Source organism: Sorex fumeus, unplaced genomic scaffold (genome assembly GCF_029834395.1).
Source record: "Sorex fumeus unplaced genomic scaffold, SorFum_2.1 ptg000047l, whole genome shotgun sequence".
Classification (NCBI taxonomy): Eukaryota; Metazoa; Chordata; class Mammalia; order Eulipotyphla; family Soricidae; genus Sorex; species Sorex fumeus.
The window spans coordinates 15,409,743-15,481,831 of record NW_026606104.1 but is presented as its reverse complement, the minus strand read 5'-3'; the positions used below and the strand labels follow the sequence as shown (position 1 = coordinate 15,481,831).

The window sequence follows — 72,089 nt, the reverse complement described above, 5'->3', positions numbered from 1 at the left end:
ATAACAGTAATCATTCTTGAACAGTTCTTTGTCCTGACACGTAAAATCAAGTACACAGAAAATAAATAATACAGTTTTAATTAAATGACTCAAATTTTGCACAAGATATTTGACCTGGAAAGCCCAAGCAAGTCAACAAAATGTATTGATAGAGTTGTCATTGGTATGGTTCTATGCAATCAAGCAATACCTTCCTCCCTCCACTGTAAACATAGTATTGAAACTAAGGTACTGTAAACATAGCACTATTATATAAATGAAATAGAATATAATTTATATTGTAATATATATAATATCATGAAACAGCATAGCACTGTAAACACTATTATATCAAGGACATAGAAGATGTACACATATGCATATATATGTGTGTGTGTATATAGCACTATAACTGTCCTCCTATTTATCAATTTGCTTGAGCGGGCACAGGTAACGTCTCACAAAAATTAGTGTGAGTAAAATAGTAAATAAAATAAGTAAAATAGACAAAATAGTGAAGAAAATAATATTACTTAAAGAAATGTACTTAGAGAAATGTGAGGGGAGAGGAAAAGACTTACGTTCAAGACAAAGCCTGGGGGAGGATGAGATGCGGGTCTCAGTGATCAAAGTGGAGACTGAGCCCTTCATGTCTTTACAAAGTTGGCTTCAGAGTAAGGCTTCCTCCAAACTATATCACGGTGGTAAAGGTCTCTTGCTAAGATAGTATCAATGAAGAAAGTCACACACATGATGGTCTCCTCATATTCATTCCCCCCCCCCCAAATATTGAATATGTCACAGGTAGCTTGCCATGCTTTGCCGTGCAGGTGAGACACTCTCTGTACCTTGCCAGGCTCGCTGAGGGGCAGAGGGAATCGAACCCAGGTTGACCGCATGCAAGGCAAATGGCCTACCCACTGTGCTACTGCTCTAGCTATATAAATATATATAGCCCACCAGGTATGATCCCTGAGTCCAGAGTCAGGAGTAAACCCTGAGTCATCCAGGGTGTGTTCTTTCCCCTCTCCTAAAAAATAAATTTATCCTAATTAGAACCTGAATCAATACATAGGAGCTGAAGATTCAGGCAGCCATGATATGATTGCAAGGCTTTCTTCCTAAGGCTGAAGCAAGGACAGCATCAACCAGTACATACAGCTCATAACTCTGGTCACCATGGGACAGGAGCACAAACAACCAACTAAAACTGCCCTGGTCTAGGGGACAGAGTTGGTGGAGAATGGAAAAATAAGAGGAATGTTAAAAGTGGAGGGGAATAGAAACTCCCATACAGAGAAGACTTCAAAGTAAAATTTCAAAGATGAGGAAAATTAGGGGTAACTGGGGATGGTTCAGTGGCAAAAGTGTGAGGTCCAAAGTTCCATCTTTGTTGCCATCCATCTGCACCTATCATGCCCTGCCAGTTCCCTGGCAAGCACGCAATGGAACAGTTCCTGAGCCCCAAAGCTAGGAGTGTGAGCCTCAGTGAGCACAGTATAAGGACCACAGCAACTCCCAGACTCTAACCAGAATGTAGGAGAGCATCACGACTAGAAGAATGCGACCCTAGCAAGCATGTGTGGAAGCATCACAGCTAAATATATTTAATCTGCTGTGGGCACCACAACCAAGCATGTGTGTGACACTAATCATCACAACAGCAGCAACGAAAGGAAGGAATGGGAGGAGGAGTTAATTTTTTTTTAAAGAAAGAAAATATGGGCCGCAACAATAGTACAGCAGGTACGGCTCTTGCCTTGTATGCCATCAACGGGGTTCAATCCCAGGCATCCCATATAGTCTCCTAAGCCTGCCAGAAGGAAGCCCTAAGTGCAGAGCCAGGACTAATCCCTGAGCACAGCTGTTGCCCAAAAATCAAAAAATAAAAACCAAAGAAAAGGAAAATTTTGACACCAAGAAGAACATCATAGCATGTTAACAGAGCATTAATAATTGACAGTCACAATTAATTGTAGGAGTATATTTAATGACATGGAAATGCTGTTGAAGGAAGGAATAAATTTCCTGCGAAGATAAGCTATTTGGAGACTGGTCAGCAGCTTAGCCATCGACATCAGTTCAGCTTCCACCCTTTTCTGCTTTCCTCACTGCTGGAGAAAAGCAGCCAGAAATCTGCACACTCTTTTTTCCATCTTCCATTTCCAGTTGTCACTCAGAGCATCTGCCAGTGAAGACACTAGCAGACACTGAAAATGAGGGGGATTTCCCTTCTGGAGTTTTTGTGGTGGCCACAGCAATAGACAAACCCAAGTCCCTGGACACTTGTTCATGCAACAGAGTTTGGACAGCACACAGCACTGCAAATGCCCTGACATGGCAGATGGCAACTGTGTCCCTGAATTGCTGTAACATCAGCAATGGGAAGACTTTTGCTTTCTGTCAAATCGTTGTAGCAGGTGCCAGCAGCCTCATGAATGTGGTGATTGGAGGCATCCCCTTCCCGTAAGTTTCTTCTCTCTTAAGTGAACTGGTGGCTGCTAGTACTTTCCATTTGTCTTCAGGGAGAAACACCTTCCCTTTGTTGTTTATACATTTCTTCCAACATGTTTGCAATTGAATGTCTTGGACTTTTGAGGGAGAAGTGAGTCCCACCAGAAAAAGTAGATGGTTCCAGGGTGGCTCACAAATGATGTTGCAGGTCCCAATCCCTGGCTAGCTCACCACATGTTGAGGTGACATGGGGAAGTGAGGGTGGTAGCCTAGAGAAAACAGTGCCTCCACCTCTCTGTTTGACTCACCTCAGCCACTCAGAAAACACCTGGCATGTTTGGGACTGGTGAAGTCTGCTCTGAGCACTTATGTTGCACAGACACATTCTACCAGCTCCATGAGGCAGCTGTCAAGTCATGCCTGAAGCCTGAAAGATGTGGAAACTAGTCCCCACGCCTCCCTCCACCCCCAATTTTTTGGGGTGCTGAGGACTCAGGCTGGAGTGAGGATGGCTCTTGGCAGAAACGTCAGTTGTAACCTCAGCCTAGGTTTCCCAAGCACCTGGACAGAAAAGAAATTCAGGATATACAATAGTGAAGTAAAATAATCTTACTTAAAGAAATTTACTTAGATAAATGTAAGGGGAGAGGAAAAGATTTATGTTCAAGACAAAGCCTGGGGGAGGATGAGATGCGGGTCTCAATGACCAAAGTGGAGACTGAGCCCTTCATGTCTTTACAAAGTTGGCTTCAGAGTAAGGCTTCCTCCAAACTGTACCACTGTGGTAAAAGTCTCTTGCTAAGATAGTATCAATGAAGAAAGTCACACACATGATGGTCTCCTCATATTCATTTTCCCCCAAAATATATTAAAGACTGTATTTGATAACCTATTATTTTCCTATACTTTTTATAAACTTAGCTTTTTATCACTGTTATAATGATATTTTAGGCAACTTACATGCCTATAAATTTTTTCATATGCCTGTAATTTTTTTTATTGAATCACCATGAGATTCAAGAGTTACAAAGCTGTTCATGGTTTGATTTCAGTCACACAATGTTCCAGCACCCATCCCTCCACCATTGTACATTTCACACCATCAAACCAATATCCCAAGGGCAGTAGAAACAAGGGCCAGGAGGACTGTCTGTGGTTGGAAGCCTGCCTCAATGCTGAGGGAAAAGGCAATTGGGATAGAGAAGGGACCACTATGACGATGATAGTTGGAAATGATCACTCTGGATAAGAAATGCGTGTTGAAAGTAGGTAAAGGAAAAAACCTGAAAACCTCTCTGTACCTGTATTGCAAATCTTAATGCCCAAATGGAGAGAGAGAGAGAGAGAGAGAGAGAGAGAGAGAGAGAGAGAGAGAGAGAGAGAGACAGAGAGAGAGAGAGACAGAGAGACAGAGAGAGAGGAAAAGTGTCTGCCATAAAGGCAGGGTGTGTGGGGTGGGGGAAGGAGGGAGAAAAACCGGGAACTTCTGTGGTGGGAAATCTCATATTCTCATCATGACCAACTGAGAGATTCTCCTGTGGCTCTTCCTTTTTTGTAGGTTATTCTTGCTTCACTGGGTGGTAACTCAATTTCTGAATCTGCTTGTTAGCTTATTTTCTCCAAAGAGCTCAGTATTTGAATCTCATAGAGATGTTCTCATGCCTTTGGGCTACATCAAGGCTGATGACTAGGCAACTTTTGAATCTCTAAAAGTTATCTTCCGACTTTTCTTTGTGAGTGAACCCTAACTGATAAGTTGACCACACCAGAGAATAGGGATAACATTGAGCATTCTCATTTGTGCTGAAATAAATGAGAATGCCTAACTCATTTAGAAAATATGCTTCTTTCAAGATGAATAAACATAGTGATTAGGCAGGAAGGCAGATCTGGCAATTTCAAAGAACTCCTGAACATCAAAAAATGGTATCAATCATGAAGCACTGTAAGATTGTTAATGGTAGAAATCTTCATGTTGTGTACCCCCATTTAGTATGTTGATTAGATTAAGTAAAAGCAAGCACATTCAATTGTACTATAAAAATGGTGTCCCTGCATTTTTCTCCCCTGTAACTACAATGCACTAATGAAATAACTATAGGAGGAAACATGTATAATATCAGAAATGAGAACCATCAGTTTTATGGAGCCACAGAAAATTATGTGTCTCTAATGTTGGACAGGTTGCTGATCCGAGATGAATTTAGGGTACAAAATTTTGTTTCTGTTTTAGAAATTTGAAATCCATAAGCATTTAGAAACTTCTGAATTATTGCCAAAGTTACATCCATTTTACTGGCATCAAATTTCATTCTGAATGTTGCCCTTTCCTTAAGCTGAACCTAGTCCTCTTTTGGGGACTGCTTCTTCCTTGTTGGGATTCACTTATCTGAGAAAAAAAATTAAAAAGTAAGTCTTAAATAAAGATCATTTAGAGCTAGACATCACCTGAAGCCATGACCTAAGTGCCATCAGCACTTGTTATTCTCTTGTTTACTCAGCCTGGACTGCTCCTGTCAGCTTGACAAGATCTCACAGTTACGTTTGTTTGCTGGCCTATAATTAGTCTGAAATATGAATGAAAAAAATATCACACGTGTCTCTATTTCCTATAACAAATTGTGACATTAAAAGACTTAAATATTTATAAACATTTTTAACTCTTTTGGCAGTGCTATAGATAGATTGCACATGTATTCTCCAGAGTCTGCTGCTATACTCTATCACCATCTGATACTTGGTTTGGGAGGTGAAGTGGGAGGTGGGGGACACGCCTAGCAGTGCTTGGGTTACTCTGCTCTGTATTCTGGGATCACTCCTGGCAGGGCTTGGGGGACCATATATGGTGTTGTGGATTGAACTCCAGTTGGCTGCATGCAAAGTTAGTGCCCTGCCTGTTGTACTCTCTCTCTGACCCCTCTCTATCTTCACTTAATCACTTAACTTAACTTCCTGTTAGTCGTCGATTTGCTCGAGTGGGCACCAGTAACGTCTCCATTTGTCCCTGTCGCGTGCTAGTGTAGCCCAATGGCATCTGTTCGTTCTGGGAACATGAAGAGCCTCAAACCGATCGTTCATGATCTTGATGAAGAAGTCTGACCATCTGGTAGGTGGGCGGTCACACGGTCTTTTCACATCCCATGGAATCCAGTCGGTAACAGCTCTAGTCCAGCGGTCATCTTTAAATCTCATTACGTGACCAGCCCATCTGATTTTTGACACCTTGGCAAATGAGACAGCATCCTTGATTCTTGATCGTCGTCGGATGTCGGAACTCCGAATTCTTTCTCTCATTTGAGTGAAATGTGATATTCCAAGAATAGCTCTTTCTATTCCTCTTTGGGAGACCCGAATAACATTCTCATCCTGTTTACGTAGGGCCCAGGTCTCTGAGGCACCAACATTTACTCACCAGTGATTACAACTGGTCTCATTCACCTGACTCCAAGAGATATATTGTATTCAAAAGAAAACTACTGGGGGAGAGGAAAACTTATGAAAATTTGCACTTTGTTGATATGATAGTCTATATAGTCTTGTGTATTGATAATAAAAGTAGTCTTTGTTGATTGGTTTACATGCTAAAAGATACAATATGTGAGAGGCAGGATGGTGTTTGTTAATATTACTATATGCTCAGCATCTAGTAGAGCAAAGTATTTTGGGGAATAGGGGCTCTCAGTTTTTTTACTATACCTAGAATCATTCACTCTTGGCTGTTTTTTTTTCCCCCCCTAATTCTGAAAGTGACAACAGAGTAAGCTACCAAGCTCATTCTTGTAACTGATGGCACAAAGCTCAGGTTCCTCACCATAACTCTCCCTAATCCTAGCATTGTTCATATAACAAGTTTCACCGGCATAGGTAATTCAAAAAAGGAAACCCAAGACAGAAGTCATAGTTTTTTAGGCACTAATCTTAGAAATGACACAATTCGGCTAAATTCTATTGGTCTCCAAAGTTAAGCCAGGTAGAATTGGGAAGGGTCTACAAAAGAGTATGAAGGTGGTAGGGCTCACTATGGGTCATTGTGGAGTCTGGACAATTTGCAATATGAAAAATATCAATTAATTACCAAACTAATCTGAGTAAATTGATATAGACAGCTGATAGAAACAGAAACTCCAGCAAATGGTGATTTAAACGTGGAAGAGGTTAATTTACACCATGCTACAATTAATCCCAGTGTTGGCAACTTAGAGCTAACAAGGAGGTCATAAATATCTTCAGTTTAGACTTCTGGGGCTGGAGAGAGGGCTCAATGGGCCGAGCTCATGCTTTGCTTGCAGGAGGCCCAAGTTCTAGCCCCATCGCCACATGGTATCCCACAAATAGAGCTGAGGGCATCCTCCCCACCCCACGCAGTCTGACTCCAAAAAACAAAAACAAACAACAAACAAATACCCTTAAACTCCTAAATTTTAGCTCTCCCAACACATAGACCCTGGCAGAAAAAGACTGAGTAACTCTGGTGGTGTTCTCTTTATATTTCACTGGCCAGAGTCCATGATGTAACTACTAGTGAAAGGCTAACTGGGGGAACGAGTTTCAGACATTCCAGACTCTATAATGAAACAAGAAAAATCAAGGAGAGCTGTCATTATGCTCAAGGTTCTGTCATGTTTCCTAAGTTTAGATTTTGAACATTACATTTCCTAATGTAAAACATGAGTCAATAAATTGTGCAGCTACATTATGATGTACAGAAATGAGAGTGCCTCCATGTATAAGATTCTTAATAATTATTTATTGTTAGAATCACTGTCACTGTCCTCCCGTTATTCATCGATTTGCTCAAGCGGATCCAGTAACGTCTCCATTGTGACAATTGTTACTGTGTTTGGCATATTGAATACGTCACAGGTAGCTTGCCAGGCTTTGCAGCGCAGGCGAGATACTCTTGGTAGCTTGCCAGGCTCCCTGAGAGGGGCGGAGGAATCGAACTCGGGTTGGACATGTTGGCTGCTTGCAAGGCAAACGCCTTACTCGCTGTGCTATCGCTCCAGCCCATTGTTAGAATATATTAATATATTAGGTGTTAAGTATTTCTCATAAGCTTTAATAAGCATTTCCTAAAATGACTTTGCTGTATTGTAGTAGCCAATGAGATACATTTTTCCTTTGACTAGTAAATTAAAAATATTAACATAGTATTATGTGTTAAGTATTTCTTAATACTTAAGTATTTTAAGTATCAATAAGCATTTCCTAAAACAACTTTGTTGCTTTGTACTGGCCAGCAAAAGATACATTTTTCTTTTGAATATGAAGTTAAAATATGAAGCAATATAGTTATCCTATGTTTTTTATTGTTTTCTCTTTTGTCACTGTCACTGTCCTCCCGTTGTTCATCTATTTGCTCAAGCGGGCCCAGTAACGTCTCCATTGGAGACTTTGTTGTTACTGTGTTTGGCATATCAAATACATCACGGGTAGCTTGCCAGGCTCTGCCCTGCGGGCAAGATACTCTCCGTACCTTGCCGGGCTCTCCGAGGGGGCGAAGGAATCGAACTCAGGTCGGCCATATTGGCTGCGTGCAAGGCAAATGCCCTACCGCTGTGCTATCGTTTGAATTTGTATTCCAAACTTTGATCTGTGCATGAGATGTTAAATTAACCACAGTTTAGCTCAATTATTTCCCTGACACCTATTGCCTCCAACCTTTATTTTCTACTAATGCCATGTTCTTATACATGAATTCCTTTCTCTCATTCTTTTTGATTCAGAATTTTTCTCTTTAACATATGAATTAAAAATGATAGAGCAAGATGACTAAACAAATTCTCATTTAGGAAAAAAAATGATGCTACAAGAAATGATGCTAATATTGCTTAGGACATCATCCAAAAAACAAACTTGCATTCTGAAAATATCATGCATTCTGAAAATATCATGCCAACATAGCATTTTTGTACTTCAAAAAAATGTCTTAAAGTTTTAGGCCAAAATTGACTTTAAAATTGAAGCTGTTAAAAATACACACTTAATTTAGTAGCTTTTAATTCACAGGACCTTTTCATGGGTGGGGTTGCAAAGTGGTGAGTTGATTTTTGCCACAGAGGAGCATACTGCCTCTGCAAAAGTCAGACTTCTTACTAAGAATAGACTTGTGGGCTGTAGGATAATTAAAAAGTGCTTGGCATAATTGAAGTTCTGGTGAGGGAATGATTAAAGTCATGGCTTTGTATGTTGGGTGTATACGAACTACTTTAAAACTTGCCTACTGGAATGTATGGTCTGAAAAGGATGGCATTAACATAAAAATCATATAAAATGCCACCAATAAACCATTCTTTGACATTTAAATAGAATGACAACAACTAAAATCAAATAGTTTCACAAGAATACTGAAATTTGCTATACCTATTAGAAATTTAGAAAATTATTTTTAAAAAAGGTGGTTTGTGCTTTTACTCAAAACAGACAATGGAAAATAAATTACAAAAAATGTTAACTTAGCCATTTCAGCATTAACACATACTTTCACTATTATTCAGTCTCTCTCTTTCTACGTTATTTAAATTTAAAAGTAATAAAAATGAATTCTTAATAATGTATAAATTAACTAGAATTTTTCCCCTTGTATAAAACTATTTAAGGTTAAAGTAGTCTCTCTTCATAGGGTTAGCAATATAATTAACCAATTATGACACTTTGAGAAGTGGAATATGAGGAGAGAAAAAGCAGAAATAAAACTTTCCACATCATATTCTTTGGTAACACTTGGATTTATTTGTAAATAAGCATTTATTACCACCATAATTAAATTGTAATTAAACTGAAAGCCTTAAAATATTGAAAAAAACAAAAAACTAAGAAATAACTTATTCAAAAAAAGGACTTACTTTGGCTAAAGTTTTTAAACTAGCTACACATATGATATGAACAAGTTTCAAAACAGTAAAGCCCAACTTAGATCTAGAAATATAAGCTCAAAACCAAACAGGAAAACTGAAATGACATATCCTCGTGTGTATACAACCTATCCTAATAAACAAGTAACCTAATTTTTAAAAAATTTTTATTAGTGAAACACCATGAGCACAGTTGTAGACTTACAAATTTTTGTGCTTGGAAGTAACCTAATTTTAATATCAGTCTCAGAATTCCAATAAGCTGTTGAGTTTATGAGATCACATATCAAAGCATGAATTTAAATGATTATTTTATAAATGGCTATAATATTGATTCTATTTGTTTTATTTGGGCCACATTTGGCAATGTTCAAGTGTTACTCTTGGCTCTGCACTAGGAATTACCCCTGGTGGTACTTAGGGAACTACATAGAGTGTTGGGATCAAACCTGGGTCAGGAACATGCAAGGCAAGTATCCTGCCTGTTGTACTATTGATCTGGCCCCAACATTGATTTTTTTGTGAATTTATATTCATTAATAGGCTTGGAGGCCACTCTAGCTGTGCTGGGGGCTACCACATCCAGATTGTTACTTGGGGACTGGTCCTGATGGTGTTTGGGAGACCATGTTGTATCAGGGAGGGAACTCAAGCTTCCCACATTTAGAACATGTACTCCAGATCTTCAAGCCATCTTCCTAGTCTTTGATTTTTATTTTTAGGTAATATTTGTGTAACACTTCTGTAAAATCATTAAATGGTAAAATTTATAATTCCAGACTAAATAGTGAAGTACAGGAAATGGAAGATGACTAGAAACTTGGTAAATTTCCTATCTTCGAGAAAAAAGCATTAGAATATAATAATAAAGGGAAATGGTGAAGTAGGTACCATTTATCATTCAAATATGAAGATATAAAGCACATATACATGGTCATATTTATACCACTTCCTTCAAGGGAAAAAAAAGGTATATGGTAATACTATCATTTAAATCGAAATGACATAATTTGCTTTAAAGTTGAGTCATCAACTTTGTGGTCACCTACAAGGGATTAATAATGGAATGATTCAGGCAGCTTTTCTGACAGGAGTAGAATGAGATTGAGTAGAATAAGAATATTTTTTCTTATTTTTAATCACTTTGAAAGATAATAATGGTCTTGGGGCTTTGGTTGGGGGGACTTTGAGACAATGGTAGCGTGAAGAAGACACTGTGGAGAGTTTGGGGGTTGGAACATTGTATGAATTGAACCCTACCACTGACAGTATTGTAAATCATGGTGACTAAAATAAGAGCATTTTTAAAATATAGTTAATGATCAAAGAAAAAATAGCAAAAAAGAAGTGTTGATTTTCATAGCATAATAGAAGTAAAAAGCTTATGTGAGCCTAAAGAATGGGAGAGAGACAATTTATACCATTAAAATATTTTATATTGGTGATGTTTTACTTGAAAGTGTACTCAAATGATTTAAATATGCATATTAGAAATCATAGAGCAATAATTAAACATAATAAGTTGACAGAGGGTAAAAAAAACTAAATAATTGAAATATTTACTGCAAAATAAAGCTTCTAGCTTGGAGGTAAGAATTCAGAAATAGAATGCAAAGGATACTAACCATTAAGCGAACAGCTGATAAATTGGTCTATCTCTGGTGGTTTATCTCTCAACTTGACAGATGATCACAGTATATTCAGATATCTTACTGAACATTATTTCTTGGCATATCTTTGAAACTATTTTTTGGAAGGATTAATTTTGAATTGGTGGACTGTATAAGGCAATTGTTTTTCTCAAAGTGGGTATCACACAATCCCAGAGAGGGCACTAGTAAAACAAAATTGGTAGAGAAAAGGAGATTGGTGGCTCTCAGCTTTGACTACATGGGGCAGGCTAGCCATTTCCTCCTACCCTTAGCACTCATGACTGGGATTCACAGTGGATGCTAAACCATCAGCCCACAAGCTTTCACTGGCTTCCCTGGGATTTAGCTTCAATATAGCAATACATGAGATATCTCAGACTCCATAACCATATGAACCACGGTTCTACATATTGATCTGTATCTCTGAAGAATGCTAAAACAATATTAGAAATCTCAGCATACAAGTTAGCATTGGGACCAGAGTGATAGTATAGCGGGTAGGGCATTAGCCTTGTACGCGGTCAATCCAGGTTCAATCCCTGGCATCCCATATGGTCCCCACATACCACCAGGAGTAATTCCTGAGTTTAGAACTGGAGTAACCCCTGAGTATTTCTGGGGGTGACCCAAAAATTTAAAAAAAATACTTAACATTAAAAAAGTGAAAAGGCAACTATCACAGAAGTGTAGGATAATAAGTATCTATCTCTAATAAAGATTCATTCACAGAATTCATTCTATATAAACTGGCACATAATTTTTGACTTATCAAAATATAAAAGAATTTTAGTACAAAATAGTATGCAAATAGAAAGGCACGTAATAGAATAAGTACTAGCTTCAGGTACTTGAACCTCCGGCAACTCATTATTAAAGACAAATACAGCATTTCTAAAGTTATTAACAAATATTAATATATACAACTTTAAAACTCCTAATAAATTTTTTCCCCCTTTATTTTATTTTATTTTTTTTAAAGTTGTAGATTTACAATTTTTTGTGCTTTGGTTTCAATTATACAATGATCAGATACCCATCCCTCCACCAGTGCCCATTTTCCACCACCATGGATAATATCCCTCCCACCCCCATCCCCCCATCCCCCCGTCTCTGTGGCAGGGCAATCCCCTGTGTCCTCTCTCTCCTTTTGGGTGTTGTGGTCTGCAAAAGAGGCATTGAGTGGCAAACATGTTCAGTCCATAGTCTACTTTCGACATGCATCTCCCCTCCTGGGAGGATCCTCCAAACATCCTTTATTTGGTGCTCCCTTCTCTATCTGAATAGCCCTTTCCTCTAGGATACCCGGCTGGCCTCTAAGTTATGGAGTAATCCTCCTGGTGCTGATCTCAGCCATCCCTGGGTATTAATCTCATACTTTGTTACTTTATATCCCCCAGATGAATGCAATCTTTCTATGTCTATCCCTCTCTTTCTGACTCATTTCGCTTAGCATGATACTTTCCATATTGTACCACTTGTATGTAAATTTCATGACTTCATCTTTTCTAACAGCTACATAGTACTCCATTGTGTAGATGTACCAAAGTTTCTTTAACCAGTCATCTGTTCTTGGGCATTCAGGTTTCTTCCAGTTTCTGGCTATTGTAAAGAGGGCTGCAATGAACAAACAAGTGCAGATGTCACTTCGACTATACATTTTTGCCTCTCTGGGATATATTCCCAGGAGTGGTATTGCTGGGTCAAACGGGAGCTCAATTTCTAATTTTTTGAGAATCGTCCATACTGTTTTCCAGAAGGGCTGAACCAGTGGACATTCCCACCAACAGTGAAGGAGTGTCCCTTTCTCGCCACATCCACGCCAGCATCGGTTGCTTTTGTTTTTTTGAATTTGGGCCAGTCTCTGAGGTGTGAGATGGTATCTCATTGTGGTTTTGATCTGCATCTCCCTGATGATTAATGATGTAGAGCATTTTCTCATGTGCTTTTTTGCCATTTGGATTTCTTCTTTGAGAAAGTTTCTGTTCATTTCATTGCCCCATTTTTTGATGGGGTTGGATGTTTTCTTCTTGTGGTGTTTAACCAGTATTTTGTATATCCTGGATATCAACCCCTTGTCAGATGTGTATTCGGTGAATATCCTTTCCCATTCTGTAGACTGTCTTTGTATTTTGGTCACTGTTTCTTTGGAGGTGCAGAAGCTTCTTAGTTTAAGATAGTCCCATTTATCTATCTCTGTTTTCACTTGCTCGGCCAGTGGCGTGGCATCTTTGAAGATACCATTAGCTTCAATGTCATGGAGGGTTTTGCCAACTTTATCTTCAATGTACCTTATGGTTTCTGGTCTGATGTTGAGGTCTTTAATCCATTTTGATCTTACTTTTGTACATGGTGTTAGGCAGAGTTCTGAGCCTATTTTTTTGCATGTAGCCGTCCAGTGATGCCAACACAATTTATTAAAGAGGCTTTCCTTACTCCACTTCACATTACTTGCACCTTTATCAAAGATTAGATGAGCATATGATTGAGGAGAGATGTCAGTGTATTCAACCCTGTTCCATTGGTCTGCAGTTCTGCCTTTGTTCCAGTACCATGCTGTTTTAATTATTACTGCTTTGTAGTACAGTTTGAAGTTCGGGAGGTTGATTCCTCCCATTTTCTTTTTCCCAAGAATTGCTTTAGCTATTCGTGGGGGCTTATTGTTCCATATAAATTTCAAGAGTGTTTGCTCCATTTCTTTGAAGAATGTCATGGGTATCCTTATAGGGATTGCATTGAATTTATACAATGCTTTCGGTAGTATTGCCATTTTGACAATGTTAAGTCTCCCGACCCATGAGCAGGGGATATCTTTCCATTTCCTCATGTCCGCTTTTATTTCCTGAAGTAGCGTTTTGTAGTTTTCTTTGTACAGGTCCTTTACTTCCTTAGTTAAGCTGATTCCTAGGTACTTGATTTTCTGGGGCACAATTGTGAATGGGATTGTTTTTTTCATGTTGCTTTCTTCTCTCTCACTGTTTGCGTATAGGAAAGCCATGGACTTTTGGGTATTGATTTTATAACCTGCAACTTTACTATACGAGTCTATTGTTTCTAAGAGTTTTTTGGTGGAAGTTATTGGGTTCTCTAAGTAGAGTATCATATCATCTGCGAATAGTGAGAGCTTGATTTCTTCCTTTCCTACCTGAATGCCCTTAATATCTTTTTCCTGCCTAATCGCTATTGCAAGTACTTCCAGTACTATATTGAACAGCAGTGGAGAGAGTGGGCATCCCTGTCTCGTCCCTGATCTTAGAGGGAAGGCTCTCAGTTTTTCCCCATTGAGGATGATGCTTGCTGTAGGCTTGTGGTAGATGGCTTTAATTATGTTGAGGAAGGTCCCCTCTATACCCATTTTGGCTAGGGTTTTCATCATAAAGGGGTGTTGGATCTTATCAAATGCTTTCTCTGCATCTATTGATATGATCATATGCTTTTTATCTTTTCTTTTGTTGATATGGTGGATTATGTTGATTGATTTCCGAATGTTGAACCATCCTTGCATCCCTGGGATGAATCCTACTTGGTCATGGTGTATGATCTTTTTGATGAGTAGTTGGATTCTATTTGCTAGTAGTTTGTTGAGGATCTTTGCATCTGTGTTCATCAGGGATATCGGCCTGTAATTCTCTTTCTTTGTGGTATCTCTGTCTGCTTTTGGTATCAGTGTGATATTTGCTTCGTAGAAACTGTTTGGAAGTGAAAACTCCTAATAAATTTAAAGCATGCTCACATTCAATTGTAAAATTAAAAGTTAAAATTAAAATATGACTTGGCTAAATAGAAATTCGTTGAATGACAAGATTTAATTGTTCTTAATCGATTCCAGGCTTTAGCTAAGCAATGGAATAGCCTAACAAAAGTAGTTCCTGCCAACATAAAATTACTTTAGGATACATGCCTAAATTGCAAATTACTATAGCAAATGGTCTGAATAATTCTTTGTTTCAAGAAACTTGAAATTTTTCATGACATTTGATAAAATAATTCACATTTAGGACTTATCCAAAATTAATAATTAGACACAGATGAAGAATTGTGTTTGATGATATTCACTGCAGAAATAATTAAAACAGAGAAAACACAGAAACACCATACCTACCCAACAATGGAACAGTAATCAATATGTTCCAGTATATCCAGAGATAAAGGCACACTAATACCTGTTAGTAAAGAGCGTGAGCATTCTGTCTACCCCATTTTCCCCAATCCTAGGAACTGTTTTTAAAATCCTTGTAGGAAAAAAAATGAGATGTTTTATTTTCCATTTCTTCATTAATTAATCTTAACATCTTGTAAGCATGTTACTGGTCATTTATAATTACTCTCAGGAGCTGCCTTGACTATTTTATCTGATAGGCATTCATATTTTTTTACGCAAGACATCTTTATATGTTAAGAAAAATGTATAGAAATCTTAGTGTTTGCCCTAAGTGTTGAGTTTGATATTTTGACAAGTCTACTCATTTAAAATTATTTCTTGAAATGCTTCAACTTTTGAACTATGCAATTTAGTGAACACAAAGTTGAACACTAAGTTGAACACACTAAGTTGGATACTAAGAGAAAGTCTATATTTTTTCAAATAAGAAAGATTTTAAAAAATAATAAAAACCAAGTTCAACTTCTGGCATAGAAATGGGCATTTATGACATTAAGGTATTTTTGCTTCTCTATAGAAGTAAAATTAAATAAAATGTTTCAGTTAGTGTTATATCCAGGTAACACTGAAAAGCTTGTGACTGTTATTATGATGACACAGTGTTTTTCCTTCAGCATAACTTGCATTTTCTTATGGCCCTGGGTTTAGCTTTTCTGTCTGCTGACTGTATATTTTAAATTTTTGCTTACTTTTTCTGATAGAAACATACATTTAGTAAACTTTAAACTTGAGAAAAAGGGGTCCTGTGTAATCTAAATGTTTGTTTTTGAGCCATAGCTGGCTGTACCTATTCCTTTTCACTTTCCTCTGTGACACTGGAACAGGTCTGATTTTAAAGAAGTCTCCTGCATTCTAAATATCTTCTGTTATACCTCTGTTTTGAAGGAAACATCACCCATCACCTTTGCAGCTTCCTTTGAAGCTGTTGGAAGTAAAAGCTATTCGTCTTTTTGGAGACAATAATTTTTTATTTTCTTAAGGCAAAGCTCCCCTCCTCTAAAGCTCACAATAGCAACATCACTTTCCTCCCCCACCTAGCTCTCCATGAAACACATATGTACATGATGTCAAGTATGTGCCAGGCACCATTTTAGTTAAAGAGTTAGAGGATCTTCTTCCCACCACAATAAGTGGGAAGTGTATGCTTGCTGGTGGGGTGGGTGTTTTAATATTATCTGTAATGAACTATTGTGAACTACTTTATGAAAAAATGTATAAAAATTGCAAAAAAAGAGTTAGAGTATTAAAAACTAGTGAGTGGAACAAAAACAAGACAAATGATCACACAAATAAATGTCACTTATAAAATAAAAAGATAGGAAGTTTTTATTTTCTCATATTAGGAAAGACTGAATAGGATTTAGTCTGGTTGGAAATAGATAGGGTCAGGGGGAGCATTCAAGGTGAAAAAACGAACATGCTGTTTTCAAACAAACCAAGTGAACTGGCACAGGGGCTGGAGGGAGGGCATAGGTTACCAGAACATTAGGATATGGTGAGTATTTCAGTGCAATTCAATAACCACTAAGTGCAAAATCTCTTTTCCTCATCAAGGTCATCTTGCTCATCTGATCCCATTTATTTATTTTTATTTTATTTTTATTGGGGTACAATGATTGACAAAGTCATTCTTAACAGAGCTGTTACAGAAGTTTCTCTGATAAGCTTATTTTAGGCTCTACCCCAATTCTATACATCCTACCTCCTACACATACCACAAGTTCTTCAACATCCAGCCTCTCACTCAACATCTTGGTGTGTAGAGACCTCCATTTTACCTCATCTGGATTTCTTCACTTTCTCCTGGTCCCAAATTCCTTCACTTCTGAGTAATCATTCCTACTTTACTACTCCACAACACCAGTCAAGCCTCTTTCTGGACGTTAAACTTTTTATTAGGATTAGAAACACTAAGTCATGCAATCACTTTTGAATAGTAAGTTATTACTGTTTTCTTCTTTCCTGCTAAATGGATTTCCTTACTTTTCTCTAAAATTCACACAACATATGGGAGCTTCCACAAATACACAAAGGTTTGTTTTGATCACAAAGAGAATCATATATAATCATGTGACTTTTCTTCACCAAAAACTTAGCACGCCATAAACAAATCTCAAGCCAGCCATGAAAAGTTGGATTTATTCCAGAAATTGCTACCCATTATTACAGGTGTAAATGCCGCCTGTGTTCCCCCACCAAAGAAGACTTTGCCTGAAGGCTGCTACAGCTGCAAAATTGTTGACCCCAGAGAACCTCCAGGCTGCCTCTCCAAAAGAGCAAAGTGTTTCCATCTTTGAAGTTGGAAGAGAAGTGCTGCTCATGACTGAAAAATTCTGGGTGCAGAATGGTTTCTCAGAGCAACTGGTCTCAGGCTGGTGAGAAATGAAGCCCTCATCCCCTTCTATCTCTTGATCTGATACTCCCCAAGAAATGTATGAGACTACTGGCAAGTATTATGACTGCCCCCCAGAACCGGGCAAGGGCAATTAAAATTCTCTTATGGGACACAGAAAGAAAGATGATCAGCAGGGCAGAAATAACAGATGCCTCCCAAAGCAGACGCAATGTGGGCGGGGGGAGGAAGGAGATTTTTAATTAAAAAATATAATGGAATTCTAGTATCAAATACCAACATTTGGAGGAATTAAAGTATGATTTAATTAGAGATTCAATATTTGGCAGAAAAAATAAAATTACTGCCTTGAGACACCACATAAGTGGTCAGAAAAATATCAAGTGGAAGAAGAAATACAATGGCAAACCCTGAGGGAGTAAAAGTCAAGCCTTGGAGGTAGATCCAAAAGACCAAAATAGGAGGAAAAGGAACACGTGGAGAAGTGTGCATCACTTTACAAATGGAAGACACCTTTTAGAACTTGACAAACTCATGAGCCCCTGATGAGAAAGGTATAGGTCAAACCCTGTCACGTTAGTACTGAAGGGACATGAGCATTCTGGGATGGGGGATGCTGAGACACCAGGGTCCTAACTCTGGGCTTCGAGAATGTATTTGATTTCCTCACCAGAAGAATCCAGTGTGTGTGCTTAATGCTCCACATGGAAAGCACAGAGTGTTGTAGGATCTGGCAAACATTTTTTGCAGTGCTGTATCACTGGTGTTTTGGTATCACTGGGAGTTTATGTCACTCTTCCCCTTCTCATAGGGTAACTGAAACTTTTCTTTTTAAAGAGAGAAATTTGGGGGCAGGAATAGTACAGTGGAGAGGGTGCTTATCTTGCATGGGGCTGACCTGGGCCCATATTGTCCTCCCAGCCTGCGTGAAGTGATCCCTGAGCTCAGAACAAGGAGTAATCCCTGACCACTACCAAGCTTGGCCTAAATACCAAAAACAAAACAATTAAAAGAAAAACCATAATGAGAAAACTTTTGTATTGTTATTTTTGCCATATTCAATGTTGCTCAGGAGCAACTCCTGGTAATGTTCACAGGAAGATGCGATACCTGGGATGCCAAGCATGTACACTAGCCACCTGAGTACAAATTAAAACAGTGAATGGGAAAGCAAATACATAAATATGTGGCCTGTTAAAGGAAACGGTCACCTGTATATAGTGTAATGAGGAGCTGTGGGCATAGTGATGATAGCCATGCTGGATGCCTGGCACACAGGCTGTATGACCTTAGGCAAGTCATTGTATCCTCCTGTGTTTTGGTTTCTTGAAATATAAATTCAGTTAATAGTAGTCATCTCATCAGGCGTAAGGATTACATGAGATACATATATTTCACTCTCAGAACTTTGGCGGAGAGAAGTATTCTAAAAATAAGAGCAGTGGGCCATGTATATGGCTCAAATGATAGAGTACATACTTACCACACAGAGCCCTAGGACGGATTCCTAGCACCAAATTCCATCTGGCCCCAGCCCCACTGGGAATGGTCCCTAGTTTATTTTTAAAGATCAGTACTGCTGCTACATACACCATACCAAAAAAGAGTTTTTGGACTTGATTTCAGAAGATTTGTGCTCAACTGCCAACTTCAACACAGAAGAGTTTGTTTCTATAGTGGAAACCTTTTATGTTTCCATACTATTTCCCATATGTGAAACAGGAAGAATGCCTATCTCTTTCAACCTTTTACTTATCCAAAAACCTCAACTGAGTGCTTGCTTTACAAGTCATTGTGCAGGCGAAGAAACTGAAATAAGATGCAGCTCTGCCCTGAAGGCTCCCAGTCCAGGGAACAGCACTCAAGGATCTTGGTTTCCTCATAGGAGTATTCCTTAATGATCACTTCATTTGAATTGGAGATGGATAAAGGACACCAGGGTCAAGCATGTGTTTTGCTACCATAGGACTATATATATTTATTTTTTTTACAATGATTGACAATACTGTTAATGGTAGTTTCATACAAATATTTCTTTTTTTATCATTTTTTTTATTAGTGAAACACCATGAAGTACACTTATAGACTTATAAATTTTTGTGCTTGGGTTTCAGTTATACAATGATCAAGTACCCAGCCCTCCACCAGTGCCCATCCTCCCCCACCACGGGTCCTAGCATCCCTCCCCCCCCCTCATCCCCCCCCCCCCCCCCGTCCCACCCTGCCGCCGTGGCAGGGCATTCCCCCCTGTTCTCTCTCTCTTCTTTTGGGTACTGTGTTTTGCCAGAGAGGCATTGAGTGGCCATCATGTTTGGTCTATAGACTACTTTTAGCATGTCTCTCCCACCCTGGGAGGGTCTTCACAACACCCTTTATTTGGTGCTCTCTTCTCTATCTGAGTTTCCTTCTCACCTAGCACATGTGGCTGGCCTTCAAGTCATGGAGCGAAATTCCTGGTACTAATCTGAGCCCTTCCTGGGTGTTAGTCTCCCGTTTTGTTGCTTTATGTTCCCCAGATGAATGCAATCTTTCTGTGTCTATCCCGCTCTTTCGGACTCATTTCGCTTAACATGATACTTTCCATGTAGTACCACTTGTATGTAAATTTTATAACTTCATCTTTTCTAACAGCTACATAGTACTCCATTGTGTAAATGTACCAAAGTTTCTTTAACCAGTCATCTGTTCTCGGGCACTCAGGTTTTTTCCAGATTCTGGCTATTGTAAAGAGTGCTGCAATGAACAAACAATTGCAGATGTCACTTCGACTATACTTTTTTTGCCTCTCTGGGATATATTCCCAAGAGTGCTATAGCTGGGTCAAATGGGAGATCGAATTCTAATTTTTTGAGAATCGTCCTGCTAAGGTTGTTAGCAATTATTGACCAAAAAAAAAAAAAAGGGCAATTTTCTTTCTTTTTTTTTTTTGGTGGTAGGTGGGGGTTGGGGGCAGAACAAAGCATTGCTCAGGGGCTACTACTGGCTCTGCACTTAGTAATCCCTCCTGACAGTGTTCAGGGGACCATATGGGGTGCTGGGAATTAAACCTGGGTTGGCTGCATGCAAGTCAAATAAAAACCTGCTGTAAAATTGCACCAAAAGCAGCAATTTTCTGACATTGCTATATTTTGCTATTTAAGAAGCAGTTGAGTGGTTGGGAAGTATTCCCCTGCAGTCTTAACAGTGAGGGGAAGAAGAAAGGATGCCCCTAATTCTGATCAGACAAAAGAATAAAGGTCTTTTTATTTCTTTTTGGGTCACACCCAGCAATGCTCCGGGGTTACTCCTGGCTCTGCACTCAGAAGTTATTCCCAGCAGTGCTTGAGTGACCATATGGGGTGCTGGGAATTGAACCCAGGTCGGCTGTGTGCAAGGCAAACACCCTACCTCACTCTAAATACCCCAGGTAGTAACTGTCTGTTGCTCCAGCCCCAAGAAAAAAAGTCTTAACGAGACTTGGTACACGGTTGGACAGTTAGTGACTCCTTGAATGGTACTGAGACAAGTGTGTTCCTTGGATTAACAGCTCCCAAGGTGTTGTCTGAGGGAAACCACTATTACTTGATTTAAACACTTCTACCATTTTGGAGTATCCAGCCTGGCCATACAGGGTATGAGTCCAAGGAAAGCATGTGTGTGGTATGCCTTCCACAACATCTCAGTAGATAAGACTTTGCCTTAAAGCTCCTTGGCATTCATAGTACTTATTCTGATCATTCATGTGAGTTTTATATGGAAAAGAGTGTGTCATTTTTTTCTGTTTCATCTTTTCAGTAACTCAGTCGTTTAGGAATATCCAAAATAAGAACGTTAACCTTTCAGATTGTTTTTTTGGGTTTCCATGTCGTTCATTTCTGCTCTCAGTTTTGTTATTTCCTTCGCCCAAATTTGTTGGTCTTTTTCTAAGATCATGAGCTGTGAGGTCAGGTTATCTATGTAGGCCCTTTCTTCCTTCCTTAGGAATGCTTGCAAAGCTATAAATTCCCCTCTTAACATGGCTTTAGCTACGTCCCATATGTTCTGGTAGCTCGTGTCTTCATTCTCATTTGTTTCCATGTATCTTTTGATTTTGTCCTTGACTTCCTTCCTGACCCACTTGTTCAACGTTGAGTTGTTTAATTTCCAGGTGTTCGATTGTTTCTCGGTGTCTTTGTGTGATTCGCTTCTATCTTCAGCACATCGTGGTCTGAGAAGATTGTTGATACTACTTCTATCTCCCTGATTCATTGAGGTATGTTTTGTGGCCTAGCACGTGGTCTATTTTGGAAAATGTTCTGCTGGAGAAGAATGTGTATTCTTTCCTTTTGGGGTGTAAAGCCATGTATAGGTCTATTTGCCCTCTCCTATTTCTTCCTTTAAAGCCAATGTTCCCTTGCTGATTTTTGTTCTTGTTGATCTATCCAGAGGTGATAAGGCGATGTTGAAGTCTCTGGCTACTATTGTGTTGCTAGCAATGTCCTCCCTAAAATCTGTTAGCAGTTGTCTTAAGTATTTAGCTGTTCCCTCATTAGGTGCATATATATTTAAGAGTGTGATTTCTTCCTGTTGTACATATCCATTGATGAAGAGAAAATAGCCTTCGCTGTTCCTTCTAATCTTTTTCAACCTGAAATTGAGTTGTCAGATACTAGTATGGTCACCCCAGCTTTTTTGAGGGGACTGTTTGCTTGCAGGATTGTTTTCCATCCTTTAACTTTGAGTCTGTGTTCAGAATGTTGGTTTCAGTTTCTGGATCCATTTTGCCACTCTGTGTCTCTTGATTGGTGCATTTAGACCATTGACTTTGGGAGAGATTATTGTCATGGGGTTTTATGCCATCTTTTTGTAGGGGTTCGTTGTGCTTGTAAGTGTTTTCCTTCTTATCTTACGGGAGCCCCTTAAGCCCTTCTTTTTGGTTTGGTTTTGAGTCTATGAAGTTCCTGAGCTGTTATTTATCTATAAAATTGTGTATCATTCTATCAAGTTTGAGAGAGAGTTTAGCTGGATAAAGTATTCTTGGTGAGACGTTCATTTCATTGAGTTTTTCCACTATATCCCACCACTGTCTTCGGGCTTGGAGGGTTTCCTCTGATAGGTCTGCTGTAAATCTAAGGGGTGCTTCTTTGTATGTGATTTCCTCCTTTGGCCTTGCTGCTTGCAGTATTATGTCTCTATCCATGGCATCCATCATTCTGACTATGATATGCCTTCGAATGTTTTTATTTGGGTCTCTTTTAGCTGGCACCCTTCTGGCTCCTTGGATGTGGATATCTGCATTCTTTAACTCTGGGAACTCTTCAGCAATGATTTCTTTCACTGTGGCTTTTTCATTGGGGTTGCCTCCCTGTCCTTCTGGTACTCTGATGATTCTAATGTTGTTCCTCTTGGCATCATCCCCTAAGTCTCTGATTTGCCTTAGATCTATTTTGAGGTCTTTTCTCATTGTTTGTTGTTCCCTGTGTGATTTCTGTTGCTCATCTTCAAGCTCACTGATCCTGTCTTCGGCTGTATTCATCCTACTGCTGAGCGCACCTACTGAGTTTTTAATTTTGTCTACCGAATCCTTTATTTGTGACACTTCTTTTTGTAGCTTTTTTATTTCTGCTCTCATTTCTTCCTGTATTTTTTGACTATCCGTTCCACTATTTCTTTCATTTCTTCCCATAACTTTCTGGATGTCTCCCTTATTGATTCTTTGAGTAGTTCCTTGAAAATCCTCAGCATTTCGTCTAGGAATTCTTTATTGGAGAGAACATATTTGTGGGTAACCCCTGTTGAGGATTTTTTTTGAGGACTCTTTTCTTCGTCCTCTCCTTGTAGTTGAGATTTGTGCTGTTTCTTCATGCTGTTGCGGTTGTCTAGAGGTAAAACCTTGGATTTCACTAGCACTGTTTCCTCTTATCGTGGGAAAGGATTCTGAATAATCGATGGTGGTCACCCTTCTCCCCTTCTAGAATCTGTTCTTTCTCTCAGGCATTATTCTGTGCCTTACGATGGGCATCTAGTGAAGCGCTGGAGGAGGTGCTCTTCTGTATTGGGCTTGTACAGCTTCTTGCTTACTAGTCTTGTTGGAATTGGGGTAGGTCAGTGGATTATTGTAATGTGGTTGAGGCGCCAGGACTGTTTTCCACAGAATTAGGTGGTAAAGGCTGGGATGTGAGTTGAGAGTGTTGGGAGTGGGGAATATAACTATGGCCCATGAGCGGCTGCCTGCCACATGCCCACTTTTGATAAGGCCACACCCCCTACACAGAGGCCACGACCCCAGCCAGTCCTGATACTCATCTACTGACCTGAGCACAAGGGTCTGTGAGGAGGAAAGGTGGGGGCTGGGTGGACACCCGGGCCAGAACTCCATGGAGTGCCCATAGGCCACTGTCTGGGTGTCAGTGAGCGGGATCACAGGGCTGGATGGGACTGGGGGGCGCACAGAAGGATGCACCTGTCTAAACTAAGATCATTAGATAACCACTAACATAGAATGAAGAAAAAAAGAGCACATAGTCATAAGAAATTCTGAGTGCCTATAAATGGTATGTGCAAACATATTTGCACCTTCCAACATCATGTAGTATTTAATATCTAATTTTATGACTTAAAATTCTATATTAAGATCCAGCAGAAATTATAATAGTATTTTGCACTTGAAATAATATTAAGGCAAAAGACATACATGAAGATGTTCGGTATTTTTAGAAAGCATATAATTATACCATTGTTAAAAAAATTAGTGCCCATAATATTTTTATTAAAATAATATATATACATATGCATATATAAATATAGGACCATGATATAAATGTAAAACAATTCTATAACTACTTTAAATCATGTATTTGTGTATGGCTCATAATTAACCTAATTATATTACAAATTCATTCAGGCAACAGCTACAGATAGTCACAAAGATTGATTCTGGCTTTTTGTTTTTGTTATGGGGCCACAAGCAGCTTACTTATTCTTGACTCTGCACTCAGAAATTACTCCTGGCAGTGCTCAGGAGGCTATATGAGATGCCAGAGATTGAACCAGGTAGACTTTGAACAAGGTAAGTGCCCTACCTGCTGTACAATCTCTGCAGCCTCAAGATTCTGGCTTCTTTTGTATCTTTTGTATATATGTGGGTACAAAATATATCCTAAAATTAAATGTAATTTAATATAAATGGAAACCATAATTTAGTAAAAACTGCTTATCAGAATGAATATTAATATATCTATCTTCTTTTAAAGTTTGAGTAATAATTTATGTTTCACATAATTTTACATACAAATGCTTGTACTACCATACCAAAATGATAAAGTGTCACAGATAATATTTTTATTTATTTTACGTATATTTTTAGACCAATTGTAAAAACTTATTTTTTCAAAAATAAGTTCAACAATTTATCCGAACATTGTTACATAAGAAGTTTTAAGAAACTGTAAATAATTCTTAATGCTCTCATTTTGATTCTCCGACTTTTCAAGACTGTGTTTTATTTCTTTCAAGCATACTTCCTGATATTGTGCTTTCTAAAAAAAAGTAAATAAAAAAATAATCAATAATTACACTCAAAGGGTACGATTATAACATAAAGTTCATGCAGGTAATAACAGACAATGAGACATTCATTTTCTTAAAAAAAAGAATAACACTGGATGTGCTCATTAATAACTCAACTTAGAGCTCACCTTCCTTTAAAAATTCAAAACCGGGTGAGAGAGATAGTACAGGGGTTAGTTAAGGTCCTTGCATTATATTTAACAGACCTGGGTTCCATCCGCCACACAACATAAGTTCCCCCTGAGCTCTGCCAGAAGTGATCCTTGAGCACAGAGCAAGGTGTAAGCCATGAGCACTGCCAGGTTTCTCTCTCTCTCTCTCTCTCTCTCTCTCTCTCTCTCTCTCTTTCTCAAACACACACACACACAGACACACGCAAAATTGAGACTAACAAAAACACACATAATGCAAATTTATCTCTACTCTGAAACAGTTAGATCTATATTCTTTTAGCCCTCAGATATTACATATTTAACATGATTTTATCTGAAATCTGAAACTATGAAAATTTGATTACATTAAACATGGTATCTTTCAATGTTAATTTTATTAGTTGTAATAAATTAATGTTAGTTTATTACAATTGTTCATCATTTGAGGAAAAATTAACTTCTTTTAAAAAATATTCAATTTCATATAAATTCTTAAGTAGATGTTTACTAACAATAATTTAGAGTCAAACGTTCAGCTAGAATGTAGGAACCTTGAGAGAAATTCTTTCTTTCCTTACTATCAGGTTTTCAATGACCATAATGTTTTGAGTTCTTCTGAAAATCAGTGATGCCATTCAGAACAGTGGGGGTTAATAGAAATAATATGCTAGGTGAGGCTATACAAAGTCACTGAATAATTATTAGTGAGGCTTGTGGAACATCAGTTTTAATCAAAAACACAGATGGGAAATATTTAGTACACACAATCTTTTAAGTGTACAATGTGAAATGTGTGTGAATTTTAGAGAATTAATAAAACTAGAGCAATGATGGGTTTCAGGAAGGTTATCCAGAAGTGATCACCTAGGACACTGAGGTGTGGGCAAGCTCCCCACCTCCCACAGGTACAATGAGCTGCACTTCAGGAAGCCCGAGATAGAATCGGCTATGAGACAGGCTCTCCAGATGTTATAGTTCACTCAGGTCTAAGACAGATATGTCAAATTTAATACTCAGCTGCCCCCTGGAGAGGACAGAACACACAGACCTGTGTTCTAGCAATGCCAATAGATTCAGAATTCTAGATATTTTACAATAATAAATATTCTTGGTGGGGAGTAGGGGACTATGTGTGGTACAGGTGAATTGGACCCAGGTTGGCTTCATGGAAGGCAAGCTACCTTACCAGCCGGACTAAATCCAAAATCACCAGTTTAATAAAACTACTTATTTTGGAGGTCAAATATTGGGAGATAGCAAAACCCACTTCATCTTCGTCTATCTGTACTACTTTTCCACAGGGTACTATTACAAATAGATAATTATACATATAATCAGAAACTCTGAGGGTGAGTGAAAAAAACAGTTCAGAAACAAAGGGACAGTCTTCGCTAAATCAAGAGTGACAAATGTTTTTTCTGATTCAATTGCAATGGAACTGTGGTGGCAACACAATTTAATTAGTAGTGCATGCCAAAAGTCATTTCACTTTTGAATCTTTTGGGTTTGGGTTTTTAACTTTTTAGACATGAGAATGAAAAAAAATAGACTTATGTAGTTTTTGGCCCTTAGGAAAAAATTATCTTTTATTTTCTATGTCACTATTAACTAGTTTTCAAGCAATTTAATCATGATTATTGCCTTCTTTGACAGTATCATTTATCAGTTGAATATTACATAAATATTTAGGAAAAAATTAGAGGACTAATTAAAAACAGCCAATTTGGTATTCTCATTTCATGGCTGAATAGACCAAAGCAGCTGTCTCATCTGGAGATATAATAATATTGAATATTTAATTAAGCACCAAGATATAATTTTCTATAATGTAACATTCAATATTCCAGGCACACATAAAAATCTAACTAGTGATAAATTGAGCTGCATTTATCTTAAAAACATTATATCAGGAAGAAAATAAGTAGATTATATCTGTAACTCTTAAACAGCTGTCATAAAGAAGCATTATTTACTTATAATATTACCAGCAGAGCAATATTCCTGACTCCTTCAATTTTTAATTTGTTCACTTAACTACACTGCACTGAATGCTAATTTATTTTTAGTGAAGGTCCATTAAGTCACACAAATACTTACACTATTCATATTGTACACAAGTTGATTTTGCTCTTCATTTTTCTTCCTAAGTTCAGTCTCCAGATCTAATATTTTATTTTGCAAAGCCTTCTCTCTGGAAGACATTCTCTCTATTTCTTCAGAAACCTGTAATTTTCAATGAAAGGGTAAAATAAATATATATGCCTGGTTAATGTGTTATTCAAATCCTTGACAATTATACTATTTTTTTCTAAATAGATATGAATTTGATGCTAGACAATTGAATTAAAACATTTTAAAGATGGTCTATCTTGAAGCATGTGTAGTGTATGGCTGTATACTATAACACATGAATTTGAAGTACTTAAGACAGTCTCTATCTTGATCATTTAATTCTACTGAGGTGTACGCATGTAAGCAAAGTTCTTTGCGATATAAGTTTTTATAAAATTAGCTTAACATGAAAGAGGCGTATACATTCTCACCACTCTGCAATTATGTATGTGCTGTCCTAAACACTATATTTTTGTAACACGCTGAGACAAATTGCATGTTTTATAGTATTTATATTCATCATGGTGGTGGGAGCATAGGAGGTTCTCATTCTGACTATATTCTCAATGCTGATTGGATGACTAGAACTGGAAGCAGAAGGAAGAGTGAAGCAAACAAGCACACACACACAACACACACATACACACAGGCAAAAGAATTTGTTTTTTTCTTCACTTCCAAAGTGGTCTGCATTTGAGTTTTCATTATTTTTTGGCATGTTTTATTTTATTTTCATTTGGCTGCCATTCTAGAAGTATTCAGGGCTTACACTTGGTTTTGGACTCAGGAACCTGGTTGGGAATCAGGGGGCTAGATGGAGTTCCAAGGATTAATCCTGGTTCAGCAACATGCAGAGCAAGTTCCCTACCTGTTGTACTATCTCTCCAGCCCCATTCTTGACATGTGCTACCAGAAAGTCTGGCTTAGCTTACTGCTTCTAAGGATTCAGATATGTTGGGGCCTATTTTCAAGAATGCTGGGTTGGAGCAATAAGCATGAGAGAGGAGATAGGAACTCTAGTTTGGGAGTGAAGTGAGGAGCTAGTGGGAAGGACTGTCCTCTAACAGAACTATGATGGCCTAAATTCTGAGCTCTAGGATAAAGTGGTTTACAATGTGATTTCTTCAGAATAAATTCCCAGTGCTACTGTGAGGAATGCTAGCAGGACTCAGGACAAACACCTATGTCCTTTATACTGCATTTCAGTGAGGACAACAGTGAAAGCCCTGAGAGAAAGCAATGGATACATCTTTGAAGACTCAAGATACTTTGGGAAAGAAACTTTAGCATTCCTAGTATTTCTAAAGCCCACTTTGGGCAAATTCATGATAAAGTTATTTATTATCCTCTCAAAGATCAGTGAGATGAGAAATCTGGATTGCATTTCTACTGCTGATATAGAATTTTACTTCTTAGCTTTTAGTCCATTATGTTTTTTCTTTTTTTTGTTTTGTTTTGGGGGTCACAACCGGTAGTTCTCATGGATGTCTCCTGCCTCCACACTCCTGGTAGGACTCAGGTGTCAGGGATCAAATCTGGGTCAGATATGTGCAAAGCAAGTGTTCTAACCACTATACTATTGCCCCAGCCCTCCACTTGTGGTTTCTGTAAGTCAACTTAAGTTGACTTACAAAGTTTCCAAGAGTTAAAAGAAATCATTATATGTATGTGACTCAGGTGATATAAAAACCATATTTCAAGCTTTTCTGATTGGATGTGATGTGTGAAATTGTGATGAAAAGGATTAGGGAACACTATAGGTCAAAGAGTATTTAGGTGGAAAGATCCAGCATTCTGCATGGCATAAATTAAGCTTGAGATGTTGCTATTAAGTGGAAACAACAAGAAAGTACTAGAATATATAAATATAAACTCAAGCAAGGGATGGGAGATAAAGTTCTGAGACATATGGGTGTAGATAACCCCTCTTTAATATCACTCAATCTGATTGAGGAAACTCATCATCCCCATTTTACAAAACTGCAGAGAAATAACTTGCCCTGAGGCAGAAAATACTATGTTCAAGTCAGAATTCAAATCCAGTTTCTACTATTCTCCAAATTTCACCATTTTTCTTCCAGGATTACAGTTTTAAGATATTTGATAAATTTAACTAGAGTTCTTCTGAATCATTTCCTCTTACCAGAAAGTTGAGTTAACCACTCCACATACCAGTCCTTTACTCTATCACAGCACTTAGATGTTAGATGATAATTGTTTGCCCACATGTTATTCCGTTACTGAACCCTAAATTACTGAGACCTGAAGCCAGGTCTTATTCATCTTTTCTTCTGCAGCACTAGCAGAACGCCTGATACACAGTGAGGTATCTATTCAAGGCCAACTAAATGAACTTAACTGTAACTCAATTCTTGCATACTTATGCAACAAAATTTACCAAAGAAAAAGGAGTTGAGCTTTAACAGCTTAGTGACCCTGATCAAATTCAAAATGTTCAATAATTGGTACCTTGGACTTGGGTCTTAAAAAAATGTGGAGGAGGAGACTTCAAATTGTTTTCCATCTCTGCCCTTCCCTGTGCCACATCGTTATTTATCTAGTGGAGTAATTCTGGATCAGTAACATATCTGTTTAGTTCTAAAAAGGAGACGTAGGTAAAGAACAAAAATGTAATTACTCCCTTCACCCTGTCATCAGGATGAAAACAATAACTGTAGGTTTGGCAAGATGAGATAGTCTGTTTAAAAAGACGAATCTTTGGTAAACTAATTAAAAAGTTTCTAAATAAAGGCCATCTGTACCTTTTGTCTCCCTTCTTCTAAAGCAGCTTCCAGTTGTCTGGTCAATGCTGTATATTCTGCAGATTTCTCTTTAAACTTAAGATTGCTATGCTTAAGACATTCTTCTTGGTTTGCCAGCTTCTCTTCAAGCTTCTTATTTTCTTCATCCATCTGTTCTAATTTTCTTATTTTTACAAAAAAACACACATATATATAAATTAGAGCAGGAAGAGATAAATATAACAATTTTAAGTAAATTCAAACTTACTTTTTAAGATTTTCACACTTCAACTGAATAAGATAATTTTCCTCTTCCAGTGAAAGCTCTGTCAAAAGTTTTTTATTTTCATCAACCTGAAAGATTTTTAAAATTGTTTTAATTTCTTTATAATCAACTTTCAAATTGCCTATATACTTTACTACTAAAACAACTATAAAAACATGAAAGATATGGTACAGTGAGACAGCAAGAAATATTACACTGTTAAATTCTGAGTCCTTAAATTCTAAGTAGAGTTTTAAAAATCAAGGTTGTCTAACTAAAATTCATCTTCTGAAAAAAATTTTCAACAATGACAAAACATTTTAAGCAGTGTTAACTAAAAACAATTTTATGAAGTAAATGTAAAGATTAAAGAGAGAATTAATCTCATTGTTAGATACAAATATTTGTATTTCACCTAAATACAGTGTCTGATAGTTGAATGTCTATATAGATGTAACTAAGTAAAAGACTTTTTTGTAAAAAACAAAATAAAATAACTTAAAAACATGTTTGCCAAGAAAGCATTCTTTGCTTTGCCTCAAATCCTATATTTAAGAAATTTAGGTTTAAACATTATTTTTCTAATAATTTAAATTAGCAATTTAGGTTATCCATGTAATTTAACAATTTGTTAAAGAGCTTTCTTCAGCAATTTAGATTCAACAATGTTTTGTTTATTTTTTTTATAAAGGATGCATTTAAAATTAAAAACTAAATTATATTCAATAGGTATAATTTGGCATCATTCCTAAATTTTTTTTTGCAAATAAAGAAAATTGCTGCCATCCTTCAAAATGTATCTTGAAAAAAAAACTGATTAATTATAAGCACAGTTTTAAGAGATGCCCAAGATCACTGTTCTTATGGACTGGAAAAGTGTATGTTAGGGAAGTGAATTGAAAATTATCCAAGTGCTTATTAAAATAAATTTCTATTTTTCTTTTTTAAAATTTTGTGTGTGTGTGTTGTGCAGATCATTGATCTCAGGGCCTCACACATGGAAGGCAAATGCTCTACTGCTGAGCATTGTTACAACTTCTGTCTATTTTGAATTTTCAAGGTAAATCACAATAAATTAGCTTATCCTAATACCTAAGAAATACATCTGTAAGCAAAGAGTTGCTTTCTCTTAAATCATTGCCTTGTCCTCCACTGGTCAAATCACATATTTGTACAAATAAACTAAATCAGAAATTTTAAAAATTCTAAATTCATTTTTATTGAAACACCATGATCTGCAAAGTTATTCGCAATACAATTGTTTTTGGCACACAATGTTCCAAGACTAAACCCACCACCAGTGTGACTTTCCTTCCACCCATGATTCCAGGTTATTCTCCACTCCTATCTGCCCCCTTAGCAGGGACATAAGAAATTGACTTTATATTGCTTGCTCCAATAAAAATTAAAGGAAAGGAAAATAGAATTATCAGAAAATAAATCAATAGAAGTCAATTTGGTAAATCAGGAATTTTAATTACCAATTTTCTCCTATAAACTGTTAAAACATTAGCTTACACAATAGTACTACACTATTAAACCACTGCCTGAATAAAGGGTTTTTCTTCTTTTTTCTTTTTTTCTTTTTGGGTCACACCCAGCAATGCACAAAGGTTACTCCTGGCTCATGCACTGAGGAATTCCTCCTGACAATGCTCGGGGAACCATATGGGATGCTGGGAATTTAACCCAGGTCAGCTGCATGCAGAGCAAACGCCCTACCTGCTGTGCTTATTGCTCCAGCCCCAGAGTGCTTATTTTAACAACTGATTTAGAAGGGAATTTAACACACATACACACACACACATGTGTTTTGTGTGTATATATACATGTATGTTCATATACACATTAAGTCCTGACATGAGAGCCCTCAACTGGTGAAATCATTCCAAAGTGTTTCTTAGCACATCTAGCAAGAATCAGAAAGATGCTGACCACCTGGCCCTGTAGCTCCCTAATGGTGTGTGCCTGGGCTGCACATCTCCCCTGGTACTGCTGCAGACTCTCCTGACACTCCTGAAGTCTCTGTTTGGCCGCGGCCAGGGAAGTGCGGACGTGCTCTAACTCCTTCAGATGAGACTCCTTCTGGCCTCTCATCTACATTGTGGCATCAGGAAATAAGTACAAGATCACACATTCAACATTAATGTTTTCACCCTCTTAAAAATCAGATATGCCTGTAGTATTTTAGCTACAATGCTTTTTAAATAGATCCCACCAATATGAACAAGAACTTAAAAGACTACTTTATGAAAGACTGTAATTCAAAAGCTAACTTAGGAAGTATTTGTACTGCTGAGAAAGAATAACCAAACATAGAACATTTTGGATGTTCACAGAAAGGAAAATGAAAATTAGACTCTGCCTGAGACACGGAACGCCAAGAGCTACTGTGCTGCATCTGGAATTCTTGATCACAAAGGAGACTAGAACAAAGCACAGCTCTGGGTCCATGAGAAAACCAGAAGACTAAGAAAAGGAGAAAAGGAGGGAAAATTCATTAAAAAACAAATCTTTCTGGTTTAATATCAGGAGAAAACAGCATGACCTCACAGTATCTAAAAACATAGATGCATGCCCCAAGTGCCCTTTGACTTATTTTCCTTGACAGTATTCCCAAGTATAAGAGACACATGCATGGTTATGCCTCAGGAGAAAAAGACCAAAACATATAGAATACTTCTCTGGCCCCTCTAGTGTGCTAAAAATTGGTAAAAAGTGATTCTAAGAAAGCAGTAAATTGCATGCTTGGTGGGCTATCTCTGTTGTTGAAGGAAGGATGACTGGTCCTTTTCATATTATTGTCTCTCTCTATCAGTCCCCCTATCTCGGGCAAACCAAAATCACCTGATTACACTTGACTGAAACTGTCCACTACCATGCCGTGATCTAGCCAGTTGGGTGACAGTACTTTGCAACTTACCACTTCCTTACCAAAATAATATGAAAAGACCACCCCTCCCCCCCAAAAAAAGAATGTGCTTTAAGAACTCAAAAATATTCACAAAAACATCAGAATGTACCAATACTGGCCTTTCTTTCATTTTGTTGCAATAGGCTGAATAAAAAAAAAGATGCTGTTTTAAAAAAAAATTTCTCTTCAAAAATATCATTTAACATAGAATATTTAACTTACTTTTTAGACAGATTTACTATAAAAAAGGTGAGATTAAAAAAATGAGAGGTGTTCAAGGTTGCATATTTATGATTGATGAAGCTTGCTCATATCATTTTTTAAGGATACTTAAGACTGTTCTATCAAAAAATTAAATTCTTGTACAATTTTCCAAATCTTAAGAAAAATTGAAAAAACACTCACATAAATAACATTTCAAGCCTGGAAGAAACATTATTTCCTCAGAAAAAAAACTTCTACAGAGATTGAGAGCAGATATTCCTAAGTATGATCTATCAAAAAATGACTAAAGTGAAAGAATCCATATAATAGCATAAAACACAAATAATTTACTACTTGAAATTTAGAACTTACTTTCCCTAATTTTTTAGTTTTGCTTTTTGTTATTCTTTTTTTTTCATGTAACAAATTTTCAAATCTACTTTTCACCATTCCAGCTGCTTCTTGCAACTTTTGCATCTAAAAATAAAAGTAATACAATATTTTATTATTATGACTTTGTATCTAAAAATAAAAGTAATACAATATTTTATTATTATGACTGAAGAATGCAATAAAAGCTAAAATTTTGAGTTTTCAATTTTGTCAATATCTTAATATGCATATATAATGTTATTCCTTCTAAGATTATGAAAATCAATAAAGTTTTTACTCTAAACAACAATCCTTTTATAGTTTATCTAGCTTTTCCCATAACAACGTTCATTCCTCATTTGAGCTGAATATGATGGAGACCTTCAGTTTCAGGTCAAGTTTTCTGTAATGAGTAGTGAATAAACCTGTTTAAATTCCAATTCCTTTATTATTTCAATTATTTTATTCCCTCTCAATCAAAAAATAAAAATTCAGCTCAAAAATTTTATAATTTTTTTTTATAAAAGGCCCAGAGTCTAGAATATAATCACTTATCTGGGTCTCCAGTGGGTTAATTGTCTTCAAAAAGAATATAATTGATGTGTTATTGCAACTCAAAAAAATAAAAAGTGGGAAAATTTTGATGGGAAAATATAGATTTTTAATTAAAGATTTTTTTCCCTACAATCCACCACCTATTTTAATTAAAAAATTTTATCCTATAATCCACCGCATCTTTCATTCTCTAACCTCTTGCCTAGATGCAATATTCTAACTAGATATCTCAGTTCCATTATCCGACTGAAATAGATGTAATTTCTTCTTACTTACCTACATATAGTAAGCCCTCCCTTCAGTTTCTAGCCTTATCTTATTTTTCTTCTTTGTTGGGGATTGAACCAAGGTCTCAGATACACAAGCTCTACTATGAAGCTATTCTATAATTCAAACTCTCTTTCAATGAAATCGGCTGGTTTATAACCCATAATTCAAGATCCTGCATAAATTCTTTCGCATAAAGTTTTTCCAATGCACATATAAAGTTTTAGAATACACTTATAAAACCTAAATTATAATTCGAAAATTATATAAATGTCACGTTCTGTACATATAGTTACTTACTCCAGGTTTTTAAGACAAAAAAATCTAAGTGCTACTTTATTTAATGGGGAGGGGGGTGGGATATTCGGCTTTAATGATCCTAGAAGACAGTCATTATTCTAAGTCAATACTGTTTAGTTACAAAAGATGACAAATATAAAGATTAATAAGACTATATATAAGATTTACATTATACCTATAAAATTAATTTTAAATCTGCATTACAAAATATGCAGCAAAACACAAGCAGTGTTTGAATTAAATAACAGCAGAAGGATCTAATCAGGATCTAATTATACTCGGGACCTTAAGAAATACCAGGGACATATACATATTCTATCACATAATAGCTCTAGCTTCTTTAGTTCTGCTTATTTAAACATAAAAAAATAGTTTCCTAATAAATTTAACAAAAATAAAAATAAATGCAAGTCACCTGAGTTTTATACTCTTCAATAAGAATCTTCTGTTGTTTTTCTACTTCTTGCAGTTCTAAAAGTTCATTTTCAACGGAAACAACCTCATCTTTCAAAGTAGAAAGTATAGTCTATTGAAGAATACATAAGTAGATTTTATAAATAATCAGGTCATTTGTACTATAGAGTTAGAGAATTATAAAGACAATTTATTTTCCCCCAAAGGTGAAATTATTTTTATGACATACAATAACCATGTAATTTCAAAATATTAGTAATATTTATTAATGATATTAATAAAGATATGCAAGAATCCTAAAAAAAGTTTTAAAAATACTGAAAAAAAGACATTTAAAATAGAATATTCATGTTCCTAGACAGAAAGTTCCAATACTATTAACATATCAAGTTTTTCCAAATTAATAAACTCCAGTGCAATTTTAATCTTGGGCTCTTACATTAAACTTCTTATCAGTTGGCTTAGCATGGCCAGGAGGGCTCCTTCCCCATAAAACTGACAACAGAAGGAATATATGATAAAATTAATTTAAAAATTATGTAAAAATAAATAGAAGAGATTAAGAGATAAAAATTCTTTTCTTCATGGAGCTTTCTCATAGAATATCCTCTTCTTACATGGAACACACCCAATGATAGGCCAAAACAAAAGGCAGATGGACTTAAAAGAAGAATAGGGACTGAAGAGAGGGTAGCGGGCAGATTGCTTGCCTGACTTCTAAAATTTTATAACATGAACATTTTTTTAAAAATAGACCTTTTTGTTAGTTTGGGGGCCACACCCATCAATGATCAGGACTTACTTCTGGCTCTGCAGTCAGAGATCATTCCTGGCAAGGCTCAGAGACCATACAGGGTGATGGGGATTGAACCCAGGTTGGCCAAGTGTAAGGCAGGCACTCAACCCTCTCTCCTATCACTCCAGCACTATTTAGTAATCCCTTTTAACCATATAAATCCACTTCTAGAAATATCTTAAGTAAACCAGTTGCTTAAAAAACAATTCAAAACTGTTAACCATGTTTTTGTTTGCAATAGTAAAATAAAATAGTTTCAAGTCCAAAAATTAAATATATACTCAAACTTTTGTTATATTTGTGATGTGTGTTTACAGGTGAATTGTTTTTTCTTTTGGGCTTTTTTGTTTCTCCAACTTTATATTAATAAATGAAAACAACTTTATACCTTCACTCATTTTTGTTTTGTTTTGCAGTGCTAAGGATTGAATACAGGTTCTCACACATACTTGACACATCCTCAGTCATAAATTTTATTACATAAGAAACAATAGGAAAATACAATAAGTTGTATAAAACAATGAGTATTTCTATTTGGCTACCATAGAAGACTAAAATCCTTAGTGACACAGCTAGGTAGTGTTATCATGTGCTTAAGCAAAGTGATGTGTGAAGCATTATTGAAATCTCCTTGAGGAGAGATTTAGAGATTTAAAAGAAATACACACACACACACACACACATACACACATACACACACACACACACACACACACACACACACACGAATCCCTTCTCCCTCTATCCTGTTGCTTGAAACCTGGCTATGATAGATGGAATCCTGGCAGCTATTTTGGATCATGAGGATGATTAAAGTCACAATCTTGGGATAGAAGAGTAGAGCATGAAAAAGATGCTGGGTTTTTTGATATCATACCAGCTTTTAATGGACAATTCTGGCTTTCTTTTACATAAACATTTCTTTCCTGAATTCTAATTTCTATCTTCCAAAAATAGTTTTATGAAACTAAAAAATGGTGCCATAATCTTTAGTCATTTTTGTTTGTACACATCTCTGCTTGGCTGAGAATTCAAATTTATTTAAATACTTTATATATTTAAATATACAAATACATTATATATAGTCAAAAAATAAAAGCTTCTTTCCAATCTTTTCCCTGGTACATACACAAACCTATCACCTCTTGGATTTGATTAAGTTGGAAAATTCTTTCTGGTTATGAAGCAGCCAAGGACATACTTTTTGGTTTCAGACAAACCAAGCCTGAAGTTATATCCTATCGTTACCATGACACCTAGAGAAAAACTTATGCATTAAAGTTAATATAATTTGATGATTCATTAAGCTACTAAAATTGGACAGTAAATAAAAATTTTAAATTGATACAGAGAGACAGTTATTCAACTTCATAAAGCCATTTCATACTGTTAAAAGCAATGGCAGATATTCTGTATATACAACTATAAGATTTAAATGTCTACAAATATGTATACATGTAAAATACAAATATACAGAAGTTACCTCTTTTAGAAGTTACCTTTTATGACAGTTTATTTCTTTGAGAAGCACAAAGTAATAAAAGAATACTAATCTAACCCTGCTCTTATTTCAATCTGCTTCTAAGTAAAATTATACAGATACAATCACATAGTACCTCTAATTTTGTGTTCTCAAGAGTCAAAGTTTCCTTTTCATGTTCAATTGAGTTAAGTTTTCTAAGAATTTCTTCACATGAGTTTTTTCCATCATTTTCCATTTTCTTAATGTCTTCCAAAAGATTAGTAATTTGCCTTTAAAAAACAAATTTTGTATATCATTTTTCAAAATCATAGAAATTTTTACTCAAATACTAACACGTAGAGTTCACTATTTGAAAAAATTACTAGAATTACTAGAACAAAGGAAACAGAATGCTGTACTCTGTATGGTCACTACCGGTATACCTTAATTTTTTTAAAAAAAGTATACTTATTGTTAAAAGTTACATGTTACTGCTTTATACTTGCAATACTACTTTACCATTCCCACCACCAGAATGCCAATAACCCTCCATCAAAGTCCAGAGGTCCCTTTCTCATCAGCCATCTTAGCAACGTCAGTTCAGCTATTCTCTCGGCAACTCAGGGTTAACTCAAGATTCCCCAAGTCCACCAGGAGTGAGCCCTGAGTGCAGAAGCAGGAGTAAACCCTAAGCACTGCTGGGTATAGACCCCAAACCAAAACAAACCAAAGCAAACAAACAAGCAAACTTATCACTTCCCTTAATATAATACCCGACAGTTCCATACAGGTTGAAGCAAACTACGTGATTTCAAATTTCTCACAGTTGATTAGTACTCCATTGTGTATATATACCACAATTTCATTCTTCACTCACTTGTTGTTGGGAATTGGATTTCCAGGTCTACACTATTATGAATAATGTTGGAATTAACATAGATCTGCATGTATCATTACAGACTAGTGTTTTAGAGTTTTGCAGTAGATGCCTAGGAGGGAAATTGCTGGGTCATTCAGAAGTTCTAATCTAAAAATACTGTAGTCTCCACAGTATTTTTCACAGTAACTAACCCAGATACCAGTCTCACCAAAAGTGAATAAGAGTCCCTTTTTAAACCACTCCCTGCCAACACTGGTTGTTTACATTCTCTCTGATGTCAGCTATTCTCTCTGGTGTGAGATTATATCTCATTCGTGATTTTGATTTGCATTTTCCTGATATTCAGTGAGAATGAACATGTGCCCCTAGTCCTGCTATCCACTTATCTGTCCTCTTTGAAGAAGTATCTATGCAGTTTCACTATTTTTGTTGGAGTTATTCTTTTGTTATTAATTTGTGGGTGCTTTACATATCTTTGAAGTTAATACTTTATCAAATGTATAATGTGAAAATTTTTCATGCATTCAGAAAGATGCCATTTTTATTTAATCATCATTTCTTTCACTATGCAGAAGCTTCCAACTATGAAAGTGTCACTTGTTTTTTGTTTTGTTTTCTTTGCCAGTGGAGTTGTCTTATTGAAGACTCTTCTGAGGTCAGTATCATGGAAAGTATTGCCTATGTTTTCTTCAATGTATTTAATAAAAATCAAAGTCCTCAATCCAGTTTGAATTAACCTGTATGTATGGTGAGATAGAGCTTTCTTTCCTTCTTTCTTTCTTTCTTTCTGCAAGTAGTTAACCACTTTTCCTAGCACTATTAGTTGAAAAGAATTTTCTTTTCTATCCATATACTTAGCTCCACTGTCATACATAGATCAATTGTCCATACATCTAAGAATTTACCTCTGAACTTTCAATTCAGTTCTATTCATCTGAAAGTCTGTCTTAATTCCTGCACCATGTATTTTTGATTACTATAACATTGCAGTATAAAATCATGGAATACAATTCCTCCTATCATCTTTTCCTTGGGAATTTTATGGCTATTCCAATAGTTTTATGGTTCCATACAAATTTCTGAAGCGTTATTCCTATGTCCTTGAAGAATGTGTCGGAAATTTTGATGGTATTGCATTGAATCCATAAATTACTATGGGTAGAACTGTAGCACTGTCCTCCCATTGATTTGCTCGAGCAGGCCCAGTAACGTCTCCATCATGAGACTTGTTGTTACTGTGTTTGGCATATTAAACACATCATGGGTAGCTTGCCAGGCATTGCCATGCAGGCAAGATACTCTCGGTAGCTTGCCGGGCTCTCTCAGAGGAGTGAAAGAATAGAACTCAGGAAGGCCATTTTAATTTTTCCAAGGCTATGTTTGCATTTATTTTTGTTTTCCTTTATTTCTTTCAGTAGTGATTTAGAGTTTCCACCAAATAGGTGTTTTGTTTCCTTGGTTAAGTTGATTTTGAAACGACTTTTTTAGGGTACAATCATAAATGGATTTTTAAGAAATACTTTTATTTTCTTTTTGCACCTTTTACATATGATGTAAAGTAAAAGGCCCTCCCGTTGATCATCGATTTGCTCGAGCGGGCCCAGTAACGTCTCCATTGGAGACTTTGTTGTTACTGTGTCTGGCATATCGAATACTCTCGGTAGCTTGCCGGGCTCTCCGAGAGGGGAGATGCAACAGATTTATGTGCAATATTTATCTATTGATAGTGTTTACTAAAAAAATTATATAACATCCAAATTATCACCCACAGGAATGTCTGTCTTTAATTTTCAAGTGTGCCCTCACAGAGATAAATCTTAGGAACAAGATTAAATACAGGGATTCAGAGAGACAATAATAACTCACATTTAGAAACAAATTTTATGACAGTTTTAAATAACAAAATAGAAGAGACTATATAGAAAATAAAATGGAAAAAATCAAGGCTAATTATTGCTAGATTATCAATAATAGTAAATTTCAAATGATAAAATATATGATTTTTACTCAATTTTCTTTTTGTCTATTTAATGCATTTTAAAGAACAGTACTTTTAGGGCTTTGAAACCTTTTAATACTTTTATTATAAAATTTTTAATGTGTCCTTACACATTCTTGCTTAGAACACTTATCACTTTCAATTTAAGCAAAAGTTAATGTTAACATCTTACTGTAAATAAGAGGTGATACATGCTCAAATACCAAATATTGACCAATTTCAAAATTTTCTGCTAGCAGCACTAATATGCTTTAATTTTTTTATTTTTTAGGACTAATATACTTTTAAAGGATAATCATTTTATTTTGTTTTAATAGAGGAATTTTAAATGTTTATAGAATTAAAAATATCAAAAATTATCAAATAATATACACATTACCTTAAAACACATGTAATAGAGGATAACCAAAATATAAAACACTAAGAATAGAACTAAAAACACATTTTATTAAAAGATTCTAAGTTTTTTCTTACTTTTTCATTGTTTCAATATGAACTTCCAGTTCAGTTTTTTCTATTACAATTTTCTCATAACGACTTTTCCAGGTATTGGAAGCTGAAATTGTTTCAGACAACTTGGCATCCTAAAAATACATAAAGCATTCATCTTGTAATTTAATAACACTTTGGTTTTGTTCAGGATCCTAAACACAAATGCACTAATAAATAAGGAAATGCATCCTATAAAGCATGGAAATTGTATTTTAAATAATTTCAGTGCCCAAATATAAATACAGAAAAATTTTAACAAATGTACTACTTTTTATGTACAATTTAGGCAATTCAAAGTTATAGGACACTGAGGTAACTATTTTCAAACAATCCATCATAATTAGTGAAATAATTCTTTTTTCCATCTGCTTAATTTTTATTTTGCATTCAACAGAGATTAAAAACCACATTAGTATTAGAAAAGAAAAATGCTCTCTGTCATTTATATGTGTGTATGTGTCTATATGTATATATGTATGTGTATATATATGTACATATATATAATAGAGAGAAAGAGAAACTACCAGAAATCACACAATTTCACGGCATTTAATAATGCACTCTTAGTTATTTTTGTTATGATGATGCCAACGTGTTTTGGAAAGGTCACCTCGGTCAGCCTTCAAACATTGTTAGGGTCAGAAAAAGGATGAAAGTGGGACTGATGGAGAAAAAGGATGAAAGTGGGACTGATGGCTTCTCTATTTTGAGAGCTTTAGGTGAAAGAGATTTTTAACTTTTTTGTCCATTAACAGGACCATGAATAGTGCCTGGCACAGGACAGACCCTCAAAAAATAACTGTCTAAGAATCTATTATTAGCATGTTTATCTAAAAAGCTATAGCCATTGTGCCCCCTATCTGCCTTCCATAGAAAAGTAAACTCACAGGAATGCCAATCATTAATTGCTAATTTTATGTAAAATAAATTTTAACATAAATGATAAAGTATAAACTGGGTCACTGTCACTGTTACACAGGCAATCTGGCACCCCATTTGGCTACCTAAATCCTGCCAGGAGGGATCTATGAGCACAGAAGTAAGCCCTGCCTATAGTTGAATGTAGCCCAAATGTACTTCCCCCCTCAAATTAAAAGTTTATCCTAGAAAAACTGAACGTGAGTACCAGAGAAATCCTCCAACAGATATTAAGAACAATAAAATGGTACCAATATGCCAACTGAATGAACCTGTAAGACTAACTCTGGCTAAATTATCTACGATGATTTGTATTGATGTCAAAGTCAGGTACCTAATCTAGAGGAACAATATTAGAAATAACCAGGGAACAAAATTTAATATCAGACATAGATTCAATGAGAGCACTGAAACAGCCAACTTCTTATGTTCTCAAAAATGTTACTGTGAAAGTTCTACATTTTGCAACTTACCATGACGCTGATAAAATGATCTAAACTATACAAAAGTTGGGGCCAGAGAGGCCAGAGTGAAAGAATACCAGGTAAGGCACTTGTCTTTCATCCTGCTAAACTGGGTTAGATCCCCAGCAACCATATGATCCCCTGAGCACTGCCAGGAATAATTCCTGAGTTCAGAGATAGGAATAAGCCTTGATTACTGCCAAGTATGGCCCAACATTACCCCTTCACACACATATACACTTGACACTTGGGGCCAAAGAGATAGTACAATTAGTAGAAGGGTTGCACAAGCCTGACCAGGGTTTGACTCCCAAAGCCCTACCAGGAGTGATTCCAGAGCACAGAAACAAGAGTAGTCCCTGAGCACCAGAGTGTGATTCAAAAACCAAAACAAAACAACTTAAACAAAAGTACTGGTACTGTGATTACTCTAAGGTCACAAAGGTGGTTTGTGACTAGTGTTTGAGTTCTCAAACCCATATATTTGGAGAGATCACTGAAGTATTAGAAGGGTCATTCCTACCACCTACTGGACCATTTGAGCACTAACAAATGAATTTCATTCAATTGCTTCCCACAATGGGTCATGAATATATTCTTATTTGTTTGTATATTTTCAGGATGGGTTGAAGCCTTCCCATACGGAAAGGCTGATGCCAAAACCATGTTTAAAAACTTTGATTAATACATATTTTAGGCAATTGAGCCAAATCCAGTTGTGCTCAGGGCTTATTTATGGCTCTGTGTTCAGGGAGCACTTCTGGCAGTGCTTGGGAAACGATGTGCAATGCAGGGGATAGAACCTAGGCCGGCACATATAAAGTAGGTTCTCTTTTGAACTTTTTCCAGCTCCTAATAAACTATTCTCTTAAAAGGGTATTCCCAGGGCTGGAGTGATAGCACAGCGGGTAGGGCATTTGCCTTGCACGCGGCCCGACCCGGGTTCAATCCCCAGCATCCCATATGGCCCCTGAGCACGGCCAGGAGTAGTTCCTGAGTGCATGAACCAGGAGTAACTCCTGATCATCACCAGGTGTGACCCAAAAAGCAAAAAAAAAAAGAAAAAAGAAAAAAGAAAAAAAAGGGTATTCCCAGAGAAATCTCTAGTGATAGGGAAACAATCACCAGGGAAACATATCACCCAGTAAGGTTGGAAAAAGTATTTTTATCCAATGGCAATGCCAACACAATAGCATTGCCATTGTCCTTACAGGTTGCAGTCACCTGATAAAGTCAGATGGACAAATATAAGGTAAAGGTAAGGTAAAGGCCCTCCCGTTGATCGTCGATTTGCTCGAGCGGGCCCAGTAACGTCTCCATTGGAGACTTTGTTGTTACTGTGTCTGGCATATCGAATACTCTCGGTAGCTTGCCAGGCTCTCCGAGAGGGGCGGAGGAATCGAACTCGGGTCGGCCATGTTGGCCGCTTGTAAGGCGAACGCCCTACCCGCTGTGCTGGACAAATAGTAATAAAAAATTAAAACTGCATTAACAGAATCAACTAGACTGTACTGGTCCAAAGTCCTACTATTGATTTTGTTCAACATGCACATGAAAGTATAATTTAATGCCTTATGAAATAATAGCAGAAGTCCAATGCCTTTTATGACAGAACCAGTTGTGCCTCCTGTATTCTTAAGTTCTGATAAGATTTACATGGCAAAATTTTAATGCATTATTATAAAACATAACATAAAATTTTTTTTGTTTTGTTTTTGGGTCACACCTGGTGATGCACAGGGGTTACTCCTGGGCTCTGCACTCAGGAGTTATTCCTGGCGGTGATCAGGGGACCATATGGGATGCTGGTAATCGAACCCGGGTCAGCCGCATGCAAGGCAAACGCCCTACCCGCTGTGCTATCTCTCCAGCCCCTATAACATAAAAAATTTTATGCTTCTCCCGAAAAGGGGCATAAAATGAAGTCCCCATAACCATGCCACCGGACTCCACGCGAGGCTGGTTTCACCCAGGGCGCCCTGAAGAGTGGCAGGTGAGAGCCCTCCCTGCCCCAAGGGACTCAGCCCCGGAAGCAAACTTACCTCCACTACCCAACGCCGTCATGCTCCAGGCCACTTTCCACACACTAGGGCGAGCCTCACATATGAGTGAACATATTCCTGGACAGCGCAACACATCATAAGACACTCCCTACCCATTTTCCATAATTACAATACCATATTTGATGGGGTTCAGACTGTAGGCAACAAATCATAGAGGGAAATATATATTATATATAATATATGTATATACATATATATATACATATATATATATATATATATATATATATATATGAGAGCCTGGCAAACTACTGAGAGTATCCCGCCCACACAGCAGAGCCTGGCAAGCTCCCTGTGGCATATTTTATATGCCAAAAACAGTAACAATAACAGGTATCATTCTCTTGATCCTAAAAGAGCCTCCAATACGGAAGTTCATTGGGAAAGACAAGTAAGGTGAGGCTGCTAAAATCGCAGGGCTGGGACGAATGGAGACATTAATGGCACCCGCTCGAGTAAATCGATAAACAATGGGATGAACAGTGATACAGTAATTATAAAACATAGCTACACCAAGTAAAGGAAGATTTCGTTGTTTTGTTCTGGTTTCTGGGTCACAAATAGCAGTGCTCAGGGCTTATTCCTGACTCTGAAGGATCACTTCTGGCTGGGTATTGAACCCGGGTGGACTGCGTGCAAGACAAGCACCCTACCTACTATCTTTCCAGCCCCAGAATAAAAGAAGATTACTGTGACCCTCCTACTCAATTCTTTCATTATATAGGATTGGAGATTGGTTCTTCTGCAAATGACTCTGGGAAAGACTGCCATGAACTTCATTGAAAGGAATAAAACCAACCCTTTCACATCACAACCCAGAGGGCAGTCAAACATCATGGTTTTGAACTTAGGTTCTACATCTTCCAGTTGAAATGGGTTCCTCAAGTCTCTTGAAACTCCTACCAGCAGGAAACCTAAAGTCAAATTTAACCAAAGATATACCTTCCAAAACCAGAAGCCCACTTGAGGTGGACAGCTCTCCTAGAACCTTAGATCTTCAGATTCAATGTAAAATTCTTATCCCGTTTGCCTGCTCTGTATCTCTCTCTCTCTTTTTTTTTATTCCATGAATGCATGTGAAGTTATTACTATAATTAGGATTCACAAATCCTGGTTACCACAGGAAACTAAACTGCTGAATTTGTCATCTGAAAGCAAAAGCAGCACACTTGGTGAGACTTTTTTTTTAATTAATTTCTTTTTTATTTTTAAGATGTTTGTAGTCTTAAAATACACTGTGATACAGATACTTACAAAGCTGTTCATGATTAAGTTTCAGTCATACAGTGTTCCAACACCTATCCCTCCAACATGGTGAGATTCTTGATTTAACTCTATAAATAGTTTTACTAGAACCCCCAACACCATTTACCGCCTAAATTGTTCCATAGATAACCTTTATAAAGTTAAAATACTAAATCTGCATACCCTGTCACTTGCTTCAGTTTAACTTAAACCCGAGAATGGGAAAAAGGAAATTCACTAAGTACAATCTAAAAGACACTGCCCAGCAGTCAGTATAAACCTTGATATCAAACACATATATTTAGTCTCTCATGAGGTGGTAATAGAGATTGGGGTCTTCATTTAATGATATAAATGTCTTTATACTGTCATATGGGTCCATAAATGTTTATACTTACAAAGGAGCCCTATGTACACCTCTTTGCCACACCTTTTAATGGCCCCATACATGCATAACATTTGACAGCAGTATGATAAAAGGACAATATGTACTTATTGTATTACTATTCCACTGTCCCTTTATAATACCTCAAATTTAGTCTGAGCCTACCACTGATGAAATTTTGAACTTATATCATTGATGAAAATGAAATTTACCCAAAGATATTAACTACTCTGAAAGTGCATCATATATAAGATATTTTCTTCTTTGATGTGGAGTTAGTACAGACAAATATACAATTGACCTTTGTGGCAACTACTCTGAGTCTCCTGTAATACCATGTCTACACAACAGGAAGGAAGGCTACAAGTTCTCTTCTTTGGGTGGTTAGAGATCATAGAACTCTTCTAAATTAGTTGCTAGCTGATAAGGAAATCTGTACCAAAGCAAATACCTTCTTCTATACCTGGATCAATACCTCCTGCAGGTAGAAACTTAAATGTAAGAAATAAGCAAATATCTATTTGGCATTAAGACCAGATTGATATGATACATTGCTGTACATTTTTTAAGTTAATACCAATGGGCTTGATTGCTGGGGTCCTGACTAAGAAGTGTATTGCAGTCTCTCACCTTGTCTTCCTAACTGTCAACATTTAAGTCTCCCTATGTCCTCTCAAAGAACTTAAATGGATGCATGTAACCACCAGCAATACAACAGATGGTCTAACTTGGAGAAACAGAAACAATGTACAATAGAATAAACAAGAAAACAAATTTCTCATAAATCTCTCATCTTAGAAATTTCACTATGAGACAAGGGCAGCTTAACTTTGATTAAAACTGAGAATAGTTTTGGCACCAAATTTTTAGGCAAATTATAACTTACAAAAAGCTTACTAGTGGATGGTTATGGAGAGTATCACACTAAGTGAAATATGTCAGAAAGAGAGGAACAGACATAGAATGACCGCACTCATTTGTGGAATATAAAATATCCTAATAGGAGGCTAACATCCAAGGATATTAGAGATATGGGCCAGAAAGACTGCTCCACTGTTGGAAACCTGCCTTATGAGCTGGGGGGAAAAGGGCATTTGGTATACAGAAGGGAATCACAAAGTCAATGATGACTGGAGGGATCGTTTGGGATGGGAGATGTGTGTTGAAAGTAGATAAAGGAACAAACATGATGGCCTCTCATTATCTGTATTGCAAACCATAATGCCCAAAAGTAGAGAGAGAGTAAGAGGGAATCTGTCTACCATAGAGGCAGGGGAGGGGTGGGACAGGGGCAGGGGGTGATACTGGGGAAATTGGTGGTGGAAAATGTACACTGGTGGAGGGATGGGTGTTCGATCATTGTATGACAGAAACTCAAACATGAAAATTTTATAACTGTAGTTCACAGTGATTGAATATAAAAAAAGATAATCCAAAAGGTGGGTTAAGGGGTATGTTAAATTAAACGAGATCTTGAGGCTGAGGTGGTTCTAAAATCACACTGTTTGCGAAAACAAATCAAAGGCTAAGCACATAAATATCTGAGGTTATAAAAAGCACATAAATGTCTGAGGTTGTAAAAAGCACACAAATATCTGAGGTTATGAAAACAGAGTCTCCTGCCCCTGCACCTGGCTGTCCTCGCTGGGGCCCCTTGGAGGGGGGCGGGTTGAGTTTCCCTCCCCGCCTTGAGCAGAGCCCCAGCAGCCCAAGACCTCCAGAACCAGCCACAACCATGCTGAGACCACTCTCCGCATGCATGAAGGTACTGGCAGAGGAACAAAGGCACGTGGGCCCCGGGGCTGAGATCTCCAAGCCTGCTCGGATTGGGGCTGGGCATCCTCCACCCAGATCCTCCATCTTTCAGTAGGCAGGGGTCACACCCACCAACTGCCCTCTCCCCCAACCCGGCATGTGTAATCCCATCAACGGCCAAGACCCAGAGACTATAAAACCCAGCTCCCGGAAGCACATGGCCGCATTCGCAGCTGTGACATCTTATTATCTCATTCTTAATTTGGACAACCTGGCAGGCTACCAAATGTGACCTTCCCAAATGGCAGAGTCTGGCAAACTCCCCGTGGCGTACTCAATATGCCAAATGCCAGTAACAATGATGGGTCTCATTCTTCGAACCCTGAAAGAGTCTTGAATATGGCACTTTTTAAAATCTTAGGGCTAGGATAAAGGAGACGTTACTGGTGCCTGCTCAAGACAATCGACGAACAACAGGATGATAGTGATAGTGATCATGATGAAAACAAAGCCCAAGGACAACAAATCATAGTCAATCAGGTTTCAGACTATGACCAATCATGTCTTACATATATCCACCCTTTCTTTATAAAAGCTTTTCCTCAGCTCCTATAGATGGAGCATTTCTAACCACTTACTGGTGTAGCTCTGCCTAATTTTAACCTACTTTTATTCAAATAAATTCTCCTTCCTGCTTCCCTGCCCTTTGTTGCTATTATGGTGGTGGCAAACAAGTATTACAAGCACCTAGTCGTGGTGCTCATACTCTTTATTGTGGCACTCACCGGTTATCGCAAGTTTTGACAATGATAATTGTGACAGGTTCCACACTTTTAGTTGCAGTTCTCACTTGCATGCTCACCAGAGGTCATACTCCAGGCCTTGGTGCTCACCAATGGTTGCTCACTTAATTTGCAGTGCTCTCACACACCTTACTGGGCCAAAAACCGGGTGGGTTGCAACAGAGCTGCCTGGAACCACACAAGGTACACATGGGTGCCACCAGGGCTTAAGTTCATGTCCTCTCATTTGCAAGGCAGTGTGCTGCTTGCCACTGAGTAATCCCCATGGTAGCCATCTCTTTCCTATCACTTAAATTCTCGATATTTTAATATTACCTTTACTGTTAAAAATGTGCACAACAATGTTTTTTCTAAAGAGATATTAAGAAGATATCTGAGTAAAAGGCAAAAACCAAAACAAAAATCAAGTTGTTTGAGACAGATATTACACCCAAAGGTAATAAGAGAGGAATGAAAGAAAAAAAGTGGGGCAGGGGACGGAGAGAGATAGGGAGGGAAGGAGAGAGGGAAAGGGAGGGAGGGAGAGAGATAGAGACACAGAGAGAGGGAGGGAGGGGGAAGTAGGGAGAGAAAAAGAGAGAGGGAAGAAAAAGAGAAGAGAGAGAAAAAGGAAGGAAGATGGGTTAGTGCAATAGTATAGTGTTAGGATGCTTGCCTTGTATGTGGCTGACCCAGGTTTGATTCCCAGCATCCCATATGGTTTCTGAGACCAGTCAGGTATGATCCCTGAACACAGAGCCAGAGTGAAAAGTATTTCTTACAGATTATGGGAAAACATAAAAGCTATTCTGCAGGCTTCAAGCTGAAAGTGGTGATTTGGATTATTCAGTTATAACATATATTCATAAGCATTCTGTGCATACTAATCTTAAACCAAAGACAACTTTTTAAATTTTATTTAGTAATAAATAATTTTAAGTAATTTATTTAGTAATTAGCACAGCGTGTAGGGCGTTTGCCTTGCACGCAGCCAACATGGCTGACCCGAATTCGATTCCTCTACCCCTCTCGGAGAACCCGGCAAGCTACCGAGCGTAACTCACCGCACGGCAAAGCCTGGCAAGCTCCCCGTGATGTATTCAATATGCCAAACACAGTAACAACAAGTCTCATGATGGAGACGTTACTGGGCCCACTCGAGCAAATCAATGAACAACAGGAGGATAGTGATTTAGTAATAAATAAATTTAAGTAATAACAATTAAAAGACAAGTTTCACTGAATGGTCACACAACATATTTTGAAAAAAAATTATATACCTATTCATGATGGCAAAATCTGGAAACTATCCAAGAACAGATGACTGCATAAAGAAACTATGGGACATGTACAAAAATGGAACAATATTCAGCTCTAAGAAAAGATGAAATTATGCAATCTTATGCAAAATTATGCACTTAGGTAGGACTGGAGGATATCATGCTAAGTGAAGTAACCTAGAAGGAGAGAGAGAGATGCAGAATGACCTCATATGTGGGATAGAAAGAAGCATAGAAAGGAATAAGGAAAGGCCAAAAGCAACAGAACCTGATAACTAGTCTACTGAGCTGAGCTTACCCTGACAGTGAGATGTGGGGTACTGAGGGGCAGGAGGTAGTGTGATGACAATAAACCCTGAGACAAAGGTGTGGAAGGAAAAAGGACATTTATGTGGGGTTTGGAGGTGGAGGGAGTCAGGGGGGAGGGTCACTGTATTGCAATGTTATATTCACAAAACCTATCACTGACTGTATTGCAAAATTGTCAATCTTGATGACCAAAATATTTTTTAATTTGACATAAAATCTGTGATTATTAGGCAATAGAGTATAAATTTTTTTAAATTTCTTAAATATTTGCATTAAATGAAGTCTATAATCTTCTAAATTCTGAACTTAGTCCTCAGTTATTTAATTTTGTTAAATATTTATGTATGCAGGTTAAATATTAGAGTCTTAACATGTTAACACTTGAGCTTACAAAATATTAAATTGTTTTGTTTACACTGCTTTTTTGCAAGTCTGTTTTCATTTCTAAAAGCCACTAATAATTCTGTAAGCCTTAACATAAGTTCTTAAGAGATGAGAGACATTAAAAACAGTAAATAGTTTTTAACTGGTAATCAAATAAATATAATAGTCAAAACAACAAAGCCCTAAGTTCATTTTTCAACTTAATACTATACTCAAAGATAACTTTCACATGGTGTGTTTACGTCAGCATATGGTTTAAAATTCAATACAGAGTTTAAGTGAAGTGAATTAGTGAAAAATGTCGTATGGTCTAATAACATAAATCAGCATTTCCCAAACTGCCTTTCCTCAGAACCAGTTCCAAGAGCTGGGTGAAAGAGTCTTATAGTTAAATAAATGGTGGGAAACTCTAGAGTGAGGTCAATAGCCTTCTTTACAAAGCTTGGCTGAAGGCCCGCTCAGGGTCTTTAACAAGTTAATAAACACTGTAAATTTCCAAAGAGAAATATATTGAATTGTTAGCTTTAGTGAATTGGCCATAGGGTTGCCAAGAAAATGTTGATATCATTCAATACGGAAATTTGACATTTTAGGTAATCTTTCAAAATAAAGGCGAATGCAAATGAGAAGTAAAAGCCATAAAACCGAAGTCCAATCGTTCTTAAGAAAGTATATATACTTACTTGGTCTCTAATTTGGGAAGTTAGTTTTTCCATGTTCTTGGTAAAATATTCCAGCCTCTGTTTATAAGCTTTAGACGCCTTTTTTAGTGCTATAGTTTTTTTTTTACTAGATTCTTTCATTGTTACAGTTGCATGCTTGTTCCTTTTCAGCTGCAAGTTCCATTCAGATATCTTGGTTTCTAAACTCTAAAAAAAAAAAAAAAGAATTAATTAAACAATTTTAATGTTTCTGTAAACATTGCAAAGTATGTAAATAATCTTTCACATATATTTTATCAGAAATTAATCATAAGATTAAAGCAAAACTTTGGAAGATAATGATGAAGATAATTTTATCAACGTTTTTAATAGCTATAAAATGCATATTTAAAATAACTAAACCTACAAAACATAGAATTTTATTAAGATATTGGTGATGAGGATACAAACACTAATTTCCCTAAAACTTTTATAATTAACTAAAACTTTTTAAAAATTCACACTAGACTATTTTACACAGTACTAGCTATTTAGTGTACTAAAAAACAAAACATGGGCTTGAGACATTATATAGCAGGTTAGGCGTTTGCTTTGCACATGGCCCACCTGGGGACCTCAGGACATCTGAGACCCACCAGGAGTTATCCTTGAGTGCACAGTCTGGAGTAAGCCCTGAGCACTGCTGGGTGTGGCTTCAAAGCAAGAAAAAAAAATAAATTTAAAGAAATATCATACTTGTGTTGAAGACAATTGAAACAATCATATACACAAAATTCAAAGGATTTTGAATTATTGAAACAATCATATACACAAAATTCAAATTCAAAATACACAAAATTCAGTTACTCCCCTGTATATTAGGACTCATTAGTATAAATGACACAAACCTAAAGGATCTAAATCTACAATAGAGAAGAATATAGATAAGATATCATGAACTGATTTGTGAGATTATAGTTTACTAAAATTAAGTGCATACTTTAACACATGAGTTACATCAAGGACTGTTTAACCCAATAAGTAAAGTTTATGGAAGTTATTATTTCAAACTAAACAGGTTTGGATGAATGAATGACCCCCAGATCCTTAAGTGAGATTAGTAAAAAAATGTTTGAAGGCATATTACTTAGTCTAATGGTCTTAGTAAGCATACATAATACATAGTCATAACACAAAGTCTAATGGTCTTAGTAAGCATGATTATTTCCTCGACATACCTCTCCATGACATAATTAGAGACAGAATGTTAGGCTGGGAGGATAGAAATATTGGGTTTGATAGTTCTCATATTTAAAATAATTTTAAAATTTTGTACTTAAAGCACTTGAATATAACATATGTAAGAAATTAAAGACTTAACAATTAAATTAATCCTTTAGTGGCAACAAATATGTTCCCCAACTTCAAGCTATAATGTAAAGCTACAGAAATCAATGCAGGGTGGCACTTAACTGAAAAACAGATAGAAATCAAAGGAATCAAACAGACAGCTTAGAAATAAACCCACATGTATATGAACAGAAAATTAATGAAAAAGGTACTAAATAAGCATAAGATGGAAAAAACAAATTCTCCACAAATAGCACTAGGAAAATTGGATAGTCACATGCAAAAGAACTAAATTGAATTACTATGTTACACCCTGCACAAAAGTTAACTAAAATGTAGGCTTAGCAGATCTGTAACTAAAAACTACATAACAAAAATGTAGGCAATACATGCTATTGGCTTTCATAATGTCTTTGAGGAGATGATTCCAATGACAAGGGAAACAAAAGTGAAAATAAACAAATAGGACTTTGTCAAAAGCTAAAAAGCTGTTCTTTCACATAGTGCAAGAACCCATCATGAAAATGGAAAGACATCCTGCTGAATGGGGGATGCTATTTGCATATCATAAATCTGGGTAAGGTAAAGGTAAGGTAAAGGCCCTCCTGTTGATCATCAATTTGCTCGAGCGGGCCCAGTAACGTCTCCATTAGAGACTTCGTTGTTACTGTGTTTGGCATATCGAATACGTCACGGGGAGCTTGCCAGGCTCTGCCGTGTGGGCGAGATACTCTGGGTAGCTTGCCGGGCTCTCCGAGAGGGGCAGAGGAATCGAACTCGGGTTGGCCATGTTGGCTGCTTATAAGGCAAACGCCCTACCGCTGTGCTATCGCTCTGGGTGAGAATTAATATTAAGATATATAAACTATTAAGACTGAAACAAAAAAAACAACCCGAGCAAATAATAAGCAGAAGAGGTGAAAACACACACCTTTCTAGAGAAAACATATATATAGCCAATAGGCACATGAAAAAAAATCCATTATAGTTACCATCAGAGAAATACAAATCAAAAGTACAATGAACCAGCACTTAACACCTGTGATGATGGTCTATATTAAAAAGATCAGTAAGTGGGGCCTGAGCGATAGCACAGTGTGTAGGACGTTTGCCTTGCACTCAGCTGACCCTGGTACAAACCCCGGCATCCCATATGGTCCCCCAGCACCACCAGGTATAATTCCTGAGGGAAGAGCCAGGAGTAATACCTAAGCATCGCTGAGTATGACCCAAAAAGAAAAACAAAAGTCAGAAACAATAAGTGCTGATAAAAGTGTGGCGAAAAGGGAACCCATACATATTATTGGTGGGAATGTAAAATGGCCCAGAGGCTGTGAAAAACAGTATGGTAATAATACAGTATGGTAAGTAAACAATAAAAAGAAGGTCTACTATGTAATCCAGCAATTCTAGATCTCGTACCAGGAGTGGGGACCTAATTAGTAAAATCTAATTTATGTTTTACATTTTTTGAAAAAGCCATAATTCTGGAAAATAAAAGGTAAATTATTACAGAATTTAGGTTTTAAGGCTCCCTTTCAAACAATTATTTTAATTTTTAATCAAAAAAATCACAGTAAATAATGAGTTTTTTCTAATTGACTCAATGATAAAGAAAACTTACAATAAGCACCAAGAATAAGTATATCTTAAATAAGATTTTAAAAATTGATCACTTTGATAGTGAACAAACAGAATGAAAGAAGTGAAACATGTTTCTAAAGAAAAAATCTATTTTATTGAGTCTCCCTAAACTAAGAACTGTGTATCTCTTTCCATGAGACTTACCTTATTTGAGATCTTGCGGTACCATAATGGTCACTCTAATTTATTAGTATTTTCAGTGTTTTTTCTTTTTTGGGTAACACCCGGAAATGCACAGGAATTACTCCCAGCAGTGCTCGGGGAACCATATGGGATGGGATGCTGGAATCGAACCCGCATCAGCCACATGCAAGGCAAACGCCATACCCACTGTGCTATCACGCCAGCCCAGTGTTTTTTCTTAATGTCAGAGATTTCCAACCCTTAACCATATTATGCAAAATAAATAAATAAACTTTAAAAAAATATATCTTAAATAAATCCCATGAAGTATTTTAATAAGTAGCTGGGGGAAAGCAAATAAGGACAGCATAATAAACCTACTTTGGCGAGAGGAAGACGCCACGGGGAACATGGTTGTCATTCCACTAAGGGACCACAGGGTGTCAGGACCACATCATAAATAAATGTACTTAAAGCAACAAAACCAAACTTAAAACACCAAAGGTGACGTAAATTCTTCTTGGTCAAAGCTTCAATCAAGCCTTTCTCATATTAAAAAAATATATATATTTTTTCAAAAACTTCTACAACAGCTATTTGGGTCATAATTAAAATTTATGAAGGTAAGATCAATCGTGTGGGGTGCTTGTGTGAGTTGCTGAAGCACACATATTCCCTTGTTTTCATCAGAGCAGATGAACACCAGAGCAAAGTGGCACAGTAGGAACTGAAGTTCATTTAAAGTGCCCTTGGACACCACTGCCAAGGACACAGGAAATCTAGATGGGGAAAGCGCTTTTCTAAGAAATCACAGGGAGGTGGACAAAGGACAAAATTTATGTCCTTTGGGGCATGCTTTATATCCTCTTAATAGTAAAATACTTTTTTTCACTAAGAAAAATGCCAACCCAAGTGCAATTTGAAGCGTGTCTAGGTTGCCACAGCACACAAGCAAACAAATTAAACATAGGAACACTGAACCTTCACTGGGGGTTGTCTTTGGACACCTCACCTGAGAGGAGGAGCTTGCAAAAATTACAGTGGATCTAGTTAGCTTGTGCGGTATCAAGCAATTCCATATTCTTATTTCAAAGCGACTGTGAGACTTCCGAAGGAAAAAACATGGCTTAAACAAAAAGATTTCCCTGACTCATATTGCTGAAAAATTGCACAAGGAAATAAACACCCAGTGTGTTTTAGGTTAACTGATTTTAAAGCTACTGCCATTAGTAACATATAATAAATAAACATTTATTGACTGCTTACTTAATATCTGTGAGATAGCTGTAAAAACAGGAAAAAGTAATGGAACAATATTTACCAAATGTTAACTGTCGGATGACATTGCTTTGTCCTTTCTCCCTTTCTCCACAAGGAGCTTAGGTTTATCAGGTTACCCCAATCACAGTGCTCCCAAGTCACTCCCGTTCCTTCTTTTATCTGTAACCTCTTCTCTATGCTCTCTTCCCCAACCAGCTAATCAGCTTTTTCCCTTAATCAGAATTTGTTAATTTGTAAGGTCAGATCCTTCTAGGACACTGAAACTGTATGTAAGTTAATATTGCCTTTCTCCTCTCCTTATGTCTTTTGAATCGTTTACTTTAAAGCAATACCCTTTTTGGATAGATACAGGAAGACCATTAATATTATGCTTTGTAACTTAGGATTTAATTGGCTTTGAATATTATTCACTCCCAGGCATCTGCTTTCTCAACTTAAGCCTCATTTGCCCTTAGTTCCTAACACCCCAAAAGCAGGGTCCCGACGAGGGACTGAATGGACCCAAGGCAAGCGGTAAGCTACCCTGGCATCGAAATGGGCCAGGGCAAAGTGCCACGATTCTTAACTATAAGTTAAGAGTTTGATCATAGACAAATGCTGTCATGATCCAAAAGTAACAACAAGACTAGGACCCTACTAGGGGTAGGAAAGACTATCTGGTCTGAGCACTGTAGTCTGAGATTTAGATGGCCCTAGGAGAGCAATTCTATAAGTTTAAAGGTATTTCTTACTATATCCATACAAAATGATTTATATTATGTATGCTTATGTGTTTGTTGGACAAGGAGAGGAGAAACACACCCAGGGGATTCCGCTCTAGGGTGGGTCATCCTGCTGAGAGAGAGTATCTGTCCTAGTAGCGGCTTTCTCCCAAGGGAAAGAGTTCTACCCCTAAGATTATGACCACACCTATATGTAATTGTTACCCCAACCCCTCATGCTTTGGGATTTAACTGTACTGTAAGAGTGGGCTGGGGGATCAGAATCCAGACTCCAGAGCAAGAGGAGAAAGGAAATCAGGATCAGTGCCCAGATTTCAGAGCCAGGAGGAGAATGAAGGGGGATAGAGGAGGAGAATGAAGTAGCATGGGGGAGGAAGAAGCAGGAGGGGAGGCAGAGAAGAGAGACAAGAATGAATGGAGAGAGGATTGGAATAAACTGCAACTAAGACCAACCAGTCTGGCCCTCGTTCCTTCCTTCACCTGCCCATCGCCATCAACCTCCCCAGGGTGGGAGAGATAGACCGCCGCTGTTGTCTTTTTTGAGTTTACACAGTTAACAATGCTTTTAGTGCTTAAAAATCATTTTCATTTAATTTTATATTTTATAAATATTCCATAGTAAATGTAAATTAACTATATAATGGGAAAGATTTTTAAGGTAATGCAAGCTATACAAATCTTTCCTTTATTGCTGTGACAAAGGATAGGATTTTTATACTGCAAGTTAGAATCATACTTCAGAAGATATACAAGTCTTAAGTAAAGATACATTTCAAATAGGCATTTCCTATGCCAGAGCTTAAATTTTTTCAAATTAACCAAATTCTAGAATTAAGAAAAGACTTTATTTGTTCATTAATTTTACCACTTAAAGTATAAAAATGGTTAGATATTTATAACCTTGATATGTTCTTTCAATTTATCATTCTCTGCTCCTCTTTTATGAATTTGGTGCTGTAGTCGTTCATGGACTACTTTTACAGAATGTGAAAGACGGTTTGCTTTCAAAGCATTTGCCTAAAACAGAAAAATTACCAAAATTAATGTTATTTAATGTACTTCTCTATAACCTTTAAATTTACCCCATCTGTACATGGCCTAAAGAGTGGTGAAAAGCAGAGTCCCACTTTACATTAACTATCATCCCTCCCAATATAAATGTATTTCATGTACAAATATGGGAATGTTTCCACTTCCCCATCTCCATTTATTTAATGGCTCCTGATACATTTTGTCCTTTGTTCAATTTCTATTTACCCACATAAGTTAAATTATGGACTTGCCTATAATGCTTCTACAAACACCAAAATTCCTTAATTTATACTAAAATTGAAATAGAAATTTAAATAATTAAAAATTGTAAATTAATTCTCAATAATGACTTATGCCAAATACCCTGAGTGAGTGAAACAGCATTTTAAAAATTAAAAAATAAAATGCTTTTAAGAGTCATATTTGATACTTGAAAAATATCTAAATAATTCAAAAACTTTGGAACAAAATTCTTTTTTGGGGGGACACAGAGGTAAGTATGCAAAGGACAGTAAAAGAAGGTGTCAATATTAAGATAATAGGATTAAACTCAAAATTTGCTTACTTTTTCATCCTGACATAAAGAATAAAGTTCTTGAATATAGGTCTCCTTTTCAAGGATCTTCTTCTGAAGATTCTTCAACAAATATAAGGTAAAAGTTAGAAATATCATATCTTCACTAATATTGGCTAATTTGATAAAACCAAACAACAACAAAAATATATAAAAATTTAGTATGACTTACCGTATTCTCATTTTCATTATCAGTTAGCTCCTCTAACATGATAGAAAAGCCATTCCCATTCTGTAAAGAAAGATAATACAAATCAGGGTTTACATACATATATTTAGTTACATAAAAAATAAAAAGTATTGAATAAGTATCACTTAAAAATTAATATGAAAAACGAATGGGGCTGGAGTGATAGCACAGCGGGTAGGGCGTTTGCCTTGCACACGGCCAACCCAGGTTCGATTCCCAGCATCCCATATGGTCCCCTGAGCACCGCCAGGAGTAATTCCTGAGTGCAGAACCAGGAGTAACCCCTGAGCATCGCCAGGTGTGACCCAAAAGCAAAATATAAATAAATAAATAAATAAATAAAAGTTTAAAAAAAAAAGAAAAACTACTATGCAGAATGCAGAGTACACCCCCTCCCTACTCCACCCCTTCTACACACACACACACACACACACACACACACACACACACACACACACCCACACACACACACACCTTCAGGTAATATAACATTTTTTCAGTTGAGTTTACTGTCACATTCATTGTTCATCTTTTAAAAAAATTTTTTAACAGGGTTCATTTCTGGAGGTGCTGCAAATTGGTCCGAACTATGCTCAGAGGTAGAGCAGGTAGTCAGAGAGTACTCAAACTCAGTGTTCTCATATGTTCAAGGGAGGTATTCTATTTGAGTTCTCTCTCCAGCTCCCATTTCATCTTTTAAACGTGTTTGTAAAGTACATTTATAACTTCTACTTTGCAAAAAGAGGAAAATAAGTCTTGGACTAGCAAGGCATCAAAACTCCTGGTTCACTATATGAATTTAAATAGGAGGTAATACTAGCTTAAACATCAGAGAAAAGTTGGGATGGCAGTGAATTTCATTTCTAGAAATCATTTTTAAGAGACTATTTTGCTAGCTGTTAAGCTTATGTATCTGCAGGAACAGTTTAAGTTTTTATATAAAGTTTTTTTTTTTCCCCTCCCGTTGATCGTCGATTTGCTCGAGCGGGCCCAGTAACGTCTCCAATGGAGACTTTGTTGTTACTGTGTCTGGCATATCGAATACTCTCGGTAGCTTGCCGGGCTCTCCGAGAGGGGCGGAGGAATCGAACTCGGGTCGGCCATGTTGGCCGCTTGTAAGGCGAACGCCCTACCCGCTGTGCTATCGCTCCAGCCCATATATATATAAAGTTAACCATCAGAAAAATTTTTAACTCATCATCCCAAACAATTGCCACATATTTATAAAATGAGATGATTTAATAAATTAATCTCTAATGCTCTAGATTATACAATCCAGTGTCATAGACATCAACAAAAAAGGAAGTTCATAGTGATGTCCTTAAATAGGTAAAAGTAATAAACAACCTGAATTCTAGCAACAAGATAATTTTGTAAAGAATTATAGTAATTCTAAACCAGGGATGTGGCTAGGTGGTATATGACTTGTCTTGCAAATGCAAGGCCCCAAATAAAGTTTTTGAGATTAAAAATTAAAAACATTTTTTCTCTAAAAATATGCCATTTGGGTGCTGGTAAGACAATACGAGTATTTAAGGTTCTCGCCTTGCACATGACGAACTTGGTATGATCCTTGGTACCACACATGGTCTCCCAAACATTGTCAGGAGTCAATGTTTCGGAGAACTAGCAGACAGGTGGAGCTAGGTGGAGTCCATGAGCCCAACCAGTTGTGGCCCACACCTTCTCCCTCCCTCCCTTCCTTCCTCCCACCAAAATGTCACTTTCATGCAGAACTATTTATAGTACATTTAATGACTGACATTTCAAACAAAACTTCAAAAATTATTTCAACTGAAAATATACCAATATTTTAATATTTATAGTTTGTATATAAATAATATGCCCTTCCAGTGAGAAAGAGTGAGAAATATCACTATTCAATTAGTTTTTCATGTTCTTACTTTTTGGTACTCTGTCCTCCTAAGATGGTGTTCTAAAGCTTGTTTTACTCTTGTGAAAGTGTCTAATTCTTTTGTTAATATTTCCTTCTGTTTAGAAATCTTCAAATTTGATTCAGAGAGAGTAGCCTGTAAAAACACAAGAACATATACATATTTTAAGATAGAGCATTAAAATATAATTTCTATTCTCAAAAAATACTTTTTCTAATAAAATACCTTATTTTCTATAGCACTATAGCACTATCCTCCCATACTTCATCTATACAAGTGATAAATTTATCCAGTAAGCATATAATCTTTTGTTTTGGGTTTCTTATTAACACTTAAGTACACTGAAATTTTAGAAGTAGCCTATTACAACACTACAGAAAATATAGTTTATGTCTCAATAATTTTTTCATCCTAAATTCAGCAAAAATAATTGTATAGTTTAATTTCAGATGAGTTAAGTGCCAAGGTAAAGTTGTAATTTACCTTCTTATCTTATAGTTGCTAACTTAACCTTCTTGTCAGATGTAAGCCTGAGACCATCTTTTAGGAAAAGAATTGAAACTAATGGCATAGGCCAAGAACACTGATAAACCCTCATTTTAAAAATCAAAAGCCAATTTATGAATATAACAAAGATATGAGACATCATTTTATGCATTCTGGAGATATTGTCAGCTTGTTATTTATCAAATGTTTACAAGATAAATATTCAGAGCTAGAGCAATAGGACAGAAGGTAGGGAGTTTACATTGTATGAGATAGACCCAGGTTCAATCCCTGGCACCCCAATGGTATTCTGAGTCTGCCAGGAGTGATCCCTGAGCACAGAACTAGGAGTAAGCCCTGAGAACCACCAGGAATAGCCCCCAAAACAAAACCAAACATACAAGGTGAATACTCACATCTTTAAAAGTAATTTCTTCAACAGTGTCCTTAAATAATGGCAAAAGTAATTCCATAGAATAGGTCACCAATTCAGCCTCCTCAAGTATTTCCTCCAATTCAGTTTTTTCATTTATCATGTCCTGGTGTAGGCTAATAATGTATGTATAAATAAAATTTAAGTTAAATCTGTCACGGGAAGCAGGAATACTTATGTCAAATAGTACGACCTGATTAAACATTAGCTATCCTTTTAGCTCTTTATAATATATCAGTTGTCACTAATAACATATTAATTTTCTATTATTCTATATTTTCTATATTTGGTATAATAAGAAGGGGTGTTGGCTTTTGTTTTTATGTTTTGGGGGGCTTTACCTGGCTGATCAAAGATCTTATTCCTACCTCTGTACTCAGGGATCACCCCTGAGGGTACATAAGCAATGCAGAGATTGAACCTGTCTCTGATATATCCAAGGGAAGACTTACCTGCTGTATTATTTCTCAAGCTACTATAGTTAAGTTTTTAAGCTGTGAACATGTATAAAACACAAAGACCACCAAAGCAATATTTCATTGTGTTATTTACATTATTCAATATCCCTTGTGTGGTTCGTAAAATACTTTGTGAGTATGCACATGCATGTTCCTTCTCCCTTACTCCAAATCCAAAATATTTGCTTCATTAAAACTTATTCCAAAGTCCTCTCTTGAAACTTGTTTTTTCAGCAAAAAATTCCCCCAGGAAAATGAATAAATTGAGCAAGTGATACACAGAAAACTGAAACTTTCCAGATACTTTCCACACTGGGCTTTGGAATACTTTATTATCATACAAAACAAAACTGCTGGGACTGATAAGATAGTAGAGCAGGTAAGGTACTTTCCTTGCACACCTCCAACCCAGTTCAATATCTAGCATAACATACTATCACCTGACCCCTGCCAACGAATACTTGATTACAGAGCCAGGAATAAACCCTGAGCACTGGCACATTAAAAAAAAAAAAAAGGAAAAACTGCTATTTTCTTTCTTGATCGTGTTATCTAGATACTACCGTGTATCACTTGTAGATATATTTATTTTGGGGAACTATTCTTATAGCCTAAAGTCAAGATGCATCTTATACATCTTAACAATGAGGTAGCAATTGACTTGTCATTGTTGCACACACCAAAAACTTATGGAACAGGTGTCCACTCTTTGCAGACTACCCCAGTAATGGGATGAAACCCCTAGATATAAACATAAGATAATTGAGTGAGTTGGTGAAGCTTGATTGTTTAGCAACGTTCCAGAAGCAAGACTAAGAATTATGCTTGTTGCATATGTTGATGGAGCTCAGCATTAATAAATTATTTAACTTAAACATATTTCTAAACCGGAATATGTAGAGAGATACTACAGTATCTTGCCTCAGGCAAGGTGCTTACCTTGCATGAGGCCAATCTGGATTCTATCCCCAGCAACCCATATGGTTCTCCAAGCACTGCCAGGAGTGATAGATGAGTAAAGAGTTGGGAGGTAAGCCCTGAGTATTGCCAGTGTGGTCCCCAAACAAACAAAATTTTCCTGAACTGCGGCACATGCAGGAGGCCTGGCTTAGAGCACCAGCACTACTTCGTTCCTTAAGGGAGGTGTTGCTCCCTACGCCTCAAGCCAGAGTAGTCCCTGGACACTACTGGTGTGACCCCCCCAAACAACAAACCAATAAAGAAAATCTTATTAAGAAATGACTTATCACCAAAACAGTTAATAGCCAGGACAACTAACTCTTGAGTCAAAAAGTGATTCAGACAAATCTGGCTTTGAAAATAAAGAAGTTTAATGAATATCTTATTTAAGTTTTAAAAAATGGGCAAGTTTTTGGGAGCCTTTTTAAAATTTATAAATAAAATTCTCTGACAGGAAAGCATTAAGCCTTTCTTCAGTTGGCAGCTCTTTTATTTCTTAATGGAACCCATTACACTGGTCCATTAAGTATTAGTGACATCTTAGAGATTATATTACAAAGTAGACTATTGCTTAAGCATCCCTGACTTATTTTAAGCACCACTGGTTTAAGTGATGAATCTCAGAAGATGTTGGCTATAAATGACACCTACACATTTTATAAGACCATGATCATAAAGTCAAAAATAAGATACCAGATACATTTTTATAAATAGTAGGTTAAATTAAAAACTGGACTATCTTATCCATAGTGACAATAATGGCATTTCAGGGTTATCGTACAAGAAGTCAATAGGCCATATAAATAACAAGTGCATTCCATTCTAAAGAAGAAAAAAAAGTCAAGTATTTGTTATATATTAATATAGTAAATAACAGTGAAGTAGTGCTTTTTAACTCACTTGGTCACTGTCACTGTCCTCCCGTTGTTCATCGATTTGCTCGAGCGGGTCCAGTAATGTCTCCATTGGAGACTTTGTTGTTACTGTGTGTGGCATATCGAATACGTCACAAGTAGCTTGCCAGGCTCATTTCCAATTTTTTCACAGAACTGGTATTTTTATTTACCTTACTTAAAATGCATTATATTTAAAAAGTATTATTAGGTAAGGTTTACATTTTTAATTGCTGCAAGATTTGCCATTTGGGAAGTGGGGGATTGGGGCACACACTGATGGTTCTTAGGACTTACTCTTGTCTCTGTGTTCAGATTTCACTCCTAGCAATGCTCAGGATATCATATACAATGCCATGGTTCTAATCAGGATAGTTTCAAGCTAGGCAAGATCTTTAACCTCTGTGCTATTTCTGGGCCCCTTAAGAGTTTTTTTTAAAAAACTATCTAATTTATTCTATGTACCTTTATAATCATATTAAGCAAATATGTGAATTATTAAATTTAAAGGGGACATTTACAATATGTGCAAAACTCTAAAACCAGAAAGTGAGATATCACCTATTATTGGAAAAAGACCAGTTGTTATTACTTTCACTCTCATGCCCTGATAAATGTTTCTTCTCTGATCTATTTTTAAAATAGTAAAACAGTTCTTCTAAGTGACTTTCATCATCTGAGGTCTCCTCCATAAATCTGATAAATGATTTTATAGGCAACGTCCAAAATAACTTCTTCACATAAGCTGGAAAGTAGGAAATAATTTATTATAATAGTTTCACTATGTTCTGTCATTAATCAATCATATAGTAAAGATACAGAAAAAATTAATTACACTAAAAATTGAAATTATAAATGCTAATTATGATACAATTTTGATAGAAAATAGCATCACTCAATACATATCAATTTTCACAGTATTCCATTATTTTATAATCACATGAATGCAGATTTTTTTGTTGGTATTATTTTAAATCAGTGAAACTAGAAAGGATATAAAACCCATGGGTTAACTATGGATCTCACTACATCCACCCAATATAATTAGGGTCTAATATTTTGTTCTTTAATCTATTATGAATTAATATCTGTGATGGTATGTGCTCGGGATCCAATTTCATTTTATTGTATGTGGCTAACAAGTTTTTCCAACACTTGGTTGAGGGTACTTTCTTCGGTCACCTTAATGCACCTTGCTCTCTAGTCTTAAATTAACTACACATATGTCTGAGGACTTATGTGTGGGTTCTCAGCTCTATCTCATTGGTCTGAAAGTCTGCTTCCCCATGCCTCGCCTCTGTCCTCCCCATATCATAGACTTTTATCACTGCTTTTTCAGTATTATCTAAAGTTGGGAGATGAACAGGTACTGGGAGGTGGCAATCCAGCTCCACTCCTCTACCCCAAACCCAATCATCCCATCTCTGTACAGTATAGCTTGGAAGCAGTGGTAGGAGTTCCAGGACAACACCTGAGGACTTGGTGTGTGGCCAATTACCACAAAAACCTCAAACTTAGTATTCTACCCACTCCCATCTTCAACCCGACATAAACATCATAAAACAGCACTGATCCAGTCTACATCTTGTCAATGGTGAAAGTAACGTATAAGACAATTGGAAAATGAAGAACACAGAGATGCAAACAGAAGACAACAAAAACTCAGGGAGATCACCAGTGACTTTATGCCTCTGTAATCTGCTTGAAGAAGCCTTTAGGACAACAATTGTAGTAATGCTCAACAATCTGAAAATGACATTCAGGTGAAGAATCATCAAATGTAAATAGAGCTTAATGGGGAAAAAAAATGAAAGAAATCATCCAAATAGAAGTAATGGAATTTAAGAATACATGTATAAGTTTTTATAAGCGTTAGAAGCAATGCAAATCAGTACACTTGAAGATACAGTAAATAAATGTGCCAAAAAAGATGAGGAAATAGAAAAGAGAACAAGAAAAAATTAAGAGAACATATGGGAAATTATTGACAATGCTAAGATAAATAATTAAAGACTAATTAAAGAGATGGAAGAATTTCCCCAACCTGGAGAGCAAGATGGGAGTATAGATACAAGAAACCCAACGAGTACCAATGAGAGCAATCCCAAGAAAAACCACACCAAGACACTTTGTTATCAAAATAGTAAGAACCATAGACAGAGGAAAAACACCTTATGTCTCCAAGACAGAAGCAAAATCTAGCATACCAAGGACAAAAACATCATATTCACAGAATATTTCTTTAGCTAATATACAAAGTGAATGCAAAGAACTTTCAGCAAAACATACTCTACCCAGCAAGATTATTATTCAAACATCTGTTGAAGACATATTTAGTATTTGACCCTGAATTTAGCTCTGACAAGGAGATTGAGAGATCACATATAAAAAGAAAATAGTGCATTTCTGCATGCAACCAAACTCCACATATAATACATGGCAACAAACCTCTTCATAACAGTTATTTCTCTAAATAATCAGTGGAGTTAACTCCACTATAAATGACGCAGAGCAGCAGAATAGATCAGAAAACAAAATCCAACCTTTCCCCTTAGATAGGCACAAAACAAGGATGTCCACTGTCACCACTCCTATTCATCATAGTTTGGAAAGCCCTTGCCATAGTAATCAGACAAGAAAAAAGACAAGACATCAAAAGGATTCAAATTGGAAAAAAAGAAGTCAAACTATTTGTATACCATATCATACTATACACGAAAACCCTAATGAATCCACCAAAAACTCTAGGAATAACAAACCAATTGTGTATGGCAGAAGGTGACAAAATTAATACAAAAACAAAAACAAAAAACAAAAAAAACAAAAAACTACTCTGTGGCCTTCCTGTACGCGAATAATGAACTAAAAAAAAAAGAAATTATAAAAAGTCTATCCCTTTCAAAATACTGCCCCAAAACATCACATACCTCAAAATCAAATTAATTAGAGAGCTGAAAGATTTACACAGTAACCATAAAACTCCCCAAATAGTAACATCAATCCTAAGAGAAATGAAAGAAGATTGGAGACACCACATTTCCCTAGTCTGAATTATACTATAAAGCTATAATAAACACATTTTCATGACACTGGAATAAAGACAGACCTGCAGACTAATGGAACAGAGTTGATAATCTGAGTTAATATCCCCAGATTTATGCACAGGTAATCTAGAGCAAAGGAACTAAGTATATAAAGTACAGTAAAGAAAATTTCTTCAGCAAATGGTGCTGGAAAATATAGAGAGAAAGAAAGAAAGAAAGAAAGAGAGAAAGAAAGAAGGAAGGAAGGAAGGAAGGAAGGAAGGAAGGAAGGAAGGAAGGAAGGAAGAACTGTACCTCACACCATTCATAAAAGTAAACTCAAAATGAATTAAAGATCTCAAAATTAGACTGGAATCCATACCACACATTGAAGAAAACATCATCAGCACTCTAACATCATCAGGAAATTAACCACAGAGGAGTCTTCGAAGAGATAATCACAGAGTCAATGACAACAAAAAAGTAGACAAATGGGACTATATCAAATTAAAAAAAATTTGCATAGTGAAAGAAACTCAAACTATAATAAAAAGACAATATGCTAAATGGGAGAAAATATTTGTACACAATAAATCAGATAAAAGGCAAATATCAAAGATCTGTAAAGTACTCACAAAAGTAAACAACAAAAAATTCTGACAACTCATCACAACAAATGGGGCAAGATGATGAACAGAGACAGCCAAGGAAGACAAACAAGATGCCCAACATGCTTATGAAAAAGTCATCACTGTCACTCATGATTAGAAAGATGCGAATCAGAGCACCACTGAGATATCATCTCATATTAGTGAGAATGGCACATATCAAAAATGTCTGTAAACAACGTGGTGGTTGGGTTATGGCGAGAAAGGAACTGTCAACTACTGTTGATAGTAATGCCATCTGGTTCAAACCCTGTGGAGTGCAATATAAAGATCTCTCTCTTAAAAAAAAAATAGAAACAGAATCCCAGTATGACGCAGCAATACCACTTCTGGACATCTATCCTCCAAGCACAAAAACATTCATTTGAAAGGATATACGCACATCGATGTTAATTGTAATGCTTGCCAAAAATAGCCAAGATGTGATCTTTGTATTTTTGCGGTAATTTCTACTGTAATTTTTCCCCCTCTCACTTTTAGATTTTTTGGCTTTTTGGGTCACATCTGGCAATGCACAAGGGTTACTCCTGACTTTGCACTAAGGAATTACTCCTGGCAGTGCACAGGGGACCATATGGGATACTGGGGATCGAACCCAGGTGAGCCACATGCAAGGCAAATGTCCTACCCGCTGTACTATTGCTACAGCCCCTTCCGCCTTCACTCTTGATCTTATTCGTTACACTTCTTTTTCTTCATGACCCTAGTAAGGGTTGATCACTTGATTAATTCTTTCAAAACATCCACTCTGATTTCATTGATCTATTGTACTTTTTAAATGTACACATCATCGATTTTGCCATGATTTTTATTTCTCTACTACTGACCTTTGTTATTCTTTCAGAGTTTCTTAAACTGTGAGGTTACTTTATTTACTTAAGCCTTTTCTTATTCCTAGATAAAAGAAGATCTTTTTCTTAGACCAGAGAGATGATAGAGGATATAGGGTGCTTGCCTTGCTCATGCCTGACCCAAGTTCTATTCCCAGCAACCCATAAATTCCCCTATCTCACCAGGAGTAATCCCTGAGTGCAAAGCCAGGAATAAGTCTGGAGCATAACTGGGTGTGACCCTGCTCTGAAGAAAAATTTTTCTTGACGAAAGCCTTCTTATTTATTTCTAGGAATCAATTTTCTTGATTTTCTCTGATTCAATGGTTGTTCAGTAGCACCTGTTGTTCAGTTGTGTAGTTTCCAAGTACTTTTTTTTTCTAGCTTTCTTTTAATGGTTAATTTCCATTTTCATAGCTGTAGAGCAGATATTTCAGAGTAATTATTTGGATTGAATATAATCGACTACCATATACAATATTGTTTTTTATAACTGTCTAGTGGGGACTGGAGTGATAGCACAGAGGCAGGGCATTTGCCTTGTATGCGGCCAACTTGGGTTCAATTCCTAGCATACCATTGGTCCCCTGAGCACCACCAGGAGTAATTCCTGAGTGCATGAGTCAGAAGTAACTCCTGTGCATCGCTGAGTATAACAAAAAAGAGGGGATATATATATATATATATATATTTTCCCCCTTTATATATAGAGGCATATGTGTGTGTGTGTGTGTGTGTGTGTGTATACACACACATACCTCTCAGAGAGCTTAGCAAGCTACTGAGAGTATCCTGCCCTCACTGCAGAGTCTGGAAAGCTCCCTGTGGTGTATTCGGTGTGCCAAAAACAGTAACAAAAACGGGTCTCATTGAAAGACCCTGAAAGAGCCCTGAATACCGTTGGGAAAGACGAGTAAGGAGAGGCTGCTAAAATCTCAGGGCTGGGACAAATGGAGACAATTTACTGGTGCCTGCTCGAGTAAATTGATAAACAACGAGATGACAGTGATACAATGATACAGTGAACTCTCTAGTGGTGAAACCAAGACACCTACATAGAAAACATATTTCATAATCTTTAATTCCCAAGCATCAACAATTTTAAATAAATTTCCCATATAGCAAAGAGTTTACCAATCCCTTACCAAAAAATGATGCATTTAAAACTTTTTTTTCAGGAGCAGACAATGTTTTATACTGATCCAACTACAATCAATAAGCAATGTTCTATTTTGGTCAATAAGTACTTGACGGGTGGTTGTTCCGGAACCATGATTCTGGAAATGGTGAGTAGAAAACTTGTTCTGAAGTGGAATGAGGGGAGAATAGGTCAGAGAGAAGGATACTACAACAGTGGTGGAGGGAAGTGGTCAAGTGGTAGAAGGTGCTGAAAAGTGTTATGTATGACCATATCTGTAAGAGTGAAGTATGCTACGAATAATTTGTTTGAAAGTTGCTTGTCCTAGAGGGGGGCTTATGAGTGTGAGGGAAACTAGGGACTCTATAGGAGGGAAGTGGATACTGTGAAGGGATTGGCATTGGAACAAAGTATTCCTGAAACTCAATCATGAATAATATGTAATTCATGGTGACTAAATTTTTTTTTAAAGACAAAGAATAAAGATCAGAGGAGACAGAATTTGCAAGGGCATGCAGAAAAGACAAACCTAGACACAATAAGAGCAGAACTGCCGGCCCAATTAAACAGTTTGAGCTTCTCCTAAAGGTCAGAATGGATTATTAAATATTTTTAAGCAAGCAAATGACTGCGCAGAAGTGCATTTTAAAAACAAAAACCCACAACCCTAAAACAAGCACTAACACTCTTGAAATTCAGTTATCTAAAACAAAGCAAAATAAAACAATACAAAATAGACTCCATTAGAAGTTGAAAAACAAAAACATAAATCTGGTGGTCATTTAGAAAATAAACTAAACCTGAGGATAGCAGAAACAGTAACTAGAGAGATGAAATGCCAACACAGTTGTTCTGTACAAAGGTTTGAAGGAATAAAATCTGCTTCCACCAGAGGTAAAAACATGAAAAGCAATGAAGAAATCAATGCCAGAATAGAAAGAATTCAGCAATGAATGAAGCAATCAAATTTAACACCTCATTTATAATGAACATCTGAAAGGATAGCTTGACATGAAAGTTCTAGATAATGACGTAGCTTATCCTGTAGGTACAAATATTGTTAGGCCAGTTTCAAGGCAATATAGTATTAGTATCACCCCTCCCTTTCTCTTTCTTTCCTTTTTACAACAGAATATAGGCAGGTAGACTGACCACATTGAACCATTCCTTGAAGTCCCAGAGCAGGGCATAAAATAAAAGAATTTTGGACCAGGCTCAGAAGTTCTTAGTCCTTATGAGTCACTAGACCTTAAACCCCTACAGCCACAGTGGGTCTCAGTTTCTACTTTTCAAATGAGATTAAATTTCTGCAAAGCTGTGATCAGACTTAAACAAAAGGAAATAGAGGTATTTACAGGTTAGTTTCATTTTCTCTTTTAGTATTTCTTTGGCTCACCCTGTTAGGATTGCATTGGGAATTTTTTTTCTCCAAACTTTTCCATGTCTTTTAATAAATGATCATCATTCATAAAATTACTTATAAACCTGAGTGTTTGTATAGAACTATTTTTTTAAGAAATTCTTTCACAATCTATTCTTTGCATAATTATTAAACATCTGACTGTACTATTACAACAGCCGCAAAGGACCAGAATTATTGACATCCAATAGAACTTCCTGGAGTACTGGGGCTAGAGATAGGTGTTATTCCAACCTTGCTATATCCCCACTTTGGGATTCATTCATTACACAGACCAAGCACAGTGAAGAGTTGAAAATAAAGTCATTTTCTCATACTTTGGGGAATTAGATATAAAACTGTCCTATATACAAATCTATTGTGATGAAAAGGAGAGGCAAGAAAATGGACACCTAGCCAGTAATTAATTACCGCGTGATGATGACATTCTCTGTCTAAAAAGAAGAAAAGCATCACATTATTTTTAAAAAAGACAAGCTTTGTGGAGCCGGGTACAGCAGGTAAGGTGCTTGCTTTGCACGCAGCCAACCTAGTTGGATCTCCCACTTCCCATAGGGTCCTCTGAGCACTGCCAGGAGTGACTCCTGAGTGCAGAGCCAGGAGTAACCAATCCCTGGGCATCACCAGGTTGTGGCTCTAAAATCAACAACAGCAAAAATAGACAAGCTTTGTATTATTGTTTGAAGCGGGTAGGGCGTCTGCCTTGCACGCAGCCAACATGGCCGACCCGAGTTCGATTCCTCCACCCCTCTTGGAGAGCCCAGCAAGCTACCGAGAGTATTCGATATGCCAGACACAGTAACAACAAAGTCTCCAAAGGAGACATTACTGGGCCCACTCGAGCAAATCGACGATCAACGGGAGGGCCTTTACCTTTACCTTACCTTTACTCTAACTATAACCAAGTGCTGCTTCAAAATATTCCAATAACATCATTCAATCACTAGGAAACTTACTATCCAAAATGTGACCTTGAAACCTTGCCTCCCTAACACCAGCCAGTCCGCCTGAAGCTTTTTAAATATAGAAGCACCACTTACAGGTAACCAGTACTCAGCCTTGGCATTGCATTTACTTAACCTCTAATTACAGTCACTCTTGCCAAGGAAACCTGCAGCCAGACATTTTAAGTGACCTTGCTCAAGGCTACACCTGATTCAGTGGCAGAGTCCAGTCTGCATTGCAAGCCATCCTGTAACTGTACAGATGGAAATGAGGACCTATGGACCCCGGGGAAGGAATGTTTCCGGAGGCTTCCTGGAGTATTCCTCAATTACTGAGCCAGGGTCTAGCACCTCTGGGAGATTTTAGGGCAGAAGCATAGAAGCAACCAAAGTTATGGAGTGAGGACCCTAGCACTATTTCTTTCTTTTATTTTTTTTTTTGTTGTTGTTGTTTTACAACACTTTCAAAGTTATTTCATTTTCAAAAGCAATAAAGAATTTTTTAATTTTAACTAATTTTATTGAATCAGAGTGAGATAGTTACAAGCTTTCATGTTTGGGTTACAATCACAAAATGATCAAACACACATCCCTCCACCAGTGCACATTCCCCACCACCAATATCCCCAGTATATCCCCCTTTTCCACCCTCCCCCTGCCTCCATGGCAGGCATGATTCCACATAATCTCTCTCTACTTTGGGACAGTATGGTTTGTAATACAGACCCTGAGAGGTTATCATGTTTGGTCCTTTATCCACTTTCTGCACACATCTCCCATCCCAACCGAATCCTCCAGCCATCTTTTTCTTAGCAATCCCTTCTCTATTGCAGCTGCCTTCTCCCCTTTGCTCATGAGGCAGGTTTCCAGCTATGGAGCAATCTCTCTGTCCCATG

At 36.9% G+C, this 72,089-nt stretch overlaps 1 protein-coding gene across 1 annotated transcript; it reads right to left on the bottom strand.

The window, feature by feature from the left end:
- Nucleotides 1–24,777: 24,777 nt before the first annotated feature.
- ODF2L (outer dense fiber of sperm tails 2 like) lies at nt 24,778–71,315 on the bottom strand. The gene is made up of 15 exons (XM_056123362.1): nt 71,290–71,315; nt 60,843–60,975; nt 59,950–60,075; nt 58,028–58,087; nt 57,847–57,918; nt 57,150–57,266; nt 51,172–51,357; nt 40,886–40,995; nt 37,687–37,822; nt 35,276–35,386; nt 33,739–33,843; nt 30,252–30,337; nt 30,005–30,167; nt 27,228–27,353; nt 24,778–24,947 (listed from the first exon to the last, which is right to left on the bottom strand). Exons 1-15 carry the CDS (start codon nt 71,313–71,315, stop codon nt 24,819–24,821), a joined length of 1,686 nt encoding a protein of 561 aa, XP_055979337.1. The 3' UTR covers nt 24,778–24,818.
- Between the last annotated feature and the right edge of the window lie 774 nt (nt 71,316–72,089).

Excerpts from the sequence above, each read along its gene's own strand:
- ODF2L (XM_056123362.1), bottom strand. The coding sequence starts at position 71,315 with ATGCCAAGGCTGAGTACTGGTTACCT. Across the intron at positions 57,267-57,846 it reads CTTTATGTCAGGATGAAAAA|GCAAATGCTTTGAAAGCAAA; the intron begins GTAAGCAAATTT and ends TTTCTGTTTTAG. Across the intron at positions 30,168-30,251 it reads AAGTGTGAAAATCTTAAAAA|AAAATTAGAACAGATGGATG; the intron begins GTAAGTTTGAAT and ends TGTAAAAATAAG.